Source organism: Pleurodeles waltl, chromosome 6 (genome assembly GCF_031143425.1).
Source record: "Pleurodeles waltl isolate 20211129_DDA chromosome 6, aPleWal1.hap1.20221129, whole genome shotgun sequence".
Classification (NCBI taxonomy): Eukaryota; Metazoa; Chordata; class Amphibia; order Caudata; family Salamandridae; genus Pleurodeles; species Pleurodeles waltl.
In genome coordinates this window covers 672688192-672760280 of record NC_090445.1, presented here as the reverse complement: position 1 = coordinate 672760280, position 72089 = coordinate 672688192, and the positions used below count along the sequence as shown (strand labels likewise).

Genomic DNA, 72089 nt, shown 5'->3' with positions numbered 1-72089 from the left:
TTTTAGCTGCAGCGATCCGATGCATGGATTTTCTTCCGCAGGATGGCAGTTTACACTTCCAAGAGTGCAGGGATTGGATTTGGCACCACTTGGCAAGTCAAGACTCTCAGCAAGAGAGCTCAGGTACAGGCAGACAAACTCTTTTATGTGTCTGAGATTTCTTAACAGGAGGCAAGCTCGGTCCAAGCCCTTGGAGAATCTTGGAAAGCCCAGTCCTTTCACTCCCAGGACAGGCGCAGCAAGCAGCAGGCCAGCACAGCAAAGCAACAGGCAGACTAGCAGTCTCTCCTACAGCATCTAGGTCTTCATACTGGCAGAATATCCTCAGTCCAGAAGTGTTCTAAAGTTGTGGTCTCAGAGGCCCAGTACTTATACTCATTTCTGCCTTTGAAATAGGCATACTTCAAAGGAAAGTCTTTGTAGTGCACAAGACCTTGCCTTTCCTACCCTGGCCCCAGATACACTGCAGGGGGTTGGAGACTTCTTTGTGTAAGGATAGCTACAGCTCTATTCAGGTACAAGTGGCAGCGCCTCCCACCACTCTAGCCCAGGAAGGCCCATCAGGATATTCAGGGTACACGACAGCTCCCTTTGTGTGACTGTCTAGAGAGAATTCACAAACAGTCCAACTGTGACCTTGACGCAGAAATGTGTATTCCACAGATAGGTAGAGGCACAGAATGATTAATCAAGAAAAGGCCCACTTTTTAAAAGTGGCATTTTTAAAGTTACAATTTAAAAAACAACTTTACCAAAAGATGCCTTTTTAAATTGTAAGTTCAGAGACCCCAAACTCCACATCTTTATCTGCTCTCAATGGGAAATTACACTTGAAAGATATTCCAAGGCTGTATTTCACAATCAGGACATGTAAAACACACTAATACATGTCCTACGTTTTAAATACACTTCACCCTTCCCATGGTGCTGCCTTGGGCCTATCTTAGGGGTGACTTACATGTAGTAAAAGGGAAGTTTTAGGCTTGGGAAGTGGGTGCACTTGCTAGGTTGACATGTCAGTTTAAAACTGCACACACAGACACTGACATTGGCAGGTCTCATAAATGTTTACAAGGCTGCTCATGTTGGTAGCAGAATCAGTGTTGCAGGCCCTCTAGCAACATTTGATTTACAGGCCCTGGGCACACATAGTGCATTTTACTAGGGACTTACTAGTACATCAAATATGCCAATCATGGATAAACCAATCACCAATACAATTTAGACAGAGAGCACTTGTGCTTTAGCAATGGTCAGCAGTGGTAAATTTGGTAAAGAGTCCCAAAGCCACCAAAAACAAAATACAGTAAAAAACAGAGAGTCATAGGCAAAAGGTTTGGGAACAACCTTGCCTAACGGGCCATTTCAAACAAATAGCCATTATGGTTGATTCACGTTTGCCTTATACTATAGTGAATGAAAAACCACGGCAAGAAAAACTTGTTCCAACTTTGGCCAGTGTACTGGAACCTACAAACATATGTCAAAAAACATTCACTGGAGAAGACATAAAAATGGTTGGAACGAGAGAATCACATTTCAAATTAAGGAATAAAGAGGCAAAATGTAAGCTTTATATCGCTGTTCCAGGACCTTCTGTGTTAGGTTGATTGGGAATCGTGTTAGATCCCAATAGTCCTGACCCAACCTTGGCAGTAAAACAAAGTAGTATGTTTGAACAAGAGATATTGAGAGAATATCCTGAGGTCTTTTCAGGAACAATTGGTGAGTAAAGAGGGTTCCAACATAAAATCATTCTCCATTATAATGCTATACTGTGTACACTCAAAGTGAGGCATATACCTTTGGCCTTAAGAGAGGAATCTAAGTGTGAAAAGAAGGAATAATAGAGAGTGTGAAAGTATCTGAACAGGTTTTTCCATTGGTCATTGCAAGGAAGGTAAATGGGAAACATAGATTTTGCGTTGATACGAGAGACCTGAATAGGATTATTATCATAGACCAATTTCCTTTGCCTAAAATAAGGGAAATATTATCTGTCACATAGGGAGTTAAATGGTTCACAACTATAGACCTTACTGCAACTTACCACCAAGTTCCCGTGCACAAAAAAGGAACAGCCTCACAACTTTTATTACCACGTTTGGGTGTTTTAGCCTTGTGAGAGTTCCATTTGGCTTAGCTTCCGCAGCCGCTAAGTTTCACAGCAAAATGTTTCAGCTGTTCAATGACATAAATAACATAAAGTTATTTCAAGACAATATTTTAATTATAGGGAAAACCTAAAATGAACATGATAAAACTGTTAACAAGGTGATGGATGTTTTGAAACTAAAAGGAGTAACAGCAGAATTTAAAAAATGTACATTTGCTAAACACAATATGACATATTTGATACATGAAGTCTCCATGGATAGTATCAAACCAAAAAAGAATTGTTAGGAGCTGTAGAGAACTCCCCAGGACCTATCAACAAAGATGAGGTGCTGGTCTCCCTGGTTCTGGTATAGTTTCAGTTGAAATTTGTAGAAAATGTTTCACGTAAAACATACCAGATCAGACAACTTCTCAAAAACAAAAATAGGTTTGCATGGGCACTGGTTTGTCAGAAAGAGTTTGAAGAGGTATAGCAGGAGATATCCAGTGCTATATCGTTACAAGGCTTTGGCCCTGTAATAAAGTCTATAGTTACCAGTGATGCAAGTGGTGAAGGTATAGGAGTGGTTCTCACTCAAGAAAGTGAGCAAGGTAAGGAATGTATGGTGTCTTTTGGGTCATGTTCATTAACACACACTGAAGAAAAGTATTCAGTGATAACACATGAAGTCTTAGCTTATGTGTGGTGATTATCGCATGACAGGCCGTTTATCTGGGGTAGTGAGGTTGTTTTCAGGAGTGACCATAAGCCACTTACTAAAGTACTATCCACAAAGGGACTGTACACCACATCACAACACCTAGAGAGGTTATCTGTAAAATTACTATACTATAAGTATGAAGTACAATATGTGCCTGGTGTACGTAACAAAGTAGAAGACTTCTTAAGTAGCTTTCCACTTCCCATTACATACACACCGGAAGAAGACATTTAACCATATAGTGTGGCTAATGTGAGAGAGGATGTAGATCTTATATTACCTGAGGATTGGTCCAAAGCATACAATGAATATCACACTTTAGCTTAAATCAGAGTTAAGGTTTCAGAAGGGTGGCCAGAACAGAAAAGATTGCCAGACACAATGAAAATATTTTGGAAATTGAAACAGGAATTTTCGGTAGAGAATAACAAAGTTTTAAGGAATGGCAGACTCATACCACCTGAGGGGTTGCAATCAAGATTACTTGATTTATGCCATGAAGAGTACTTGGGAATTACTAAAATGAAAGACAGCATAAAGGAGTTGTACTGGTTACTAGGAATGAGACTGGCAATGGAGAGCAAAGTCAGGAATTGTATATCTTGTAAGAATTCACACAAAACTCCAGTCACACTTAGACCAACTTTGTGTCCCATCAGTGTGCCGGAAATGCCTTGGGAAAAAATCAGTGTGGATATAACAGGACCAATTTTGGATGGAGCAGTCCAAAAATATTTTATTGTGGTGGTCAATCATTTTTAGGTTTCCCTGCACAGAGCTGTGTAATCTATTGTTAATAAATATCTTAAAAGGGACTTACATCCCGTCCCCTTGCTTTTCTTTTGGTTCCAGTGCCTTACACTTGCTTCTCCTCCTTTTCTATTGGCTGTAGCACTATTTTCTGCATTAATAATGCTTCCCCTTGTGAGTTTGCTCTTATCAGTGTCCCAAGGCCCTAGTACTGTGTTCATCTGCTTTGGTTTCAGAACTTTGGTTATTGATGTGCTACTTTACACATAGCACAAACCCTAGAAGAGGTATTGGAGCACAGGCATGGAGAGTTTAAGTGGTTTGCACAGAAACACTGGATGTTTTACCTCCTGCGGAGACTCGAACTCTGATCCCTAGCTTCCAGGTTGGCATCTCTAACCCTTATCCTAGTTTCTTTTCTGCCTTGCTGTACTTGCTTTTCCAGCCCTTTAAATGTGAAGAAACAGACAGTCTTCCATGAGATTGTGATGTCTTTTAGGTTTTGCATGCACAGCACTTGCACTTTGCTTATTTCCTTTTGCTAATGTTCGCTTAAAATCAAACACTCCAAAGGAGTGTTTATACATTCTATTGCTGTTTTGTTCTTATTTACACTCCGTTGCAAGGCACCTTAAAAAATGTAGTTCTCGGCATTCCTTTTGTGAAAACTCATGCGAGTTCACAACGGCCCTGTTCGCATTGAGCACTACATCTGCTCTAACAAATCTCTTTAGCGGTGGCTTCCTTAGCTGCTGGGGAGCGCAGCTCTGTAATGGCTCTTATATTTTTGTTGCATTTGCCTTAAAAAATATTTAGGCTCCAGTTAGACCTGGAAGCTCTTGGCGTAGTTTCTCTATACTTTTTTGCTTTTGAACACCTGTTTTCAGATCCTGTGATATAATTTGTTTTTGCTAGTTTTGAAACTCTGGGCACTTTATCACAGCTAACCAGGGCTAAAGTGCAAGTGCTATCTGTCTAAAAGACATTGGTAATTGGGTTTCCATAATTTGCACATTTGATTTACTGGTAAGTCCCTAGTAAAATGCACTATGTGTGCCCAGGGCCTGTAAATCAAATGCTACTAGATGGCCTGCAGCACTGATTGTGCCACCCACATGCATAGCCCTGTAAACATGTCTCAGACCTGCTGCTGCAGTGTCTGTGTGTGCAGTTCTGCACTGCCAATTTGATGTGGCAAGTGTACCCACTTGCCAGGCCCAAACCTCTCCTTTTACTACATGTAAAGCACCCCTAATGTAGGCCCTAGTAAAAACCATTGGCAGGGAACAGTGTATTTAAAAGTTAGGACATGTACTGGTGTCTTTTACATGTCCCAGTAGTGAAATACTGACAAATTTGGTTTGCACTACTGCAAGGCCTATCTCTCCCATAGTTTAACATGGGGACTGCCTTTAAATATCTTCTAAGTGCAGTTTCCCATTGGGAGCAGATAGAGAATGGGAGTTTGGGGCCTCTGAACTCACAATTAAAAAATACATTTTTTGGTAGAGTTGGTTTTTAGATTGTCTGTTTGAAAATGCCACTTTTACATAGTGGGCATTTTCTTGCTTAACCATTCTGTGCTTCTGCCTACCTGTGGAATCCACATCTGGGTCAGACTGACAGTTTGGCTGTTTCTGAATTCCATCTAGACAGTGACACAAATGTAGCTGAGGAGTGTCCTACATATCCCGATGTGCTATGTGGAAGGCATGTGGTGCAACATACATTTTCAACACGCCATACCTCCCCCAAAGCAATGGGTTGGTTGAGAGATTCAACCATACCCTGAAGGGCATAATTATGGTTCTCTCTAAACCCATGAGGCATAAGTGGGATGCCTTGTTACCATGCCTATTGTTTGCCTACAGGGAGGTACCACAGAAGGGGGTTGGCTTCAGCTCCTTTGAACTTCTGTCTGGGCACCCTCTGAGAAGGCCTCTCAGGCTGGTGAAGGAGGGCTGGGAGCAAACTCCCAAGAAGCTCCATCAGGATGAATTCAGCTACATGCTGGCTTTCAAGAACCAAACAGCTAGCTTCCGGAAACTCACCCAAGAGAATCTGGAAGCTAGCCAGGAAGACATGAAATGCTGGTATGACCATTCTGGTTTCAGCCTGGCCAGAAAGGTTGGGTGATGGTTCCAGTACTGTACTCTAAGACCGTTGGTTTCGGCCATTTGAGGTGAAGGAGCGCAAAAGTAGTGTCAGCTACTTCGTGGACATGCAGACTCCTAGGAACCTTTTAATGGTGTTACACATGAACCGCCTCAAACCACATTTAGAGAGGTGTGAGTTGAACATGCTCTTGGTTACAGATGATGGGGCGGAAGAGGAAAGTGAACCTCTCCCTGACCTCCTGTCTGCCAACCAGCAGGATGTGTCAGTGGAGGGTGTAAACATCTCCCCTACTCTGGCCCTAGATAAGCAGAGAGACTGTCTAAAGTTGCTGAGGCAGTTTGCCTCCCTTTTCTCACTTACCCCTGGGGTCACCCACTGGTGCACCCATGACATTGATACTGGGGACAGCCTGTCTGTTAAGCACAAGACTTACAGGTTAACGGACAAAGTAAGAAACACCATCAAGGAGGAAGTCTCCAAGATTCTGGAGTTAGGGTTATTGAGCACTCCAACAGCCATTGGTCGAGCCCTGTGGTTCTGGTCCACAAGGCTGTTCCATCTGGTGTCACACTTGAACTTAGGTTCTGTGTTGACTACCGGGGGCTCAGTGCCATCACCGGGACTAAAGGCCACCTCATCCCCAGATCTGATGAGTTTATTGACCAATTGCGAGCTGCCAAGTTTCTCAGCATATTTGATTTGACGTCTGGGTACTGGCAAATTGCCTTAATTGAGTGGGCAGAAGAGAGGTTTGCATTTTCAACACCAGAGAGGCACTACCAGTTTTGTGTCATGCCCCTTGGGTTGAAGAACGCCCCTGCCACATTCCTGGGGCTGGTCAACCAGGCCTAGCTGGGTTGGAGAATTTCAGTGCTGCCTACATAGATTATATTGCTGTCTTCAGCTCCAGCTGGGTGGACCACTTGCACCACCTCTTGAAAGTGTTGAAGGCCCTGTAGAGTGCAGGCCTCACTATTAAGGCCAGTAAATGCCAAATAGGGCAGGGGTCTGTGGTGTACTTGGGACATCAGGTAGGAAGTGGCCAGGTGGCGCTCCTACAGGCAAAAATTGACATCATTCTGGCTTAGGCAACCCCCGGAACCCAGACTGAGGTGAGAGCCTTCTTAGGACTCACTGGATATTACAGGATATTTGTCTATGGGTATGGCACCACTGTTGCGCCCTTGTCAGAGCTGACTTCCAAGAAGCAGCCGCGTCAGGTGATCTGAACAGAGGTGTGCCAGACTGCTTTTGACACCATGAAGAAGGCCATGTGCACAGCACCCATGCTCAGGGCTCCTGACTTTTCCAAAGGGTTTGTGGTGCAGACAGATGCTTCAGAGGATGGTGTGTGAGCTGTGCTCTCACAGCTGAATAAAGAGGGCCTAGATCAACCTGTAGCCTTTATCAGTAGGACATTACTTCTAAGGGAACAGAAGTGGAGCGCAATAGAAATGGAAGGTTTTGCAGTGGTCTGGCTGTTGAAAAAGCTAAGACTACTTGTTTGGGACTCACTTCCGGGTTCAGACAGACCACAGGCCCCTCAGATAGCTAATGCAGATGAGGGGTGAGAATCCTAAACTGCTGAAGTGGTCCACCTCCCTGCAGGGAATGGACATAACGGTGGAACCTCGTCCTGGAACAGTTCACGCCAACACTGATGGTCTTTTCAGGTTTTTCCACCTTAGTGATGAGAACTCTCAAGGGGTTGGATTGTTCTCCCCACTTTAAGCTGGAGGGACATGTGTTAGACCTGGCAGCTACTGGCGTAGTTTCCCTGTATTGTTTTGCTTTTGACCCCCTGTTTTTGGATCCTGTGCTGTAATTTGTTTTTGTTGGTTTAGATACTCTGGGCCCTTTACCACTACTAACCAGGGCTAAAGTGCAAGTGTTTTCTGCCTAAAAGATATTGGTAATTGAGTTCACATTATTGGCACATTTGATTTACTGTAAATCCCTAGTAAAGTGCACTATGTCTGCCCAGGGCCTGTAAATCAAATGCTACTAGTGAGCCTGCAGCACTGATTATGACACCCACATGAGGTAGGACATGTACTGGTGTGTTTTACGTGTCCTGGTAGTGAAATACTGCCATACTCGGTTTTCAACTGATTGTTAACTTGAAAATCCCACTTTTAGAAAGTGGGCCTTTTCTTATTTAACCATTCTGTGCCTCTGCCTGCTTGTTTATTCAACGTTTGTGAATTCCCTCTAGACACTGACAAAAAGGGAGCTGAGGAGTGTACTGCATGTCCTGATGAGTGTCAAGGACTAGAGTAGAGAGGGAGGAGCTGACACACCTGGAAGGGCTGGGCCTGTCCTCACACAATGCAGACTCCAACCCCCTGGAGTGTGTCTGGGACCAGGCCTGGGCAAGGCAGGATCTTATGAACAACAGAGGCTATCTTTTGAAGTTTGCCTACTTCAAAGGCAGAAATGGGTATAAGTAGTGGACCCAAAAGCCCAGATTTTGAAATGACTTCTGCATCAAGAGGAATCTTTGCCAAAGGGAAGAGCTTGATGCTTGAGGAGGACCTGCCACTCTGCCTGTTGCTTTCATGTGCTGGCCTGTTGCTGCTGCTTCTGCCTTAGAGGGGAAGGACTTTGCTTTTTGAAATCCTACCTGTGAAGTTTCTCCAAGGGCTTGGACTGAGCTTGCCTCCTGTTAAAAAGTCTCAGGGACTTCACTTGCCAGCATCTGGGTACTCCTGCTGAGGACCTTGACTTACCAAGTAGTGCCAAACCAGTTTCTGGGCCCTTGAAAGTGAGTTCTGGTGATAAACAAGAAGATCCAGGCACACTGACTTCGGACGACTCCAGAACCGGTGCTGCTGCACGACTACGCGCCGCTGCCTGCAACCCGACACTGTGGTCTCAGCTGGAGTCCGACGATCCCAACCAAAGCCGCAGGCCTGATGCTGACGCAGCCTCGCTGAAGTTCCACAACTCCGTGAGTCCCAAAGTGCCATGTCACTGACATCCATGACACCAGACTCCACCTCAGTGCCAGCAGCCGCATGACGTGACTGTGACCCCTTGAGGTTGCCCAACGCGTCTTCACCTGCCAGATTCATCAACCCCGTCTGATCATCAGGAACCAAAGATTCGCACCGCCGCTGGATCACCTCCGCTGCTTCGCAGTAAGGAACCAACGCCGCACCAGATCTAGCAACACCTCACCTCCCTGACTTGGTGCACCAGCTTGTTTCCTCGTTTACCAAAGGTACTGTGCATGGGGGTCTGTGCAACTCCGTGACTGGCTCCATTGGTGTCGGACTGTTGGGAATAACTCTGTATCGACGCCATGATAACACCCAATTGAAGCATTTGTGTTTCTAAGGGCTATAGTGAAGTTTAATATTTTTTGAAAATGTATAACTTTGCTTATGTGTGCTGGATTTTTATCATTTTGGTCTTGTTTTACTCAGATAAATATTGGCTATTTTTCTAAACAGATGTTGAGTGTTTTTGTAGTGTTTTCACTGTGTTACTGTGTGTGGGGTACAAATACTTTAGACATTGCCTCTGAGATAAGCCTGACTGCTTGTGCCAAGCTTCCAAGGGGGTGATAGGCGTTATCTGAGCTGTGCAAATCCCTTACCTTGACTAGAGTGAGAGTCCTTGCTCAGACTGAGAGCAAACTGACTACCATCCACAGACCACATTTCTAATAGCTCTGCTTCACATTTCAATAACTTTGCTGTGTGCGCTACGTAAATATATTCACTCCTTAGAGAGTGAGGCTTGATTACCATTGTCTTGTCTGTTCACAAAGAGGGGGTGGTGCAGGGAGGTGCGATGAGCGAGAGTAAGCCTTTTATCCCCGCTCTTGTCTCACAGCAAGACAACCCTTTCATGAATTTAGTGGCAGGTCAGAGTTTTACTCATCTCTTGTTTTCTGTATTCAACTTAGTTTACGTGTTATTTATTCTCTTGGTCCTGTGTGGTGTGAGCCCTCTTAGCTGGATTAAGGAGTGTGCAACCCTCTGCTTAAAATAAACATAAAACAGACATGTTTCCTTGCTGAGGAACTACAAGCAGTGGAATCTGCAGACAGGTGTTGCAAATTAATATTAACTGCCAAGAAGGGCCAGCAGGAGTGAAATGACCACCAACGCCAAGTGCAACAGCACTTTTTGAAAATAATTTCTAAACGCTTCTTCAGCTCAGCAGTATTAAAACCTTGCTCTCAGAATGTAAGTTTTCAGACACACACATTCACAGGTCCTGTATGTCCCTAGGTGACATTTTACCATGAGATGTTATGGACTACACTGGCAGCACGATTTCTAGCTCATTGCATGGTTGGTGCAGGCTTGCCTTTAATTCTCATAGATGACTCCAGTGAGCCTATTTTAGCGCCTCACTCCCAACCATGATGCTGCTTATTACTGCCCTCAGTGAATGCTTCAACTAGTTTTAAATCTTTTGTGAAAAGCTCTCCCGCGTGGGATCTTTCAGGCAACCTAGAGTGCTCAGGACCGATTCTCACTTCCCTAGGAGGCTAGTGTGTGCGTGTCATTAGTGGTTCATAATAAATTTAAACCAATGTTTAGCTCTTAATTTAACAAGCTATGTAAATGCTCATGGTAGTAATACATACTTTACTCTTAGTTAGTCACTTACCCATGCATTTTATTTTTGCACCATTTCTTCTCCATGGCTCAGTCCAATGTAATGGTGTCCTCTATTCTCCTATAGTGTCCAATAGTGAGTAAGGTATTACTTTAATTACATCTATCAGTGAACATGCACACCTTTTGCATGTCACACCCGCACCTTCTGGAATTCAGATCCCCCCGTTCAAATATTAGTTTACTATATCAGTACATAGGTGACCAAGTAAAAACTCACAAAAAAATATATAATATTTACATAGGCAAAATCTAATGCATTTACCAATGCTGGTTCAAAATAGCCAGAAGTGGAGGTGATTGAGAATGTTGATTCTAAGGCTGCTGTTAAAATTCTAGACAAGATTTTTTTAAAGAAGGGTTACCTAAATTCATTATCACTGAAAATGGGGCACAATTCATCTTTGAAACATTTGAACATTTTCTTAAACACAATGATGTCAAACATATTACTTCCTCCATCTACCATCATCCTGTTAATGGTGCTTTGGGGAGGTTTAATAGGATACTCAAGGGAGCTGTACAGCTAGCTAAGAATAATGGTACTCTTCGTACCGTTTGGGCGTTTAGAATAGCACCATTGTTAACACGTTTTCTCATCCTTCACGGAAATTAAATCGCTTCACTGAGGTTGAAGGATCTTTTGACCCAGTTACGTGTGTCGTTAACCATACACAATCATTTCAAACCCACCTAACAGATTTAAAACACCAAGACCATGACTGGGCGCAAAATCAAACTGTAAAGATGAATCAACACCATTGGTTGCCCAAAACGGCAAAAAAAGTTTAATCTAATTAGAATCAACACAATTAGGCATTCAAGAAGAATAATACATATCATCAAAGATAATATTTGCAAAACAGAAATATATCTCAAATCATACGGTGAAAGCATTTGTCAAATCAAATTGATCAGAGAACACAGGACATAGGTTGACCCTATAGCTAACAAAATTAGGACACGCATGTGTGGGTACGGACTAAAAAATGACGACAAAATACAAAAGAGGCAAAAATAATGTGGAAAAAGAATATATCTTGGGTTAAAAAATACTAACTAGAAAAATAGAATAGGTAGGTGTCAGCATGCTAGCTTCTATTAGAAAAAGGCAGCTATGGGGAAACAGCATTAACAGGGAGATATTCCTCTCCTATGGTCAGCATTCAAGGATCTTCGTCAGCAAAACAAGTAGATTAGCAGCAAAGTCCGTCAGAGAAAAACAGCATCAGGAGACAAGGAAAGACTAGCTAAAACTTGCAAAGTCCATCTCTCTATTGAACAATTAAAACATCTTGATTTGTCAGTTCAGTAGGTCCATATCACGCAAAAGGAGTAATATCCAATCAGAGTTCAAATACCAATTGAATTTACCGCATGTGAAAGTTTTTTCAGGTTTGGTCTGAAGTTATTCTCCTTGTGTGTGAATCCAACAGTCAATTACAATTTTTACTCTAGTTTGCAACAGTGTGAATTCTTCCCAGGGTATACAATGGACTCATCCTTTCCAATGCATGACTGCTTGTGGTTTGAAACAATCTTACTTCACATTAATCCACAGTCCTAAATATTCCAGAACCAAAATCATTTCACTAAAAGTCTTTGTATAATTGAACAAAAGTCTATTGCTACTCATGGGAACTAAACCTAATGCAAAAATTCATGTTAGAGAAAAAACAATGATTCATCAACTTTACATGACTGCAAATACGTGCTCTACAGGCCTAGTGATGCTAACACAAGAAATATAAAACATTAATATTACAGTCACTAAAGTCAAAATTAGAACTTCAACGGTAAACTATATCAGCAAAGAGAATACAAAAATTTCATTATAAACTTCAAAAACGTGTTAAGGCATCACATTAAGTATGACAAAGGTGTGCATTTTGTTTTATCCACAAATCTATTTAAACTCATAAATCGCACATTAAACATAAAGAATGTAAAATTAATTTTCATACTAGCAGTTAATCTAGAATTTGTTAGAACATTGTTAAAACAGGTGGGCACAATTGTGACCAATACAAAGATGAATGATGAGCACTTTTAAAATACGTGTCAGTGCAGCTTTCTACATTATGCTATTCGACGTTAACCTTAATTTCTCACCTTTTGCTGACTTCTGGGTCACTAACAGCATTACTATAATTTATGCTCCAACACCATGTTCTACCACAGGACATAGGCCCTCATTACAACCCTGGCGGTAAATCCCGCTTACTGCCGTGCTGAAGGCCGCCAACATACCGTGGCCGCGACGGAAATCCGCTAAATGTATTACGACCCACATCTCGTAATCCGCCACAATACAGACACCCACACAAGTCCGCCACACCAAAGGTCAGTGATAAACTGGCAATACCAAAACTCACACCGTTACGCCAACAGGAATACTCCCACACTAGCATGACCCACGAAACAACGCAGTGGTCTTTCAACAGCGGTAATCCATTGGCAGCACACACCGTCGCGCTCAAAATACACACACATTTACAAAACACAACCACATTGGACAAATCAAAATACACACACCTGATACACATACACACACCACACCCACACACTCACACCACTATAAAACACACACCCACATTACCCACAACCCCTTACAATGACATTTCTTTGAAGAAGCAGAGAGAGAGAATAGCAAACACAACACCAGCATCCACAGGCACACAACACCATCACTCATACAACATCCACGCACCTCAAAGAACATGCTCCAACACAACACATCATACAGCACAACAAACATCACCTCACACATTAACCACACCACATCATGGCACCTCAAAGACACCCCAGGTTTTCTGAGGAGGAGCTCTGGGTCATGGTGGAGGAAATCATTTGGGTAGAGTCACAGTCTTTCGGATCACAGGTGCAGCACACCTACATTGCTAGGAAGATGGAGCTATGGCAGAGAATCATTGACAGGGTCAACGCAGTGGGACAGCATTCAAGAACAAGGGATGACATCAGGAAGAGGTGGAACGACCTATGGGGGAAGGTGCGTTCCGTGGTATCCTGACACCAGATAGCAGTACAGAGGACTGGTGGTGGACCCCCACCTCCTCCCCCACAAACAACAACATGGGAGGAGCAAGTCTGGACAATACTGCATCATGAGGGCCTCACAGAAGTAGCAGGAGGACTGGACTCTGGTAAGTCATATCTTTACTACTATATCCCCCACCACACCTGCATGTCATCACATACCCCCACCCTCACCCCATCACTCCAACACCTCACATATGCCCCACCATCACAACCCACCCATCCCAATCCCAAGCCCTGCAGGCAACACCTCTGCATACCCACACCAAAGCATGTCCAGTGCAGATACCCACCCAGACCCCAAAACCACTAATCACACAAGGGCAAACACAATAATGCAAGCACAGAAGTAGAGGGTAACTCACCCATTGCACAAGATGGCACACACAGATACAATAACTATGCATTTACACCTCAACAGAACCCCTACCCAACGTCACCGGACAGGAGTTGCCAGACATATCCAGTCCCCCCACAGAAGAGGCCCACAGTGATGACAGCAGCTCTGCACACCTGGATCAAGATGGCCAGCCCGGCCCATCAGGGACCTCTGGACAGTCGGTTCCCCTGCCACAGTCACAAACCACCACAGACCCTTCCCCCTCAGGAAACACAGCACCCACCCAGAGGGCCCATCCCTCTGTCCCCAGGACACGTCAATCAGCAGTGAGTCCATCACTACAGGGACCCGTGGCAAACCCACCAACCCAAGACAATCAGGGACCGGGGGTCAGTGGCAGTGGGCACACGGTTCAGGGGACAAAGGCAAAGGATAACAGGGAAACTGGGAGGACTGCTGTGCAACAGGGGGAGGACAGGCCCAGGGAACCCACTCTCCACGAGGCACTCTCCAACATCATGGGAACATACCATCATTCCCAGGAGACCATGGGCACGGTACTGGCCAAGTTTCAGGAGACCCAGAATCTGCAGGAGGAACACTACCTGGGGATCAGGGAGGACTTGAACTCCACCAACACCACCCTGGTCAACATTGCAGGGGTGCTGGCAGACCTGGCCAACACCATGAGGGACACAGTGGCACACAAACGGGCCCCTGACACCAGCCTCAACGATGAACAGCCCTCCACCTCCGCCGGCGCTAGTGGACAGGAGGTCCCGCCACAGGACCAACAGGCCACCAGCACCCCACCCCCTGCAGAAGGAGAACCAGCCCACAAATGGTCCCTGAGATCCAGGAACAAGACCGAGAACATTGCCAAGACCCGCGCCAGGAGTCTCCTGATTGTCACCCTATTGTCCCACTTTGTCACCCTGACAACTTTGAACTGCCATTACTCCACTTCCTATGCCCCCTTGGACAATGCACCTGTGAGACCAAAAGACTGGACTCTACCATGGACATTCCTCCACCATCACCCCAGCCCATTGCACAACCCCCTCCACTTATTTGCACAGAAATAAACACTCTTGAATCACAAATCAATCCGGAGTCAGTCTGTACTTTCACAAATGTGTAATTGCAACCTCTCAGAAATATAGCAATGTCAATGTTCATGTTCACATACCAATGTTAGACAGTTGTTGCGCAGAAGTAAACATAGCAGAAGGCAGCAAGTGGGACCCAGATCTGTAAAATGGAAAGCCAAAGTGACGTGTCAAGGTCCATACACAGAGGTAAAAAGGCATATTTATGCAATGTCCTACAGTATTCTGATATGAGAGAAGCAGTGCCATCCTCTTACCTGTGTCTCACTGGAAGTATTGCATGATGATGTTGTTTCAGTTGTCTATATCTTCTTCTTCTGCCTCCTCTTCTTCACTGTCCACAGGCTCCACAGCTGCCCCAAGACCAACATCAGGCCCATCCTCCTGCAGAAAAATCACCTGGCGTCGCAAAGGCAGGTTGTGCAACATACAGCATGCCACGATGATCTGACACACCTTCTTCGGTGAGTAGTATAGGGAGCCACCTGTCAGATGGAGGTACTGGAATCTGGCCTTTAGGAGGCCAAAGGTGTGATCTATTATCCTCCTAGTTCGCCCATGTGCCTCATTGTAGCATTCCTCAGCCGTTGTCCTGGGATTCCTCACTGGGGTCAGTAGCCATGACAGGTTAGGGTAACCAGAGTTACCTGCAAATATCGAGGGACAACTGTTAGACATCCTCCAACCCTTAGGGACTCTCCCATACCCAGACACCTATGTCAACTGTGTTGGGACCTTGGGCTCACCTATTAGCCACACCCGGTGCCTCTGGAGTTGCCCCATCACATAAGGGATGCTGCTATTCCTCAAAATGTAAGCGTCATGCACTGAGCCAGGATACTTGGCATTGACATGGGAGATGTACTAGTCTGCCAAACACACCATTTGCACTTTCATAGAATGGTAGCTTTTGTGGTTTCTGTACACCTGTTCATTCCTTCAGGGGGGGACAAATGCCACATGTGTACCATCAATGGCACCAATGATGTTGGGGATATGTCCCAGGGCATAGAAGTCACCTTTCACTGTGGGCAAATCCTCCACTTGAGGGAAAACGATGTAGCTGCGCATGTGTTTCAGCAGGGCAGACAACAGTTTGGAAAACACGTTAGAGAACATTGGCTGTGACATTCCTGATGCCATGGTCACTGTTGTTTGAAAGGACCCACTGGCCAGGAAATGGAGTACTGACAGGACCTGCACTAGAGGGGGGATTCCTGTGGGATGGCGGATAGCTGACATCAGGTCTGGCTCCAGCAGGGCACACAGTTCATGGATTGTGGCATGATCAAGTCTGTAGGTGATAATGATGTGTCTGTCTTCCATTGTCGACAGGTCCACCAGGGGTCTGTATACCTGAGGATGACACCATCTCATCACCTGCCCCAGCAGAAGTGCCCTATGGAGGCGAAGGGTGAGCAGAGGGTCATATACCACATAGGTTTCACAAGGCTGTTTAGAACAATCGTGATGTAATTGGTGTGTGGCGCTGTCTGTCCGTATTCCTGGTCAAAAGTACTGTGACGCAGTTAGGTGCCCTGCCATGTGCACCCTGAAATGGCAGCTGCCTGACCTGTAAGGAGGGACAAGGGGAAATGAGGTAACTGCGATGGCGTTGTGCAGCGTCGCAGTAGGCAGTGGAAGACAACGGCGCAATTCAGCATTGGTTATCATTGGGCCCTATGGGTTCCAGGAGCCAATGACGATGTACGCCGGCGGTGACGGTACACACCGCCGCGGACGTGACCGACATTTTCTATCTGTTCACTCACTTGATACCTGACCTTCAACAGGAGAGGACCTACACTGCAAGTGCTGCTCTGGAAGCAACAATGGCTATAGTGTCTGAGGAAAGGGCCTCTGGCTTCACTGTGGAGGAGTTGGAGAAAATGGTGGATGGGGTCGTCCGGTACTCTACGGTCCTCCAGACAAACAGGTGAGTACACTGTGAGCATGATGAATGGCACATGAATGTATGGAGTGTTGTGGATGGAACAGACAGGGAGGGGTAGAGGCCAGCATGTGAGGATGGTGAGTGTATGTTTTTCTGGGCCAGGGTGTGAGGTTTGTGGCCAATGATTAAGAAGAACCGGACGGGAGAGTAACATCCATTCTTACTTCACTATTCCTCTAGGTCAGTGCCCATCAGAAGAAGGGGATGTGGCGTGCCATCGCCAAGGAAGTGCGGACCCTGGGGTTCTACCATAGACAGAGCACCCACTGCCGCAAAAGATGGGAGGACCTGCGCCGCTGGAGCAAGCAGACGGCGGAGGCACAGCTGGGGATGGCCTCCCAACGTGGAAGGGGTGCCCATCGAACTATGACCCCCCTGATGTACCGGATCCTGGCGGTGGCATATCCTGAGTTGGATGGGCGCTTGAGGGCATCAAAGCAGCCACAAGGGAGTGAGTACATTCTCATTCAGCTGACTCTGCACGCTTAATGAGGTTTCTGGGTGGGGCAAGTGGGCTGTGGGTTCCCCTAGGCCAGGGCAGATGCGCCAAGGAAGATCCATTGTTTTGCAGGCTCAGAAGGGCGAGGGGAGCTCCACAACGGGGATAGGAGAAGTCACCAGCGACAGCGTCTCCTCCTCTGATGGGAGCTCCCTTGCGGTGGCGGGCACTTCTGTGCCCACCGCATCAACAGGTACAGCTGCCACCCCCCCCCTACCAGCACCATCCTCCCAGCAGCCCCTCAGCGTGTTTCCCGTGCCCGCTCACCCAGGAGGGTGGGCATCTCTGTCGCCCCAGGCACCTCAGGCCCTGCCCCAGTCAGCCCTGCTGCCCTCAGTGAGGAGGCTATTGACCTCCTGAGATCCCTCACTGTTGGGCAATTAACCATTTTGAATGACATCCAGGGTGTCGAGAGGCATTTGCAGCAAACAAATGCATACCTGGAGGGCATTCATTCTGGCATGGCAGCCCAACAGAGAGCATTTCAGGCTCTGGCTTCAGCACTGATGGTAGCCATTGTCCCTGTGTCCAGCCTCTCCCCTCCAACTTCCACTACCCAGACCCAATCCCCTCTACCTCAGCCTATCCCAAGCACACCATTAGACCATTGTGCACACTCATCAACACACAAAAGTGACTCAGGCAAACATAATCACTACACATCCCACAGGCACTCACACAAGCACCATACCCATACAGACACACCAGCATCCACTGCCTCCACTGTGTCCCCCTCCTCCACGTCCTCCTCCTCCCTCCCAGTCTCCGCTCCACTCACACCTGCATGCACTACATCCTCAGCCACTACCTCCATCACCAGCACGCCCATCACCACACACCGCTCACGTGCAATCTCCACCCCCACTACAATGCACACGCCCCTGTGTCCTCTCCCAGTGTGTCTGTGAGCCCTCCTGCCAAAGTACACAAACGCAGGCACACACCCACTCAACAGCCATCCACCTCACAACAGCCTCCAACCCATGCACCTTCACCCAAATTCAGCTGACGTACACCTCCTACAACCACTTCCTCTACCTCCAATCCCAAACCCCCTCCATCTTCCCATCCCAGTGTGTCTAAAAAAACTTTTCCTGGCTAACATTGACCTCTTCCCTACACCTCCCCCCGTCCTTCCCCTAGGGCCAGGATGTCCAGATCCCAGCCCAGCACCTCAGCCACCAATTCCTCCAGCACTGTGGTCCCTGCAAGTCCTGTAACATTGCGGGCGGCACCCATCAGGGCTGCCAGTGTGCCACCTAGCGAGGCCAAGGATCAGCCCATTCCGCCACCTGCCAAGGTGAAGAAGGGGCCCACATGCCGTAGTGAAAAGCTGCACCAACCACCCAGCAAGGCCTCCTCCAAGCCAAAAGGGGACAGTGCCAAGGTCCCAGCAGCAACTTCCAAGGTGGGGAAGGGACACACGGCTAAAGGGAAGTCAGCACAGGGCACGGAGCCTCCGGCTGAGGGACTGGTGTCACCCCTTCTGGCAAACAGAGCAGCAACCTGTACGGCGGTGGACACCGCCACCTGCACCGCCACCTGCATGTCTGCTGCCTCAGCAACAGACCCCAGCATCATCCCCAGTGGGCAGCTGTCCAAGGCTGCAGGAGACGTCCTGCTGTCTCCCTCCACAGGTGCTGACACATGCACCACCAGCAGCATCCCCTCCACAGACACCGCTGCAACCACCGCCACCAGCCCCGCGAAGTGCACAGACAGTGCCACCACAGCTGACATAGACAACATTCCCAGTGGACAGCCGTCCAAGGCTGCAGGAGAAGTCCTGGACCCTGCACAGCGTTCGTGAGGCACCACAACCAGCACTGTTAGCACCAGCAGTTGGCAGGCAAAGTCGCAGCAGGGTGGAGTGTGTCTCTGACTTCATGGAGTATCATGCTACCTGTTCCCAGGCAATCTCGTGGCTCAGACGCCCAGGTGAGGGAATGGGACCTGCCACACAGCATGTGCAGCACTCTGGGCACAAAGCCCCCTCCAGAACCAGTGGAGAACTGCATCCACTACCCCAGTCCTTGGCAGCATGAAGCACTCTGGGCACAAAGCCCCCTCCAGAACCAGTGGAGAACTGCATCCTGTCCTTGGCAAGATGAAGCACTCTGAGCAAAAGCCCCTTTCAGAACCAGTGGAGAACTGCATCCACTACCCCAGTCCTTGGCAGGATGAAGCAGTCTGGGCACAAAGCCCCCTCCAGAACCAGTGGAGAACTGCATCCACTACCCCAGTCCTTGGCAGGATGAAGCACTCTGGGCACTAAGCTCCCTCCAGAACCAGTGGAACATGTCCCACACTTGAGGGACTGTGGCTTTGCACTCCCCAGGATAAAGCAGTGGGCAACCCACCCACTTGAGAGACTTGAGAGACTGTGGCTTTGCACTCCATAGGATAAAGCAGTGGGCAACCCACCCACTTGAGAGACTTGAGAGACTGTGGCTTTGCACTCCCCAGGATAAAGCAGTGGGCAAACCACCCACTTGAGAGACTGTGGCTTTGCACTCCCCAGGACCAAACATTGGGCATGGAGCCCCCTCGTGGAGCAGTGGCATTGTCCCTTCATCCGGCTGAGGTGCCCCCCCCTCCCCTACCCCATGGGGTGCCTGTTTATTTTTGACCTAACGCCCCAGCAGTGTTCTCTCTGCTTCGCCCATGCATTTTGGGACCACTGGTCCACGGACATTGATTGGAACACTATCCGGACTTGTGTACTTGCTGTACATATTTGTATATACTGATCTGTTACAGACCTGTTTCCATATCTGAATTTTCGATGATTACACTCTTTACAATTATTTCATTTTGTCCTTCCAGGGGGTGACTGGGTGTATATGTAATGTTGCAGCATGTATTTGTGTGTATGGTGTTGTGGGTGAGGGTGGGGGTGTTTGCTTGTGTGTCTGTGTCACTCTCTTTTTCCTACCCTGTGTGCTAGGTGCAATACTCACCGTGGTCGTCGCCGCCGTCTTTGCTGCTCCTGGTAGAAGAGGAGGTAAACCAACATTGGTAGCACCTGAAGTTCGGGCTCCATGGCGTCCTGGTTCCTCGTAGGGTGTCAAGAGGTGAGTGGTTTCCGTTCCAAAGATTGTTTCCGCTGTGGTTTTGATGGCTTTGGTACCGCCCCTGAAAAGTTGGCGGATTGGTGCCTTGTAATACAGTGGGCGGTACATTGTGTTCTGCCTGTCGGTTGGCGGTTACCGCCCAAGTGTTTGTTTCTACTGCTGTGGCGGTCGGAGTATTAAAGTGGCTATCTATGTTGGTGGTTTCTGCCATGGTCGTGATTCCATTTTTTTACCGCCAGCCTGTTGGCGGTCTTACTGCCATTTTAACACCGACTGCCAGGGTTGTAATGAGGGCCATAGTCTTTTCAAAATGATGAGGGGAAGGACAGTATTTTTAAAGGACAATATTGTTGGACGCCCAAAACCAGAAGAGGGTGTGGGATCCAGAAGGTATAAGGAGAAGGATCAATAAAGGAAAATGTACTTACAAAGAATATTATGATGCAAACATGGATACAAAGCAACAGATTTGCATGTGGGGGATTTAGTAAGAGTGAAAAAAACAGGGGTCTTAAGAAGTGGACAATACAGTTTTCCCATGCCCCAGTGGGTTAAGGAAATATTTTGTAACGCAGCATTATTGAGCAACGGGAAATTTAGACATCTGAGTTTGTTATCCTAATGTAATAAAGGAAAGATTCAAAGTGGTGTGGAAACAAGGAATGAATTTGATTGGTTGATGGATGAGGAAGAAGTCTCCACACCCAGTGTGGAAGTATGTTGTGGCCTCTTTCTATTTTTCTATTTTATGCATTCTCCCTACTACCTTAATGTTCCCTGCTGCTCCGCCAGGGAGTGAGGTCATAGTATGGTTGGAATGTTGAGTGTTTGTGCTTGGATGAGTGGACAGTTGGAGTGAGAAGGGCTGAGCAGCAGGATGCTGCTCCTGGTGGGGCTTTATCTGTAACTTGCAACTAAATTAATAAACCTACTTCTTTTATAATCTACGAGCATCCATCTTTGATTACAACAAAGTACATATCTCCAACCAAAGAATAGAACAACCGAAAAGTATGAGAAGAGATTCAGAACAAAATAGGGGAGAGGGGTCTACTAAAAACATTGGGGTATGGGAATGTTTGGTAAACGATTATATTTGTGATTAAAGAAACTACAATGATATTAAGAGATATAATTCGAGATTATTTACCCACGGAGTTAGGGTCTAAAATGTTTTATTAGATAATTTAATAAGTGTAAATGTGTTCCTAATATTAACTAGTATATTATAGGTTACACTATTCTGTGCTTTGTATTTGTTTGTAATTGTAAAAAAGGGAAGATGTGTACTAAAGCATGAAAAGCAGAATTGTAACTAGAATGTTAGTTATGTAATGGAACGGTTAGACTGAGAAAGGAAACGGAGGAGTACGTTCATGTCTGCGGGATGACTGTACCATGATCCTGTCAATAAAGCTTTGAGAAACATCTAAAAGTTCCAGTTGCATCTTTACAGAGATGTTTCATAACGGACTCGTTGGCCACTGATTTCATTTATTCTATTTGCAAATGAAGGTTCTATATGTGAACTTATGAAAACATAGGGTATGTTAGGACATGCCTTTAGCAATATACGCCATGCTTCTTACAAAGCCCTATTTTCCCGGTCCACCCGCCTCCTCTTTTTTTTATTTTTTTTATCCCACTGCAAGCGCAGATCTCTACGTATCCAGCCACGTGCTCTGTGAGCTCCCGGTCCTCAGCAGAGTGCATTCTGCGCTTGTGAGCTTGCCTTGGTCATTAGTGTCTCCGTGTCTGACATGCGCATTGAGCTGATACACTGGCACACTGCACTGTGTTCACAGTTAGGAAGCCGTTTGCCTCTGGGGGCTTCTTCTTACCAATTATCTCCTTCCGTCGTGATAGTGTCAAAAGTCCGGACTTTAAACTTGGCGATTCGAACATATTATTAGAATCAAATAAGTTCGAGGTCATTGGAAGGAAATGTTCCAGCACGGTACAAATGAGGTGAGTAACGTAATCTGAAGGATTTTTGTGTTTATCTCACACGATATAATCATGCTAGACGAGTAAATAAAAGATTTTAACCAAGTTTTATGTATGTGTTATTTGCATAGCATTAAAGGTGACTAAGTGCGCAGTTTAGAAAACGGGTTGGCCTTGTGTTTTACGTTTGTAAACTCGTGAAGATCAATTACTTACGGGTTAATATATAGACACAAGGGCCTTAAAGAAAATGTACTTTTCCTAAAGGGAAACTCCGACACTTTTTGCTTTTATTTAACATTCCCCCTAGCCTGTTTCATTTTCAGCCCTTGCGCGATTTAAACATCACTTTTGCAGTGCATCTAAGTGATGCATCAGTTTCCTTTGATGGTTTCTGAAATGTCTCCTTGAATGGAATATCATCTGGCGGCTGTCAGGTTTAGTTGCGGAGCGTTGATAGCGGGGTTTACGCTTATGGATGATGCACTTGCTGGAGAGATCTATGTGGAATCCTTGGTTATTAGTTTGAATCACTAGGCAGCTCTGATAGTTGATGTGTCTTTTGCAGAAAGTTACGTGCACTATGTATGTCAGAGGTTTCTATTTTATGTAAGATAGCTTAGTCAGTGCATTTGTTGCAGGGACCCACAGGCCACGAGTTACAATGTGGTAAAGTTACTTTTTCAGATTGATAGCCCCTGCAACCAGTAGCATGTTACTAACATCACATAATTTTTAATCAGTAGATTTTAACTCAATCTTTTGCTATTTAACTGTAGAAAAATGTTTCGATTGAGTACTATAAATACTAATTATCATGTGCCGAAAACAATCATTGTATTTTTTGCTATATGAGTGACTGGTAATGTGCTTACACAGAGAAATAGGCATACTTGATAATTATATAAAGCACGCATTGTTAAATCTACATTTCATTTTATTGCTTGGAATCCTGAAGTGACACCTTAGTATACCTTGCTTGTTCATGAATCTGAGGCAAGGTTCTAGCTATGCTTTTCCAGTTTTGGCTCCATGTACTACCCCACCCACCAAGGCTCTTAGCAGAACACACAGTTAGACCAAAATAAATCAGTGCTAATCTGTAAAGTGAGGCATTTACTGCTGGACTGCACTGGAATTAAATAATGAGGCCTCACCCGTTGCCGGATGCAGCTGTGTTGCCAAAAGGAACTGAATGTCTGCAACCAGGATTGGGACACATTCAGTGAGGTCGATTGGGGTTTGCCAAGATCCTGGTTCTATAATAGCTACATGAACTGAAGTACAGCTGTTTCTCATACTATCCTAAAACTGATTGTCTTCAAAACGATTCTCTAATGTGATAAGTGAAAGTTTACTTTTGCTGCCCCTAGACTGTTGCCTCACAATCCTAAACCTATCACCCTACATTAGCCTGCCTTGTCTACTGTCAGCATGTCCTTAAACATAAAGCTGACTATTTCCCCATAGCTCCAATTTGCCTACAACCTTTGCAGTTTTTACAATGTTAAACGTTTCAGAATCAAAAGGAAGCATCTTAATCCAAACAATTTCACCAGAAAACAAACGCTCCACTGAAAATTTGCACGTGTCCCATGCATATTTTTTTCATCGAGTGGCCCTTAGGTCGAGATAGCGTGGTAAACAATAGCTTCTCTTGCTGTCTGTAAAAGGCTGCTATCATGAGAAAGGTCTGAGTTTCCAACTTCTAGAGTATCTGTTGCTTATCACTCCTCAAACCTTACCTGTCACATGTATTATGTCAAAACAGCTACAACCAAATCCTATACCTAGATCAGCCCAACCTTTTGGACCTACCCCTTTCCTCAAATTAATCACTTCATTGTCACGTCACCCTATTTTGTGGATCCTCCATTATTTTACTCCATTCTTTACTCACATATTGCCATCTCCGCTCTGCACCATCCAAGCTGTGCCCTGAAGCTTTTTTGGAAGGGTACACTCTTACAAAAGCCCACTTCATATTTCAGTTTAGTTAATTTATTATAAGTGGCAGCTGAATGTCTTGTTATTTCTTTACTTAAATATATCAGTTCTTTTCTTGATATTGATTCAGATGTGAAATGTCTAAGCACTCTATGATAATTTCTTCTAATTCTACCTTCAATTTTGGTACATATAAAGGCCTCACCCATTCCTGGCTAGTAGATAGTCTATCTGTTTCTCCCACTCTCTTATTCTCTGAAATCTCCTCAAACCATGGGGGGGGAGGAAGAATCCCATCATCAAATGAGCCTGTTTCTCCCTGTGCTATTGGTGTTGTGAAAACAATTCTTCCTTTTCTCAATGAGTGGACATTTTATGGTGGTGTCCAGGCAACAATCTGTGAATTCTTCAATGTGGGAATAAACCCTGTTGCAGCCGCTCCTCCATCAGCACCTTGAACAATAGTATTCAGGACAATATTTAATGGTGCAGTGTTAGCCGACACCGCTAAGGACTGAGCTGTTCCAACTTTTGACACTGGGCCAGGCACAGTCACTATTGAAGCAATAGCACCCAAAGCAATTACAACAGGGGCTGCTTCAGTTGGTGCAGGAACAGTTGGACATGCTGGAAGTGGTCTCCATCTGAATCATGTTTGGAGCAACAGAGGCTATAGCCACTGTAACACTAGTGGTTATAACATAATCTTTATTTGTTGTAGGGGCCACATACAGAGGTGGATATGAGGACAGCAAACCTTCTAAAATGTCATCCCTTGAAACACTATCATTGTGTGTTTTCCTTACAGCTTCGTCATCATCATTTCCTTGTTTCCAATTGTTTTTAGGTCTTTCTGTGGTTATAGCTGGGTACATACCAGCTTCTTCGACTATACACTTTCTACACCTTTGCTGCCATTCATCCCATTGAGCATCTGCAATATTTTGTGCTGCTCTCCTTGCTCTATACTGATATTTTTCTTTCTCCTTAGCATGAGTCGCTCTCTCCCAAGCATTTGACCCTTCGTACTGTGTGGGTCTAGGAGGTGGCTTAATTTCTCATAACTTTTCACGTAGTTATTCAATAGTCTTTAAATCAAAAGTACCATATTGTGGAAATGTAAATGGTCCTTCATTTTCAGTGATCTTGCACCATTGATGAAGCCACAAACATGTAATGAGCCTTCTTTTGTTGCCATATAATGTACTGCTCTACCTTCCGGAGGTGCCTCCTCACCCTCTAGAACTGGGCCTCTCACATCTTCCCTCATCAGCATGGTTTCTTTTCATATTACTTTTCTTGTAGGTTTTCAATAATCTTCAAATCAAAAGTGCCATATTGTGGACATTTCAGCAGTTCTTCATTTTCAGGATCTTGCCCTGTTGACAAAGCAACAAACATTTATGGTCCCTACATTTACCGCCATATGATGGGCTGGCGTACCATCCCGTGGTGCCTCCTCACCCTCCTGAACTGGAACTTTCACTTCTCCCCTCATCAGATCTCCAAGAGCTTTAAAGCATTTTATTTTTGCAACAATTCAACAAAGAATGAACAGTAATCAAATTCAAATTTTCAATGTTTTTGTTCTGTTTATAATTCTAGATACATCATTTGCTTCCTCCAGTCCTGTCACAACCCTTCTTTCACAAACCTATTGTTGCATGACCAGTTTTAGGTTATTATTTTATGATTTCAGCTTTAGGTTGACATCTTTTCTAAACAGTGACCTATTACATATTTTTGTCCTAACACAAGAATGTGCTGCACACGTATTGACTCCTGGAAAGGCATTGTCCTGTAGTCTGCACATTCAGTCCAGGGACATACAATCAGAACCCAATGCCTTTGTTTTCTTTTTCTGTACTTGTTAGGAGAGAACCTGTTTATGCTAGACAAACTGCAATAGCAGTTCTTCACCTCTGTCACAGTGTGATAAGAGGAGTGTTTTATTATTTAAACTGCGTCCATGCTACGCTCTTTGAAAGGAACACTTTACACCAGATGATCATGGCACCACTGTGAGCTGTGACTAAGATGTAGCCCTGCTTACTCTGACCTCCATTCTATAAAGGAAGATATCCCATACATTCAGACTTTCTTCCTGACACCTGAGGTATGGGGGTTAGACTGCCCCAACTGATCTGACAGAGGGTACTCCCGCTATGCACTCTTTAGGATAGTCTTAGATTTAGATAGGGGTTAGGCAGCATTTGGAACAGCTACCATGGCTATATTGTTTTCCATTCTAATAATGCTGATTACAGCAACATGTCTCATCTTTTTATTAATCGCAGCTCATGCTTTCTTTGCAAGAATACGATCATTTTAATAAATGTTGAAAATTCATTTTCGTATCTTTCTTTCACCTTAGGCACGCAAGAGTGGTCAATCGAAAGAGTTAGATCTGTTTCTGTGGATTTTGTGGGAATCAGAGGGTCACGTTCGAGGTTATCCATAATATCTTTTTACTCTGGTCGGTTTAAGGTTTTGGATGGGGTGCTGTGAGCTAGACAAAACAAACCAACAATTGCTGGTTCTACAGGTAGACTAAGTATATTATTAAGTTTTTGTTGTCATATACACAGTCCTACTAACTTTGTAGGAACTGTATAACACTATTGCAGTTTACTTCTTGATGACATGTCAACCATTCTCAGCGCCACACTTCACACCAACTGACCTATCCCATCACAGCACTCCTTGATGTAACTCTTCATTCTTTGCAGCAGTTCACCCTCCTTTACAATTTCCTCGCACACAAATTCTAAAACTCTTAGCAAGCCCTATAAACAAATAACTTTTGTCTGCTCCACTAAAGAATTTAAAGAAAACCATTCTTGCAAGAAACAATCAGAAATAATGTTTAATACTCTCCAGCGTTTCAGCATGCACATGAATGTAATCTCAACCAGTGGGAAATTACCCTGACTGATGTAGCTTCCCCTTTGCGCAATAGGTTCCACTAACATCAATCCATATTAATACAATCACAACAAATCGTTACAGTCCCTATCTCAATTGTGCAGTTGTTAGTACCTCACAAATCTGCACCACCAACCTTTAACAGACAAATAACACCTTTTCTTTTTCAGCTGTTCCAGGATCTTAGACTACTTCTAGACCAATTATAACTGGCTATCACTTGAGGGATATGAGATTTCTATAGCTCAGTCTTTGAGTGTAATAATTAATTAGCCATTGCCACTGGTAGCATGGACCTTTGGACGTCGAAAGAGAGAAATGAGGAGCAATCTCTGCATAGTCAATGAATCACTAAATACTTTACATTCAGTCAGTTAAAAGAGATAGCATGAGTTAAGTGTTTTATTCTCAAGTATATTAGTTTTTTATCTATTTATTCATTAGGTATTAATCTTTTAGATTTCAGCATTAAAAGTTAATACAATCAATCAATTGATATTTGATTATAAACTAGAACAAAATATTTGTTAAAATTAAAGTCAATATAATAATAATAATAATACATCTAGCATGTTTCATAAAAGAAACACCCTATTCAAGCTTAATTTGGGATTATGAGATGTTATATCAGAAACCCAATGAAGAGTTGTGATGACAGTTAAAACTAGAAAACTTCTATTCTAAATTAATTTTGGATTAGGAGAGAAAAAGGTTTTGGTTCAGAAACCCAATGAAGAGTTCTGATGACAACTAAAACTAAGCAAACTATAAAACCCCTGAAAACTATGTGCAACAATGAAGCTTTTGCATTACAAGCTAAAAAATATTCTCAGCTCCAAGATATCAGCCGACAGCTCACTAAAATCTAAATAAGGCAGCCTCTCATAAAGAGAAAGCATTAGAAACAAAGAGACTAGTCTCCTGTCAGAGGGTCAGGGTAGGAAATATCAGGATTTTCCCTAGCTACCCTAGCAATACACTCTACTGTAAACACAAAAATTCTGTGGTGCAACATTATTTTCTTTTGTCTTCTTCATATACCAATAGAATGTCAGCAACTCCTGGGAATAAGCAAAAGACCCTGTTTTTTCATCAGAACATAATAGTCTTTTAAGCATTTGTCCTTGGAAAGTTACAAAATTGTTTTCTTGTGGTCCAAAAACTTCTTTCCATGAATCATTCTTCCTGTCTTTTTATTTCCTCCCAGTGAGAAGCTTACTATCAGTTGTCTAATACAAGACAAGTGTTTTTTCACTAGCTAACAGTATGCTTCTTAAGGTACATCGTCTGCAGCAAAGAGAAGAAAAACATCTTGCATAAACAACTACTCAATGTAAAAAACAGGCCTTTCCGTGTTAATGCGTTATTTTCCATTTGCCATGGTATCAACAGTTAGACTAACTTAATTCACAACTTTATTTACTTGCAGGTCTATAATATTTACATATGGCTACCTACTGCAAATATTGCATTTAGTATATGCTCTTTATGAATGTAAGCTTGTGCACATTATTAATAAAGTGTTTTAAAGCATATAAATTTGCAGCAACCTGTAGATTGAGATAGCATGGTAAACAATACATGCTCTTGCTTTCTTTAACCCCTTCGCTGCCAGGCCTTTTCCCCCTCAGGTGCCAAGCCTTTTATTTGGCTATTTGGGGCAGTTCGCGCTTAGGCCCTCATAACGTTTTGTCCACATAAGCTACCCACGCCAAATTTGTGTCCTTTTTTTCCAACATCCTTGGGATTCTAGCGGTACCCAGAGTTTTTGGGTTCCCCTGGAGGAGACCAAGAAATAAGCCAAAATACAGCAAAAATTTCGTGTTTTTAAAAAAAAAATGGGAAAAAAGGGCTGCAGAAGAAGGCTTGTGTTTTTCTTTCCCCTAAAAATAGCATCAACAAATGGTTTGCGGTGCTAAAGTCACCATCTTCACAGCTTTCAGGAAGAGGCAGACTTGAATCGGAAAACCATATTTTTCAACACAATTTTCGCTTTTTACTGGACATACCCCATTTTCACTATATTTTGTGCTTTTAGCCTCCTTCCAGTTAGTGACAGAAATGGGTGTGAAACCAATGCTGGTTCCCAGAAAGCTAAACATTTCTGAAAAGTAGACAAAATTCTGAATTCAGCAAGGGGTTATTTGTGTAGATCCTACGCGGTTTTTCTACCGAAAATAACAGGTAAAATAAAAATATATTGAAATTGAGGTAAAAAAACAGCCATTTCTCTCCACGTTTTACTCTGTAACTTTTTTTCCTGCGATGTCAGATTTGTGAAAGCAATATACCGATACGTCTGCTGGACTCTTCTGGTTGCAGGGACATATAGGACTTGTAGGTTCATCAAGAACCCTAGGTTCCCAGAGCCAATAAACGAGCTGCACTTTGCAATGGGTTTTCATTCTATACCGGGTATACAGCAATTAATTTGCTGAAATATAAAGAGTGAAAAATAGGTATCAAGGAAACCTTTGTCTTTCCAAAATGGGCACAAGATAAGGTGTTGAGAAGCAGTGGTTATTTGCACATCTCTGAATTCCGGGGTCCCCATACTAGCATGTAAATTACAGGGCATTTCTTAAATAGTTGTCTTTTTTAAACACTGTCTTACATTTCGAAGGAAAAAATGTAGAGTAAGAAAAAGGGCAATAACACATGTTCAGCTATTCTGTGTTTCCCCAAGTCTCCCGATACAAATGGGGCCTCACTTTCGTAGGTAGGCCTAATGCTCGTGACAGGAAACGCAACATGGACACAATACATTTTTACATTGAAATCTGACGTGTTTTTTGCAAAGTGTCTAGCTTTAGATTTTGGCCTCTAGCTCAGCCAGCGACTAAGGAAAACTACCAAACCTGTGTATTTTTTAAATACTAGACACCTAGGGGAATCCAGGATGGGGTGACTTGTGGGGCTCTCACCAGGTTCTGTTACCCACAATCTTTTGCAAACCTCTAAATTTGGCCAAAAAAACACATTGTCCTCACATTTGGTGACAAAAAGTTCTGGAATCTGAGAGCAGCCACAAATTTCCTTCCACCCAGTGTTCCCCCAGGTCTCCCAATAAAAATGGTACCTCACCTGTGTGGGTAGGCCTAGCGCCTGCAACAGGAAATGCCCCAAAACACAACGTGGACACATCACATTTTCCCAAAGAAAACAGCAGTTTTTTGGAAAGTGCCTAGCTGTGGATTTTGCCCTCTAGACACCCAGGGTAGTCCAGTGAGGTGTGACGTGCTTGGATCCCCCAGTGTTTTCTTACCCATAATCCTCAGCAAACCTCAAATTTAGTTAAAAAATCACCTTTTTCCCACATTTCTGTGTGGGATCACCGCCCCAGACACATTTCCTTCCACCCAATGCTCCCCTCAGTCTCCCGGTAAAATGATACCTCAGTTGTGTAAGTGGGCCAAGTGCCTGTGACAGAGAAGAGCCGAAAACTGTTTTCTGCCCCCCCCCCCCCAAACAAAACACACACATCCACACACACCAATCCCTGGTGCATGAGTGGTTCCTGTCCCCGCTGGGGGCAGATCGGCCTAATAGAAATAGGCCGATCTGCCTCCAAGGGGGGCAGAAATGGCCTAAAAACAATTTGCCCCCGTTCCCCTTATCAATATAAATAAAAAAATCGCTGGTGTCCAGTGGCAGATCGGCCTAAATAATATAGGCAAATCTGCCCCGGGGGGGGGGCAGAAATGGCCTAATTTAAAAATTGTCCTCCTGGGAGTGACCCTTGCTTAAGGGGTCACTGCCCTTATCAATATAAATAAAAAAGAACCATCCCTGGTGCCTAATGACTTCTGCCCCCCCGAGGGCTGATCGGCCTAACTAATATAGACTAGTCTGCCCCCCGGCAGGGCAGAAAAGGCCTAATAAATATAGGCCGATATGCCCCCGGGGGGGGAGGCAGAAAAGACACAATAAAAAAATTGCCCCCCCGAGAGAGGCCCTCGGGGGAACACTCGCGATTCCCTTGAGGGCCTCTACCAGAACGTAATGGTTACGTCCGTGGCGTATCAGCACCGCGCCACCGGACGGAATCATTGTGGGGGTCATTCCGACCCCGCCCAAACACCGCCCCGCGGCATTCCGACTTTCCCGCTGGGCCGGCGGGCGATCTGCAAAAGATCGCCCGCCGGCCCAGCGGGAAAGCCCCAGAAAAGATGAAGCCGGCTCCGAATGGAGCCGGCGGATTTGCTGCGGTGCGACGGGTGCAGTGGCACCCGCCGCGATTTTCAGTGTCTGCCAAGCAGACACTGAAAATCTTTATGGGGCCCTGTTAGGGGGCCCCTGCACAGTGCAGGGGCCCCCAGGGGCCCCACGACACCCGTTCCGGCCAATCAGCGCCGCCATGGAGGATTCCTTTGGCCAGGGGAAAACCGGCGGAAACCGCCGGTTTCCCTTTTCTGACCGCAGCTTTACCGCCGCGGTCAGAATTGGCCAGGAAGCACCGCCAGCCTGTTGGCGGTGCTTCCGCTGCCCTCAGAATGAGGGCCTATGTCTTTGGCGGGGAAGGGGTTAAAAGGCTGCTATCAAGTGATAGGTCTTAGTTTACAACATCTGTGGTATCTGTGGCTTATCACTCCTCAAACCCTCCTGTTACATGTATTATGCCAAAGTAGCTATCACCAAATCCCATACCTAGATCTTCCCAGCTTTTCTGACCTACCAGTCCCCCGGCTCCCCATATTCCTATGTAATCACTTCATTGGCACGCTGCCCTATTTTGTGGACCCCCCCACATCATTTTATTCTATTCTTTCCTCACATCTTGTCATCTCTGCATTTCATTAGCTCTCAATTCAAGACTTGCTGCCCCTCCTTATATGACGCTTTTCTTTACCCACACATAACATTAAGATTTTAAGAAATAATTCCATGTATCCTAAACCTTCCCCCTCTTCCATGGCAAGTTCTGCCCCACCCTAGTTCTCCTTTCCTAGGTGTTTTGACAGTCTTTAAGGGCCCCACTTTTTTCTATTTCCTACAATCTCTTTGGTTGCCGTTTTTCATATTCACTTGATAAAACTGAACTCCAGTCTTTGTCAGCTGCATACTGCCAAGACAAAAAGAAGTTCATCAGTGTCTGAATACTGTGGTATGCAGAAAATTGTACAAATGCCCTCTTTTCTTTTGTTTTTGTGCTTTATCGCTGAAAATGTCTTAGCTTCCCACAAGACCCTCCACAGCTACAAATATGTCCAGCTCACAAATGATTTGTCAATTTTCTATGCAACTCTGACAATACTTTCTCTATTACAATTATTAAATGCACAATAGTTGCACCTAGGTGAATCAGCATTAGATCTTGGTGTCATGCCAGCATACAGCCCAGTTAACAGTGTCCGCAGCTGTGACCTCCATACGTCCTCTTTTCCTACTACTGTCCATCTACTGGTTCAAACGTTGTTCTCAGGTGCCTCCCACACTGGCACACATCAGTCTGCTTCCTGACCCTTGTCATGAAACTTTCACCATTATTGCAGTACCAGAGGGAAGTGCATAACTTCACTCATTCTTGCCATTCAATCTCCTCTATATTTAGCCCTTATCTTCTACTCTCATTCGTTGTCACTTTCCTAAATAAATGTGTACCATATTCCTCCACTTTGTTAGCCAAATTCTTTAAAAATGTTTGTAACACTGCTATCATGTTTTTGCTACTCAAGAAAGATCATCCCGGTACCTGAAAACATGACCACTCACAAGATGGCCCTTCACTGCCTGAAAGTCTACAAACTGCTGAGCTGGTCACAGTTCTCTGTCTTTTGATTCCTATATTAGAATTGTAGCTCATTGCCCTATTTAAGAGATAGGTGTGAACATTTGTTACATTGAAGAGGGTGTTGTTTTAGATAAGTAAGGGGAAAGAGAAGGTAATCAGAATGGTAGGTATGGTATGAATAGATAGGCACGATCTTATTTTACTAGCAAGATAGTTCCTAAATGTGTTCAGGAGGTTAGAGAGGCCTTTACTTTCATATTGTGTGCTTTTCAATGGGTCATATTCCTCATCAGTACAGTCTCACAGTCCGTGTGCTTGCATCACAGGAACAGGCTTGCCTCAAGGATACAGGTAACTACACTGTGCATCAGGTGAGAGCAGACTGAGGTGCTTAGACTTAATAACACCAATACTCTTTTCCAGTTGAGCAGAAGGGACTGACATTTTGCTGAGAATCAGGTTTGCAGTGAGCTATTTATTTAGTTATTCATGTTGATTTTATAGCGTAAAACCAGACTCTGTGTAAGATCAAAATCACTGTTGTTGTGATTGGGAATAAGAGGCTATAATCTTTTTTGATAGGTGTCCCAGATATTGCATGAAGTTGCTCTCAATGAAGAGCGAGTATTTGCAGAAGAGTATCAACTGCACCTTTATGAAAAACCACGAGAAACTTCTGGATATCCAGCTGCACAGGGTAAATATGAATTTTATTGACAATTCTCAATTTTTGGAATGGAGGTACTGGACAAAATTAGCTCAAAATCCAAAAGAAAGTTGACCTCCTGCACTGGCGCCTTTTAGTGCCATTGACCTGCGCCCATTGGAAGAGAACATGCGCTCCAAGATTATAAGGTATGAATATTGATTCTTCTCCTCCTTGAGCCAATTACATGTTCACATGAGCACATCATACTAGAGGGCAGTTTTGTAATGAGGATTAGTTTATGGGATGTTGAGCATTACATGAAGCAGACAGGGATAGATATGTTAAACCTATCACTGTGTAGTTTTGTGCCATACTCTCAAATGATAATATGAAAAATACAGACATTGAAAGTTGTCCCGTGAGATATTCAGCTGAGCTCAGCCCTTGCTTTCTACAGTAGCTTGCAGTGCTTTCGTAAAAATAATTTAACTCATATTCTTCTTTTTGTCCATTATTAGATACAGACCTATATGTATTAAATTGCAAAGTAATGTCTTCTAAACACTCTTCCTTCTCTCAAAAGACCTAAAGTAGCATATTAAACTACCACTTTGTTCCGTGCCATTTTTCTTTATTTTCTGAATCTGCTTTAACTTTTACAGTTATTGCACACATGTAAGCAGCTCTACTTTGTCTCTCCAGCTAATGAACATCTCACAAATGATATCAACAGTGCATGACTTCATGCACCAGTTGGTCTGACATCAAAGCACAAACCTACATGCTCCACACAGCACAAAACCTGGCTGCGCCTTTCCTTTCTCTCCTACTTGGCCAGGCTGACAGAACATAGATAAAAAATGCAAACACATCTGCACTGCAGGGTCTAGGCAAAGGCTCATTGGATGAGCTGTCCAGTGAAGGTAAACAATGTTTTATGCAGTATGACAGACTGATGCCTTTGATAATATTAGTATACTGTACTAATATCACATAATAATGACTTTTTGACCGACTGGTTCTAAGTAAAGGTGATCTATGAATTTCAATGACTTGTACATATTTACTTTCTTTTTGTAACCAGAAATTAAATTAAATGAGTTGGTCCTTTTAGGATAAATAATGAGTACAGCAAGGGGCACGGCTCATATCATGCTCTTGATCGTTCAGCATCTTGGCTTGTAGGTAGAGGAATGTAAATTGAACAGTGTTGAAAGTGTTGAAGGGCAGAGAGGCCTGCTTAGAAATCAGAGGTGATGGACAACGAGGTTTGTGAGACTGTTGTTTATGAGGAGCAGAATGTTTAGGCACTCTATGAGATGTGGAAGAGTGGTGGGAGACAGTTTGAAATCCATGACCGAGTGGTACTAGACAGTTTGTGTTTTAGGGAGTTAAAGGTAAAGGTAAGGGAGTGTGCCCGACAAGTGGAATGTTGAGGGAGAATGAGGCTGTCTAAGTGTGAGCAACTACTGAGGAACAGAATGCTAGATAGGGCATGCCAGGTTTAAGGTCATGTCTCCCCATATGAATTCCTAAACATGACTAATATTACTAGACTCTAGAGACCCATAGATTCCATGCTTGGGTACATCTTTTAGCCTGAGGTATGTTGATGTGACAGAGGTATGAACGAATGACCATACTTTGTAAAATTGTGTGTTAAAAAAGTAAGAGGCTGATTCCTAGCCAGTGAAGAGAGAGGTCTACCTTGCCCTGTGGTTTTCTTCTACTGATGTGCACGATCAGGAAATGAAGAGCAGTAACATTATTCTTTCAGTCCCTAGGTTGCTATTATGAAATGTGGGCACACTGTTGAGGTTACTGTGCCAGAAATTGCCTTTTTTTCTTGAATTTCAAATATCATGAGACCCGCGGGAAATATATCTGAGTGCTTCTACCCCACTGTCTATTTTTTTGTGTGAGACAATTTGATTAGCAATTCCGAGTGTTGGCATGGCCTTTAAAATAAAAGAGCAGCATATTTTGGAAAAGTAAAGTAAACTTCCAAGCTGTAGATACAGAAAGGAACGGGCACAAGAAGAAGACAATATATTATTTGTCATGTTTTGCTAGTTTTAAGATTAGGTATAGGGGTGTGGAATTTAACAGAATATCTACTTGTCGATCGGACAGGTTGCTTTATAAATCTACTTGTCCTGTAAAAATAATCTACTTGTCCCTTTGGTACCATGTAGTGCAGCAGCAAATTATAGTTGCAATCTTGTTATGTCAGAACTCTTATAATAACCTCTCTGATTATGCCAGGGCTAATAATATAGTAGGGCTTGAATACTAGCAATTTTAAGCCCTACTATTGCAATTTCTTTATTTTGCTACCTTTCTGCAGATTGACATACTGGGGCTGGAGGAAGCCGTAAGCAGTGTTCCCAGGGCTGGAATGCCTTTGAGATTGTACAAACCTACTAACTTACATGTTTTAAGGATTTTCTCCAGCTCTTCTATAATCTTTCTCCCTGCTCCTGCTCCTGCTTCTGACAAAGGCAGAAGTAGAACTTCCTCCAGGGTTTGGAACAAAGTGGTTGGAGGGAAAGTGAACTTGTAAATGCTCAATAGATTTTCGAATTAGCATATCTACACATGCATACATGTTTGTGCTAACATACAGTTCACAAATATTTTCTAGGAGTACGATTTCCTGGTCTACGGCTGTAAATTCTTTCACACTCACGAAAGCCACTAATGCAAAGACATACATCATGGGTGCACTTTTGTGACTTTCTTTAAGAATTGGGCCCCTAATTGGGTCTGGCGTTAAAAGACATTTTGTTTTTATTAAAATTCTATTTCTCTCTCTATCCATCAATCAGCTGGCTTTACAGTGAGTGATAGCATTCTGCTGTTACACAAGGAGCATGTTGGCGCAAAAAATAGTTTTGCCAATGTTTGTTAAAATGGCAAGAGCTTGGCAGCTCCCACAACAATAAAGTGTTGCAAAAGCCATGTCAAAATAAGACACGCACTGACAAAACCAAAAGCCTGACCGCCAATGTTAGATCAGTTGGGTTTGCCAGTGCTTGTTTATTTTCATGTTTCCCATAATCTTGTTGAAAATGGTTACACTGATTTTCCATTATGAATATCTTTTGGAAAAAAAAAAAAATAGGACCCAAAATTTCACAGTAATTTAGCAAAACCTTTTTTTCCCTACTTGCATTTTTTTTCCCTGAACATTTTATTTTGAAAGCAAAGAATTATCATTCTTGCTTACAAGTTTCTGCAGACATTTGCATCAAATTAGAGAGCATTCTGGAAGCATTATACATAGCCTCATTTTGTTAAACTTTCAAACTTGTGTACGCATTTTTTTTTCTGTAACCACTGTCAGTAGTGCAGTGTGACATTACAACATTTAATAAGAGCGCTCACCCTAATAATAAAGGCTTTGCATTAATGAACCCTAAATACAAGAAAGAACAGCATTAAAATATCGACTCAAATACAGTATAACCTCAGCTGCAGACAGTTTCCTTCCCTCTAAACTGGCAGTCAAGGGGTTTGTGCTGCAGGGGGTTGGGGCTACGTGTCCCAAGGACAAAATAAACATGAAAACATGTTGTCCTTGACCCCAAACAATATGTCCTGGGCGTCAGGCTATAGGAATTCCACACCCCTGCAGATATATGAAGTCATTTTTGAATCCCATGTCCTGGAAAACTGTGGCGGACCTCTGTTAAATTGGATGGAGGAACATCGCTAAAACAGTGTTTTATTCGTTCACAAGAATGCTGATCATAATGAATCCTCTCATAGCCCTTCTTTTGTACGTGAAGGCAGATGGGCATGTGTTACAAAGTGCTCAGAACTTAAGTTAACTCATCTGAACAGTGGGAGTGTTCAACCTGCAATTAGTTTGCTCTTTACAACATTCTAAAGGGGCCCTGTTCCTTCTGGCACTTACAGTGATAGACAGCACAAAAACCCTGCACTTTTTTACTTTAGCATTTATTGACTTTTGTTGACGTATAGATCATTAGCCAAGTATGGTCCACATATGTCGTCCTCCCACTGCCTGCTCCTACGTCAGAGATATATTTTCATTCATGATGTAATTAATGTGCAGGTGTTACTTCATGTAATAATGCTCATTAATGTGTACATGATACTTGGGTATTGTTTGACAGAAGAACATAGGCGTAGTAATTATGATGATTAACATGATTAAAAAACTGAATTTATTACGTTCAGGCTAAACATTAAAAAAATTACAGATGCTTTTATTTTGATACAAACCAGTGTTGTCTTTGAGGGTTATATTGGTACATATTTATCCTAAAGTCACCAGACTCGAACAAAGATATGAAAGTGGGGACTGCCATCATTAAAAGGAAATACATTTCAGGGGAGTGGAATGTATTAAAATAACTACTTGTCCATGGGACAGGTTGCTACTTGTCCAGTAAAAAAATCTACTTGTCCCTTTGGTGCCATGTAGTTTGGCGACAAATTATAGCAACAATTTCATTATGTACGAGCTCTGATAATAGCCTTTCTGATTATGCCAGGTCTTCTACTATAGTATGCTTGAACACTTGCAATTTGAAACCCTACTATAGCAATGTCCTTATTTTGCCACTATTCCGCAGATCTATATACTGGGGCAGTAGTTCCAGGGCTGGAATGGCTTTGAGTCTGCAAACCTACTAACTTGCATGTTTTAAGGATTTTCACCAGCTCTCCTCTAATCTTTCCCCATAATGAGAAAGGTTGGAAATTTAATCTTGACAGTGGCAGAAGTAGACGTTCTTCCAGGGTTGGGGAAAAAAGTGGTTGGAGGGAAAGTGAACTAGTCAATCAATCAATCAATCAAAAAATGTATAGAGTGCGCTACTCACCCGTGAGGGTCTCAAGGCGCTGGAGGGGTAGAGGGGGGTCACTGTTCGAACTGCCATGTCTTGAGGTTTTTTCTGAAGAGCAGGAGGTCTTGGGTCTTGCGGAGGCTGGTGGGGAGGGAGTTCCAGGCCTTGGGGGCAAGGTAGGAGAAGGATCTGCATCTGTGGTGGCGAATAAGATGCGGGGGACTGTGGCGAGTGTGAGGACGGCGGATCGGAGGTGGCGAATGGGAGTGTGGAAGTTCACTCTTTAGTTGAGGTAGGTTGAACCGGTGTTGTGGAGGGATTTGTGTGTGTGTGGATGAGGATTTTGAAGGTGATCCTCTTGTCGATGGGGAGCCAGTGAAGGGATTTGAGGTGCGATGAGATGTGTTCATGGCGAGGGAGGTCCAGGATGAGGCAGACGGCTGCGTTCTGGATTCTCTGGAGTTTGCATTTGATTTTGAGTGTGGTGCCGGCGTAGAGGGCATTTCTGTAGTCTAGCCTGCTACTGATGAGTGATGAGTCTTTCTGGTCTCTAGAGGAATCCATTTGAAGGTTTTTCGCAGCATGCGTAGTGTGTTGAAACAGGAGGAGGTAACGGCGTTGATTTGCTGGGTCATGGAGAGGGAGGGGTCCAGGATGATGCCAAGGTTGCATGCGTGGTTTGCGGGGGTAGGTGCGGGGCCTAGGGCGGTGGGCCACCAGGAGTCATCCCATATTGTTTTGTTGGGCCCAAAATTATTATTTCGGTTTTGTTGGAGTTGAGCTTGAGGTGGTTTGCTGTCATTCATGTGGCGGTGTCAAGGAGTGCAGCGTGGAGGTTGGTTTTGGCGGTAGTAGGGTTGTGGGTGAGGGAGATGATGAGTTGGGTATCGTCTGTGTAGGATAAGATGGTGATTCCGTGAGGTCGGAGGATGTTGGCGAGCTGGGTCATGTGGGGCTGAGGGAGGATCCTTGGGGGACTCTGCAGATGATTATGGTGGCAGTGGAGTGGAAGGGAGGGAGGCAGACTTTTTGGGTTCTATCGGTGAGGAAGGAGGTGAGCCAGTCTAGGACTTTGTGTCGAATCCCTGTGTTGTGGAGGCGTGTGTGGAGTGTATGGTGGCAGACAGTGTCAAAGGCAGCGGAGAGGTCCAGGAGGATGAGTGCGACGGTCTTGCCCTTGTCAACTCTAGTTCTGATGTCGTCAGTACATGTGATGAGGGCGGTCTCCGTGCTGTGGTTCTTGCGGAACCCAGACTGGGAGGGGTCGAGTGTGTTGTTTTCCTCAAGGAAGTGGAACAGGCGGGTGTTTACTAGTTTCTCAGCGACCTTGGTGGGGAAAGGGAGGAGAGAGATGGGGCGGTAGTTGGAGAGGTCGTCAGGGTCGGCTTTGGGCTTTTTTAGGAGTGCAGTGACTTCTGCGTGCTTACAGGGATCTGGGAAGGTTGCGTGTCAAATGAGCTGTTGATTATGTCGCGAAGCTTGGGGGCGATGGTTGGGCTGGCTTTGTTGTAAATGCAATGGGGACAGGGGTCGGAGGGGGATCCAGAGTGGATGGAATTCATCGTTTTTTCAGTTTCTTAAATGGTGGTTGGGGCCCAGGTGATTAGTAGGTTGAGGGGGTATGAGGGGGGTCTGTGTTGGACGAGTCGGAGGTGTGTGTGGGTGGTGTGTGTGGTTTGAAACTGTTGTATATGTCTAGGATTTTGCGGTGGAAGTGGTTTGAGAGGGAGTCGCAGAGGAGTTGTGTGTGCGTGGGGTCTATGTTGCTGGCTTTGGGTTTGGAGAGCTCTTTGATGATGGTAAAGAGTTCTTTGCTGTTGTGGGAGTTACTGTCTATGCGTTCCTTGTAGTATGCTCTTTTGGTGGTGCGTATGAGTTGGTGGTGATTGCGAATGGAGGTTTTGAGGGTGGAGAAGTTGGTGGTTGAGGGTTCCTGTCTCCAGGTTTCTCTGCTTTGCGGCATTTACGCTTGGAGTCTTGTAGTTCAGTGGTGCACCAGGGGGCGTTCTTGATGTTGCGGGCAGTGATGTTTTTTCTGAGGGGGGCGACTGAGTCTACGCAGGTAGTGATCCATTTTGCAAGGTTGAGAGAAGCAGTGTTGGGGTCGGTGGGGGGGAAGGTTCTGCGCAAGTTGGGAGTTCAGGTGTTCTGTGGGGACCTTGTCCCACATGCAGTAGGGTGTGGTGTGTTGGTGGTGGTGTGGGGGGGGTTTGGAGAAGGAGAAGTGGACGCAGTGGTGGTCAGTCCATTGGAGTTCGGTGGTGTGAGTGTAGGTTATGTGTTGGCTCGAAGTGAAGATTGCATCTAGTGTGTATCCTGCTGAGTGGGTGGGTGCTGTGACCAGTTGTTTGAGTCCGAGGTTGGTGAGGTTGTCTAGGAGGTATGAGGAGTTGTGGTCTTGTGGGTTCTCCAGGTGGAAGTTGAAATCACCGAGGAGGATGTATTCTGTGGAGGTGAGGGTGTGAGGGCTGATGGTGTCAGCAATAGTGTCACAGAAGGGGGGGCGTGGCCCTGGGGGTCTGTATATCACCTCTGAGGGTGGTGTTGTTGTTAATGTGGATTAGGAAGTGCATGTGTTCTGCGCTGTCTAGGGTGTCGTGTGTGTTGGTGGTGACCTTAATGGTGTCTTTGTGCAGGATGGCGATGCCACCTCCTGGTTTGTTTAGGCAGTCTTTGCGTTGGAGTTTGTACCCGTCAGGGGTGGCTGTGGCTATGTAAACGCTCAATAGATTTTCACATGTACAAATCTACACATGCATATTTGCTCGTGCTAAAATACAGTTCTTAAATATTTTCTAGGAGTACAATTCCTGGTCTACTTTTGTAAGTTCTTGTGAACTCATGAAAGCCACATATACCACGGGTGGTTTTCTGTGACTTTGTTTTAAGAAGTGGGTCCCTAATTAGGTCTGGCGTTAACAAAGACATTTCATTTTTATTAAACTTCTATTTCTCTCTCTATCGACTGGCTTTACTGCGAGTGATCTCATTCTGCTCTTCTACAAGGAGCATATTGGCACACAAAGTTGTTTTGTTCAGAGCCAGTAGCTATTGTGGAAACAGTGGCTGGAGGGGGCCCACTGCAAAGAACATGGAGGTGGACTCACTCAGGGCAGGTGCGGTGCGAGGGGCCATGTGGGGCCTTTGTTACAGCACTGGTGGCAATGTGTGCTTCTTGAGATAAAAAACACTTTTTTTTTCTTTTTTCCAGTGTTTCTTACAGTGGTGAGATGCTGGCAGCTCCCACAACAATAAAGTGTTAGAAAGCCATGTCAAAACAAGACATGTATTGATGAAATCAAAAGAGACGAAAAATTTCAGATCAGTTTGCTTTGCTAGTGCTTGCTTATTTTCATGCGCCCATAATCATGTTGAAAATGGTTACACTGATTTTCCATTAGGAATATTTTTTAGAAATACTAGCATGCATCAACACATTTTACTAAATGACGCTTCAAAGAAATAGCACCTAAAATTTCATGGTAGTGAAACTTTCTTCCCTACTTGCATTTTTTCCTGAACATTTTATTTTGAAAGCAAAGAATCATCACTCCTGCTTACAAGCTTCTGCAAACATTTGCATCTAATCAGAGAGCATTCTGGGAGCATTATACTTAGCCTCATATCGTTCAACTTTTCAAATGTGTGTACACTTTTTTTTCCATTTTTTTACTGGAACCACTTTAAATAGTGCTGTGTGACCTTAAAACGTTTATTTACAGTGTTCACACTAATAATGAAGGCTTCTCATTAATGAACCATAAATACAGATTTGAACAGCATTAACATAAGGGCACACATACAACCTAAACTGCAGACATTTCCCTTCTCTGTAAATTAGCAGCCAAAGGACCTGTGCCACTGGGGGCTGGTCCTACCTGTCCCAAGGACAATATAAACTAAAGCTTGTTGCCCTTGACCCCACACAATATGCCCCAGGCATCAGGTGATGTGAATTCCACATTCCTGCATTTTGTGTCAACTGTTGTGTTTGCCAGTATTACGTAAAGACTGCTGAATACAAATATGGAGATGCAGGCCACAAAAAAAATCATAAAAACCTTACTAGACATGCAGGTCGAGTATCTTGAATAATCTACTCCAGCTAACTGTAATGTACTTGACCCAGAAACTGATCTCAAATTGTATGATCCTAGCCAAATATTGTATTTTACAGTCAACTTTGTCTTCCTTCTCACATGGGTGCACCTTCAAATATGTGACTTCAGCATTTCTGCTGTAAAAAAAAATCCTCTTTTGTTAAATAAAATACACTAAACGTTTGCTCTATGTATAATAAGTCTAGCCCACATATAGGGTACACATGATCCATGCATGACTTGCCTCTTATTTACTAATACCCTTGCCATCTGGGCAGGAGTGTTTCTCAGTTTGTTTAAACACTCACTTTTAAAAACGATATTACTTAATCATGATGTAGTTCCGCACTGTCATTTACAGACCATACATTTTCAACAAATGTCCCAAAACCTTCCCACTAACTTGCAGCTTTACTGATAAAACTATATAGTGTATTAACAATAATCTGTGAAAATTGTGTTTCAGAAAACATTTATCATTTGCACATCACCAAGTAAAGCGTTCTGACATTTTTTCCATTCTATTAAAATATTTTTTTCAAAGATACTGAAATCTATTTTGAAATGTTTGTAAAATTGACTTAGTTATATAAATGTTGTGTGTTAGGAAAAACTTGATACCAAAAGCCCTTCATTTCACACAGGTCAGACAGTTCACCTTACAAAATCCTGGAACTCTACAGTCACAAGGAAAAGTATTTGCATTGCAAAAGACAAACTGACTTTTGGCCTCTGTCTCTAAACAGAGCAAATGTGACAAGAATAAGATTTAAAGGAATCTTACTTGCTAATTCAGTTTCTGACTGAACAGAAACACATGTTCTTTGTCCACTTGCCAGAAGGTTTGAGTAGAGTCTAAAAAAAAATAGCTCGACCTCATAAAATAAAACATTGAGTAGATTTTTCAAGCCCTGAGATGTAAAAAGAAAATTGCTTAAAGTCATGAACTCCAAAACAAAAAATGTACTTTGTGGAGGCGTTTGCCCTTGTGATAATGACAATAAAGGGAAGACTATGCAGGAAGTAAGAAGCATACATTATAGAGCATGAGAGTGCAGTTCTTAGGAAAAGAGAGACAGTTTCCACAGTACTGTGACATAAAATGTAACATACCAAAGTTTATATACATTGACTAGTAATAGAAAAAATCCATAGAAATCTGAGGAAAGATGTTATTATTGGACAACTTATATTAAGTTAACAAAAATCATTTTATTAACTGAATAAGGGGGTCATTCTGACCCTGGCGGTCTATGACCGCCAGGGTCGCGGATGACGGAAGCACCGCCAACAGGCTGGCGGTGCTTCATAGCCCATTCTGACCGCGGCGGTAAAGCCCCGGTCAGAAAACCGGGCCCGGCGGTTTCCCGCCGTTTTTGCCCCGGCTGGGCGAATCCGCCATGGCAGCGCTGCAAGCAGCGCTGCCATGGGGATTCTGACCCCCTTACCGCCAGCCTGTTTCTGGCGGTTGTCACCGCCAGGAAGAGGCTGACGGTAACGGGTGTCTTGGGGCCCCTGCTTTGCCCATGCCACTGGCATGGGCAGTGCAGGGGCCCCCTAACAGGGCCCCGGCCGGCTTTTCACTGTCTGCCTAGCAGACAGTGAAAAGCGCGACGGGTGCAACTGCACCCGTCGCATGGCCGCAACACCGCCGGCTCCATTCGGAGCCGGCTTCTGTGTTGCAGGCCTCCTTCCCGCTGGGCCGGCGGGTGCTAACATGGTTAGCGCCCGCCGGCCCAGCGGGAAGGTTGGAATGCTGGCAGCGGTCTTTTGGCCGCTTAGTGGGCAAATGGCGGTTCCCGCCTGGCGGGCAGCTACCGCCGCCCGCCAGACTTGGAATGACTGCCTAAGTCCTGAGTGTATATTAGTACCGGATAACAAAGGGCCTCATTTCAACTTTGGCGGGCCCACCAGGGGACCGTCAAAGCTGTGGGGAGGACCCCGCTCTATTACAAAGTTCCCTCAGGTCTGACCGGTGGGAACATTGCAATAGAGTGTTCCTGCCAGTCAGCCCCTTAAGAAGCAGAGTGCTATCTCGTAGCACAGAGGGGGGCCAACCAGCACCCTCGGAATGCAATTCAGACAGTGCGCATTCCGATGGTGCTGGGCATAGGGGGCCCTGCACTGCCCATGCCATGGCCCCAGCACACCCTCACCGCCAGCCTTTCCATGTGTTTGAAATCACTGTGGAAAAGCTGGCAGTGAGGGGAGTTGTAATCAGACAGGCAACTCTGAGTTCAGTTCCGCCCTGGCTGAGTACAACTCTGACTGCCATCAGGTACCATGTTCCCGGTGGGAAAGAAAAGTGGTAGAACAGGAAGTCGGAGAGATGTTACATGCCGGTATCATTGAATGATCCTCCAGTCCCTGGTATTCTCCCTTTGTATTGGTGCCAAACCTGAAGGTACGATTAGATTCTGCATTGACTTCCGTCAATTAAATGCTCTGTCCCACTTCAACACTTACCCAATGTCAGTGGCTGTTCAACTGCCGCATCCTTGGCGGTCCAGCCCCCAGATTTGGATGCTGACCGCCATAACACCACCAACACCCTCAGGATCATAGATCCCGTGGAGCGGCTGTGCAGAAAGCTGTGGGCAAGCATGACGGTGCCCTGGTGGCACTGCCGTGCTGATCATGACCTTTTTTTCCACCAGCCTTTTCATGGTGGTGTCACCACTATGAAAAGGCTGGCAGAAAGGCATAGGTGAGACCACAAGGGAGCCCCTGCACTGACCACGACCATGTTGTGGCATTTCAGGGGCCCCCCTCTCAGCACACTCAGAATGCGCCCTCTCAACAGACTCGGAATGCGTACTGTCTGCCGTGGCATTCCGAATGTGCTGCGTGCAGCGGCATTACCCTGGGCTCTTTCTGAGAGCCGAAGCCAATACCCATTGCACTGGCCAGCCCGGCGGAAACATCATAATATGACGGTGGGGCTCCCCACCACCTTATTGGCGGTCTGGTGGTCGGACTGCCAAAATCATAAGTCCTAACGTAAAATCTTTAACTGGGATAAACCTGCTCAACATATCCAAACTGGTCTCCATCACGGTAGTTCTGAAATCACGCTGAGGTCCCAGTCTCCTGCAAACTGTTTGGCACTTTGCCTTTCTTGGCACATTTTCTCTTACATTTGTTTAAAATAAAATGTGCTTATTGCTTTATATTTGGTCTTTTTAAAATGGCGTGGGATTCTTATTGTGTTGTTCTCTTGACTGTTTAACAGCTTTGGTACTTCTAAATGTTTTACCTACTTTCTCTAAGTTAAGCGTGCCTGCTGTGTGCCATAGCAACCAGGGGTCGAGCTCAAGTTAAAATTAATGAAGCTTTGACCTGAACCTAACAGGTTAGTTGCTTCATTACTTGTGGTGGACTACCATCCACTCCAATTAATAATTCAATTTCTTGCATGTATCAGTGAGATGAAGCTGAAATAGAGAAAACTAGCATTCCTCAAGTTTGACCACCCATGAGAATCTGCCTTCCAAAAATAAATGGACGTGACGAGAAAGTGAAAGGCAAGGCTGTGCTGCAGGACACAGAGAAGCCTTTCCCATCCCTTCTCCCACCATAGCTCACAGAACCACTTGAACCTCGGAAGGAGGGAGAGGTGAATGTTGCTTTGCTCCTGCGTCTCCTTAGCTGGGATGAACAAGAGCAAGCAGTGTAGCTGAGTCAAGGGAGAACTGGGGCCCCCTTTCACTGCTATTGCTGTGACTGTTCAGCAGCTAACAGCCGTGGCCCTGCTCGTTGCTGTTAGCTGTTGAACAATCCCAGCCAACAGCTGTGAAACAAAGGCTTCAAGCCTCGGGGATTTCAACCCCTTGAGCTCAGAGAGGCCTTTGTTTTATAATTAGGACATTCTGCCCTCAATGGGCGGAATGTTTCTGAGAACCATAGTGGGCTATACCAACCATTAAAAGCCTGTTCCATTGTTAAAGGCCCTTGACTTCAGCGCAGGCCTTTAATGCTGGAGTGGGCCTTTAATAGCCGGTGTAGCCTGTATGGTGGGATATAAGGCCTTACTAGAACATTGGAATGTTGAGATCTCCATTGAAGGCAAAGGAGTAGCTCCGAGCTTATAATGGCTGGTATAAGCTTTCTGCTCCAATATTCAAATGTTTGTCTGTATGTTTATCACTTTTTAATTTAGAACATCCCACCTTTGCTGGGTGGAATGTTCTAATCGCCTTATAGCCCTTCTGCCTTAGCAGTGTCAGTTGATTCAAACTCTTAATAATAAACTGGTCAGTTGCCAATGGATGAAAACCATGCTGTATGCTAACTCTTAACGTGAACCGTTAACATTCCACTAAATGCACTTTGGATGCAAACAATTAACAACCAATGGTTTATTAATGGGATGAAAAGGAAGGCGTTTCCATACTTGCATTCTAATTTTACAGTAGGCACTCATTTATGGATAACATTGATTTTCATATTTTGTTTTCACTTGAAAAAATAAACAATACTAGTTAAACAACAACAAATGTGAAGCAAGTCCAGGCCTTTGTAAAACGCGGGTGTGTGGTATTTTGCTTTGTGTAGCAGGGAAACCAAGTTTTTTTTTTCTTTAATTTTCTGACTATTGATTCAATATACTCTACTGTTGACCATTATCTCTCTCTACGCAGATTTTTGTGTGGTAATGAAAGCATTGGATGATGTTCCATCTGATTACTTTCAAGACATTAGGGTTGTTGCTTGGTGTTGGTTTTGAAGTGTTAGTCTTCCTGTGTGGTTTGTGCATCTTACTTCTTGATTTGCATACACCTGATGCTTTTATTTGTCGTGCATAACTGGAAAATGTAAATGCCCTCGTGCACTCTTGTTGAATTTATCAGTCAGGAGTGTTAGCCACTTTTTTCATATTTGGCCCCTTTGCACTGGAATAAACTACAGTTTACCATCCACTCCTGTAAGAAACGTAATACTCCCTAAGACATGGCTTTTCTAGTAGGGGGCCCTGGATAGGTCTCTTTACGAAATTTAACACCTTTTGGATTGCCATAACACTGGGATACTCCTCCAGGAGTGATATTTTACTCTATGCAAGAAATCCTAACATAAAAAAACATAATATTACATTAAACACTGCTCCCCAGTTAGGTGCTGAAGATCGGTCGAATATTCTGCCACCTAATTGGTCTGCCAATAAAAATCATGCTTCCCTACTCTGAAGCCCTACCATCCTGCTAGCGTGTTCAGGATACCATCCAATTCTACATGGGCATATTAAGACCAATTCTCACTGACACCAAGTGCATCCCTGAGTTTATCTCCTATGTAACTAACCACTGCTGCAGAGTGCAATGTGATGGTTATGAAGTAATTTGACTAAGCATTGTGCATATACCCACATAAGCATTTCTTTTTATGGATGAGGCTGTAGTTCTCAGAGCTATGCTTTTCCCCATTTATACTTTAAAGGGCTTGCCTCCAGCACACACCAAGGACCCTGACACCATCATTTTAACATCCCAGATTTCTTGGAACCTTGACAAGGGAAGGGAGGAACTCTCCAGATCCAGATGTGAGGGTAGGAGAGGGTTTTCACGCCACACACAAAGGCTGGCACCAGGTATAAATATTAGACCTCCTGAGCCACTCATCAGTACACTCCTGGAACAGTAGACATTACAGAAAACAGTCTGCCCTGCCACCAGAGGCCTGCCCTGCTGGTACCAGAGGATTGCCCTTCTCTCTGCGAAGGTAGACGGGACCTGCTTTTTCATCCCAGACTGAGTGACTCCAAGGGTCAGTTGGCTGACCTCAAGGTTGAGCTACAGTGACACAGTGCACTCCAGAGGCCTCCCTACAACTGCCCAGCTGACCTGCTGACCCTGACCTCCCTGAGCCGTGCTTGTTTTTGCTAGAGTGAGTTCCTGATCCCCAAGAAGTGCCTTTTCAGGTGCTGGACACTTCTCCGGCATTAGCTGAGCTCTTCCTGAGAAGAAATCAGAGATCTTACTGTTTTGTGCTGAAACGACTGACATCATGAAGTGAACTTGACCCTTTATGCTACAGCGACCACCAGCAATGACCAGCAGTGCAGGGTCTGCACTTCAGCCTACAACAATGACTGCCCACGGTGACTGCCAGCTCCAGCAGAGACCATTTGCAACGCCCGACCGGATCTTCACACTACAGCGACGACCATCCAAAATGCTCATCCTGCTCTTCCCACTACAGCGACAACCTGCTGCGATTATCTTGCTGCTCCTTGTGGCCTCCTCCACCGCAAACAGAACTCTTTGGGCCGAACTTTGTCTAGGTAACTTTTTCAGCTGGACTAACCTGGCCCCTGTATCTGACCCGCGCTCCATTGTGGTTGGCCTTAGCTTGTGACATTTTAGCATGACCAGAGGACCATGAGAGATTTTGTGCTTTTAGGCTCTATATTAACTGAAAAATTTGGAATTCAGTACCTCCAGGTCCACTGATTGGATTGTTGTCCTTCTGGGCTCATTTTGTTTATTATAATGTACTCTATGTTTCTAAATTGATATGAGATTTTACTTTTGTTGGTTTTTTCACTTTATTACTGTTTGTGAGCTGCATAAATACTTTTCACATTCCTCTAAGTGAAGCCTGACTGCTTTGTACCAAGCTACAGAAGGGTTAAGCACAGGTTAATTTAGAGGCTTCTGTGGTTCACCCCGACAATAGTTGTGGTTGTTGCCTGAGGGTGCCCTTCCATCCCTCTCAATGAATAACCCAGTTTGTTACTCATGATATCTGTATTTACCTTAGCAGTGTTACCTACTGGTAATTCCTCTAAATGTGGAATTAGTGCCATAATATTTGGATTTGTTTACTTGCTTTCTGTAGTTTTCCTTTTGTGTGCTATATTTTATATGCACTGCTTTTTCAAACAACTTTTAATTATGTTTTTTAACCAACTGTGAACTCTCACAGCTGGCCTAAAATAGTCTGCACTTCCCAATTTTAAATATATACTTTTGGTAACATCTCTTTTATTTATGTGCTCCAACAGGTGATGAAAGTAGGAACAGGAAAAAAAACATTGGCTACACTGGAGTATATGCTGAGAACACAACAACCTTCAAAGCTTTGCAGGAAAAAGAGAAATTAAATGATATCAAGGGAACTGAAAATGGAGGAAACTCTAAAAGTGATCTGTGGCCTGAAAGTAACCAGAAACTTGGAGCAGAGATAGCTACTCAATGTGAAAGTGGTTTGATGGACCCAGAGTTTTTTGAACTCTGCCGAGGAATCACTGACATGGAAGGATCCCAAACTTACAATGATTTTGAAAGTAATCTGTCAAGTGTGCATTTTTCATCAAATCAACAAAATACACATATTAATGTTAGAGGACATGCCTGTCCTGAATGTGGGATATTTTTCAAAACAAACCAGCATCTTACTCGGCACCAGAGGACACATTCAGGAGAAAGACCTTATCATTGTTCAGCTTGCGAAAAAAGATTTAGTCGAAAGTACCATCTTAATGAACACATACGAATCCACACAGGAGAGAGACCATATCAATGTACCGAATGTAAGAAAACGTTTAGCTGGAAAAAGAATTTTAATAGGCATCAGAAAACACACACAATAACATATTAAACAACTCATCAGAGATTCGTTATCTTTGTAGAATACCTAGTTTGCTAGGTTACTCTTAGGCACAGGATTGACACCCTTCAGACTCTGAACTGATTGCTCGCAGATTACATTTATTTAAAGAATAGTAATGCATTTTTACAAAAATATCACCTGGGTGACAAATCAAAACACTATGTAAAAACTGGAAATACATTTGAAAACATTAACCCTAATGGAGATAGTAGCCTTGAAGAACCCTCAATGTACTCATGTAGGCATTATTTCACTCAAAAGAGAGGTAACGTTTACTAAATAGAAGCTGAGAAGAGGACACCTACCAATTCATTTAAGCATATCCTTATTCTGAAAGTATAATGCTAATAGGAGAGCATCTACATTTATATATATTTCTAGGGGTGGGGGTTGTACCATAATTTTGAGTTTTAAATACTGTGCTACAGAAGTATCTTAGCAAACATATTGAGAAGCAAAATATGGACAAGGTAAGAATATATAGGTAAGGTTTACTTTACTTAAATCTATATCTGTGTACCTTGATGACTTATATAAATATTATCAAGGTACGTAGATGTGAAGTTAAGATTAGTACATCTATGCTTATCCATGTATGCTTACTGTCAAAATATTTTGTTTGTCAGTATTTTTGCTACAAATTATTGTGGCATGATGAATTCTGTAGTTGATATTGTGTCATACAGCCATAGATAACTCATCCGTTTTATTGTCTCTTTGTCTTTGAACATCATTATCGGCATCTTTGTAAAATTAATTACTGTATATCAGTTTAGGCATGAGCCCAGTTAATGCCTCAAGGCTTCGCAGGATGGTGAGGAGAGATGTGTGATCTGTTCTCAGATAAAAAAACAAGTGTGCAAACTACAGGGGAGGTCCTGATATTAAAATAACCCGTTTTGCTGCCCTTCATGCAGTGCACAACTTTGTGTAACTACTGCACAAAGATTAGAAAATAGCCCAGTTTTCGATTTAGCACAACATTGTCTGCTATTAAGTCATTGTCGCTGTCTGCTATTAAGTCATCGGCGGTTGCACAAAATCTGGCTGTTCTACATGACACAAGCCTTAGGGCTATGTGTCAAAGGTGAGCCAGCGGTGTGTGTAACCTAGGATTTGTATTAGAGGCTTATACTCTAGTACAAATTTCTGTGTTGAGCACTGCACATAAGTCAGGCGTGCAATTGGGGTGATTTAGAGTAAAACATGTTACAAACATATCATTTGATATACCTTGCGAACCCTTGCTATTGGCTTGTTTCACTAGTCGTTAAGGTTTGGCGGAAAATCAGACCATGCTAATTTAGTAGATCTTTCTTTCCCCTAAAATCTCTATGCCCTATACACGCCCCCCCCCTTGTATACATTCAAAGGGATATGGTGAAAGTGTTTCAGCTACTGCATGAGGGTTAACTTTCAGCACAAACAGTTTTGCATGTGAAGTCAGTTTGTTGCTGCTGTTTGCGGTGCTCTTCTTTGCACTAGCCCAAACATTTGGGATATCTGGGCCACAGTCTGCTGTCTTTTCTTTGTGGACAGGAGCTTCTGGTTTATTATTGTTTGAGATACTTATGGGCTAATATTCCCTTTGAAGTACTTTGTAAAGTTACTGCAAGTGATCAAGAAGTTAAGAATTTCCATGATCATGTACGCTACTGCAAGCGATTAAGCATTTCAATGGCCATATGATGTCTCCAGAACTCCTGTGTGCCTTCAAACAACAATTTTAAAATGCTGAAGGGTTACATTATTCCATAAAATATAAAGTGGAAGTTTCACCCTGTCTAAATGCTCTCAAGTATGACAATATTAGGTGTAAGTAGCTCATCCTATTATGGCTTTTCTTTTCATCCTGTGACTTGCAGTTTTGTTTATATCTTAACAAAATCAGTACTAAAAGTCACAGAAATATTAGTGAAGATATCGATGCCATTCTCATACATGAAGTGGGACAATTCAGAACAGTGCATTCAACGTTAAACTTATTTACTCTAAAGACCTTCTTGATTTTCCTTGTGCTTAAAGAAGTTCCTAGTTATTTTCACAGTTGCCAGGCCGGCAAGAAGAAGTGAGGGTAAATGTTCAATGAGCCTTGAAATGAAGCATGCTGCATCCCATGCGACTGGTTGCATGCTGGTCGCTGATCACAGCAGCTCCTCAAGCCTTAATGTGTATCTTCTTGTGTGTGGGAGAAGTGGCAGAAAGGTTGATTGGGTGATATCACACAAGTGAGGACATCAGAGCGATGACTGGCAGACTGGAAGGGTGCATGTCCATGGCCTGATGGATTTGCTTGATCTTTTTTGCAGGCCCTAACAGAGCTTGCTCTTCCTTTATGAGAAGGCACAGAGGTAGTACCCCTTAATCATAATGTCTGTACACTAGGGGTGCTATTACATTACTGTTTTCTTGTAATAACTTAGTACAAGCAGGAAGAGATTACATTTTCTTAATACAAGTGTTTTTTGACATTAGAATCCTACTGCAATGTGAAAATAAATTGTGGTAAATCATTGGACGATGCTGTTACTCACTTATAAGGATATAAAATATGGATTTGGAAGCATTTCTTTCACATGCTGCAATTTCAGAGTTGAAAACTGAGATGTCAACTACTACCACACCTACCCCAACTATGTCAGTTAAAACAACAACCATATGTCTTACTATAAGTGAATATCAGATCTATAAAAGAAGTAGTAAATACACAATAAAATCCATGGCTAGAACTTCTTTAAACCTTGCCTAAAGTAGGGGAAATTCTGCATTTTTAATCTTTTCTCCAAATCAGAGTTTTCTTTATTTGTTCCACCGTATTTAAATTAAGCCTGTGTGTTTCATAAGCTCCCATGAAACATCACAGTGACAAACATTTCTCAGAATATGCTCTAGATGAATGTACAAAAAACAATACCACTGATATTTAAGTACAAGATGAACTTAATAATAAAATAATCCATGGTAACTGTAGGTGTTTAAATAGGCTTTAAATATAGTATGTTTGCTCAGAAAGTAAATGTAGATATCTGCATGCAAAATGTATATTTTATGTATATTATCATTTACCCTAGTTTAGGTGACAGGAGACCTGTCATTCCAATTATTTTTTTAAAATAAACATGAATGATTGAAGCCAAAACAGATCTTGATTCCCCACTGTGATTTTTGTAAAGTTTGTAATTTGTCACACAATATTTCATCTTTTCCGAGTACATTTTAAAATGATACTTTGACAACCAGTCATCAATGTGAGATGCTGGTTAAATTTTACTGTTGGTGTGTAAAGAAAAACGTTTGCAAAAATATCAGAAATCTAGACTATCGGTGCGCTATTATTAAAGGGACACCATCTCCACGCATTTCCAATACATATTTATGTGTTTTAAGAGATTTCTTTTTTTCAAACATCATACATATTTGTCTTCAGTGCTTAAAGATGACAAAAAATATGGGAAAATAGATGATGAGACATAAGAAACACAAGGGCCTGATTACAAGTCTGGTGGTCATTAGACTGCTAGACTCGCGGTACCGGTCAGGACTGCTCCTGCCGTCGTCGTCCGACCGCCACGTTAGGACCCTTGTGGTCAGACCGCCAGGGTACTGCTGTCTCCGCCGGGATCAGTTATCCCGATGGGTTGATGGCAAGTGCAGGTCGCAATCAACCAGGGCGGTGCTGCATGATGTGCCACCCTGCTGATTACGACTTGGTTCTCCACCAGCTTTTTTATGGCAGTTTTACCACCACTAAAAGGCTGGCAGGGAACAGGTGCAGTGGGCCACGGGGGGAGCTGCACCTCCCAGGCACTTGGCTTGGGCAGTGCAGGGGCCCCCTGCCCAGCACCCTCTCAATGCTCATAATGGGCCTGGTGGGCAGGTAGCCAGTAAGGCGGCAACCTCCCTGTCAGAAGTTCGGCAGATGGGTCTGCCCAAAGACACTTTTACAAAAACTTGCTGCTTTCAGGCAATTAAGAAGTAGATTCTTTTTTAATGTTATTAAAATGTTTTTACATGAATTTTAGTTGTTAAAACACGTTTAAGCAAAACGTTTTAACTAGAACACTATTTGCTATCAAATGTTTACAGTTTTTCTTTTTTACACAAAACACTGTTCAAATGTAAAAAATAAAATGAATTGAACGTTTCCTTGATTTTTGTATGTCACAATCATTTTGTACAGCGGGATTGTGCACCTATTTCTGACATTTAATTCTAACGGATGTTATTTGTTGTCTTTTATTTTAAAATATATCACATTTGTTCAATATAAGTTGCATCACTGCTCTATAAAAACTACATACTTTCAATTTTTGAGGCAGTAGTGCAGTTGAGTGGTGCGAAAGGGGGCATCAGATTGCTGTTGAGAATAAATTTGGGTATCATATACTGGAATTTTAAAAATTTTTTAAAAGAAATATTGTAATCAATAGTACTTATTAATAGTAAATGGAAAGAGTAGCATCTGTAGAATACTGCTTGATTGGATATATACATAGATTAGCGTTGCCTATTTCTTGCAAACATCATTTACCTGCAAGTCTTTTCCACATATACGTTTACTAAGCACCTACTTAATATGTAGATACCTTTGCCTCACATACCTTTATTACACATGCCTTTTCCAAGGATCGTAAGTATAGGTGAGGTAAGGGGTGTGTAACGAGAAATGGTAATTTTAGGGTTTAGAGATGAGCAGTGGTAAACAGATGTAAGGGTCATTTTAGGGTTCAGTGCTGGGGAGTGGTAAAAGGAGATAAGTTTGATTTTAGGGTGTAAGGGAGGGGAGAGGTAAAGGAAGTTAAGGGTAATTATAGGGTTTAGGGGTGGGTGGTGACAAAGGGAGGTAACAGTAATTTTAAGGTGTAGGGTTGCGCAGTGGTAAAGAGAAGTAAGGGTCAATTTAGGGTTCAGGGTGGGTAGTGGTAAGGGGAGGTGAGAGCAATTTTAGAGTGTAAGAGTTAGGAATGGTAAAGGCAGTTAAGAGTAATTTTAGGGGTGTGAAGGTTTTAAGGAGTGGAGAATGGTAAAGGAAGGTAAAGTAAAGGTAATATTAGTGGCAGACCTTTTTTATGCACTCTTTTCAGCTCGTTAACCAGACAACTCTAACTCTCCACTCTACCATGCACTGTGATGTGACAAATAATGTAATTTGAGAAGTTAAAAGAGTTGTTATGAATACTGTGATTTCACATGCTGTAAGTGGCTAGTATGCAACAATATAAACAGTGCATGGAAATTTCATGAGTTACAGTCAATATAATTTGGTAAGTGAGGTGACAAGACTGTGTTTGGAGGTGTGCAACTTATACTTGAAAGAGATGCGTATATTATAAATTGAAGTTATTTTTATAAATTTGCAATTTTTAATGTTTGTGTATGTTAAGTTGGTTTTGTATAGAAACAATACATAACATAGTTCTAACTATAAATTATCCCTAGCCTTTATGTTTTTTCATTGTTTGTTAATGAATTTTATTTTTGAATCAAAATGTGTTTCAAATCGCATTGTGGATCACCATTGATTGGCGTGTCGTAAAATTGAGTGTAGTGAAGAAAAGTGCAGTAGAGTCTAGTGTCGTAGAGAGGAGTATTGTTGGGTGGAATAGAGTGGAGTGGGAGTAGACTGGAGTGACATTGTGTACAGTGGAGTAAAGTGTTATACGGTGGAGTGGCATGGTGTGCCATATCGTAGAGTGGCTTAGAGTGGAGTGACGTGTTGTACAGTGTAGTGGCATTTGAACAGCAGAGCTGGAGTGGAGTGTCATTGAGCAAATTGCTGTAGAGTGGCATAGAGTGTAGCAGATTATAGAGTAGTGGCCTAGAGTAGACTTCTGTGGAGTAGAGTGTCTTATAATTCAGTGTTGTTGAGTGTAGTGTTGTGCATTACAGTGGCAGAGAGTCTCTTACAGCGTAGTGTTGTACTGTGAAGTATCATTATTTGTGAGAACACAGTGCATACTACAGTGGCAATACATAGTGAGTGTTGTCTGGTTAGCGAGCTGAAAAAAGTGTCCAACAAGATCCCCTACTTCTAATAATTTGAAGGTGGTGGATAAATTGTAAATGAAAGCTATACATATATCTTTAGAATTTTTAAAGTATGTTTAGTTTAAACTTGGTTTGTATAGGGCAATAGGTGTTCCCAATTATATCTAAGCTTTAACCTTTGTTTTTTCATTAAATGTCAGTGTTTTAAAATTTGTTTTCACAAAATGTGTTTCATATCATAAGAGTTCAGATTTGTTATGGGGGCATAGTACTGTCCAGTTGAGTAGAGTGTTGTAAAGTTAATTGTCATAGACTGGAGTATTGTACATTAAAATCGATTGGAGTAGAGTGTTATATATTGTGGTATGGTGTCTCATGGTTGAATTGTCAACATCAGGGCAGTGCGCGCTCTACGTGCGACTGGAATGCAAAAACCCAGCACTTATGAGATAACGTAATTCATGCATTATGTTGATATGCTGTTGTTTAACCTTTTGCATGGCAGAGTTTAATCCTGAAGACTTATATTCAAGGTGCTTGTAAATACTGTTAATTTGCAATGTATTGCTGCAGGCTTTCAGAGTGTGTCAGGGTGTGGTCCCCTACCAGGGCCTTCTAGAAGCTTTCTCTGCAGCATGACTGGGTGTGGTTTGTGGGCTGAGACAGACTCTATATAAGGGAGCCACCCCAGCTCCACATGCTCACTATTCAGAGGTCCTGGTGCAGAGCAGCAGCAATTTCCTGAGCTCCTGTTCCGGAGGCCTACCTTGATCTTCCAGGCCTTGCCCTTCGTTGTATTGGTGATCCTTGATCAGGGCGGTAAGACGGAAGTCGGGCTGGGCCCTCGATCCCGTTCTTGAAGGCATTCGAGTTCTTGGGCCTAATTTTCATATTGGGAGATTTTTCCTTGTGTGTGTGAATGTGCTCTTGGTTTCTGGCATTTACATGTTGATATTCGAATCAGCAAGACGCGCAATTCATTTTTGGCATTTGACTTTTGAAATTTGGGTCGGCAACAGTGTGCGTGACCATTTCTAGACATTTGCATATAGGCATTCGAATCGGCAAGATGCACAATTTATTCCTGTGTTTAACTCTTGATACTCATTGTGCGCTACCATTTCTTGGCAGTTGCATGGTGGCATTCGAATCTGCAAGACGCGCAATTCATTCCTCGTGTTCAACTCTTGATACTCATTGTGCGCTACCATTTCTTGGCAGTTACATGGTGACATTCGAATCGTCAAGACGTGCAATTCATTTCCTTGCATTTAACTCTTGATGTTCAGATCGCTTACAATGTGCGCGATCATTTTATGGCAATCAAAACTTTGATGTGTAGTGTTTCCTGAAGTGCACACAATTACCCAGGGCCCTTGAATTTTCTGCAGAGGTGTTAAATTCAAGATGTTACATTCTATGTGCATGTTAAGTCCTTAGTACAATTCCTGTTGTTTTTCCAGGGAATGTTTGGATTGCCTTTTGTCCTTATGTAATGAGGCAGTGTCTGTTCTGGGACATTGTTCTAGAAGGTTCTTGTATTCCTAGACAGTATGTTACAACTCATGAAAAGTCCCTATGAAACATTGTATTAACCATTTTTGATTCCTTTCCAGGTACCTAGATTTCTTGAGGCCTAGTTAGAGTCTAGTGCTAGGCCATTAATGTTTTTTCAGTCTAAGTGTTACTTCATGTTCCGAGTACCATTGAACTCTAGATTCAACAGAGTGTTACTTCATGTTCCGAGTACCATTGAACTCTAGATTCAACAAAGTGTTATTTCATGTTCCGAGTACCATTGAACTCTAGATTCAACAGAGTGTTATTTCATGTTCCGAGTATCATTGAACACTAGACTCAACAGAGTGTTATTTCATGTTCTAAGTATCATTGAACCCTAGATTCAACAGAGAGTTATTATGAACCTAAATGTGATTTTATTCTGATGTTGTGTTGTTTAACCTTTGGCTTCCTACAGGTATCCTTCCCAGCTGTTCCCTACCCAATTCCCTTTTCCCCCACTTGGACTCTCTTAGACTCTGTGACATTCTAATCCGAGTATTGGAGCTGTCTTGTGGTGGACATGTTGAAAACGTGCGCAGACCCTCCCTGACAGACAAGTACATAGACTGGATCAGCGAGTACTACAGTGGAATGGTGTTATGAACAGTAGAGTAGAGTGTCAGAGACTGTCATAGAGTGGAGCAGAATGTTTTAGAGTGGAATAGGGTGAAGCAGAGTGTCATAGATGGAATATTGTCAAGTGGAGTTATATACAGTAGAGTAGAGTGCTGAACAGTGGAGCACCGTAGAGCGGAGTATGGTACAGTGGCATAGCGTGGGATATAGTGGAAAATGGTGGAGTGGTGTAGAGTAAAGTGTCACAGAGTGGAGTTGCATGTTGTGTACTGTAGGGGCATGAAGTGCAGTAGAGTGGTGTGGCGTAGCATACAGTTGAGTAAAATGATATATATTGGGGTACAATGTTGTAAAGTAGATTGCAGTGGGGTGTCATACAGTATTAATAAGTGATGTAAACCACAGTAGAATAAAGTCATACAGTCTAGTTTTTTGTGGAGAGGTGTACAGTGCAGTGTTGAAGAGTGTAGTCCAGTGACTGGCATTCAGTGTTGTAGAGTACAATAGCATTGAGTTGCGTAGAGTGGAGTGCCGTACAGCAGAGTAGATTGGAGGACTGTCAGTAAAATGGGGTACAGTGGCTTACAAAGAGTTGCATAGTGTTGTGTAGTGGACTAGAGTATCGTAGAGTGTTGTACCTTGGCATACAGTAATCTACCATGTTGTACAGTTGAGTGAAGGGTCAGAGAGCACACAGTTCAGTAGAGTGTTGTAAAGTGGAGTTGCATAGAGTGCAGTAGTGTGTGAAACAGTGGAGCTACATAGAGTGGATTGTTGTATAGTAGCCTAGTGTAGTAAAGTTTAGTAAAGAGGAGTAGAGTCCAGTGGAGTAGAGTGGTGTAATGTAGTCTTGAGTAAAGCAAAATAGAGTGTATTGGTGTGTCATAGATTAGAGTGGCCTGGAGTGGAGTGTACTGGGGTAGCATAGGTTGTGATCTTCTAAATTAAAGTTGTGTAGTGTAGCAAAGTGTTGTACTTTGGAGTGTACAGGCGTAGTGTGGAGTAAAGAGTTGGACAGTGGAGTGCATGGGGGTAGAGTGAAGTAGAATGTGGGAGAGTGCCATGAAGTGTTGTAGACTTTTATAGAGTGGTGTTATATGAAGTGTCATACTCTGAAACAGCATAGAGTGGAGTGGCATACACTGTAGTGGCGTAAAGTGGAGTAGCATAAAGTGGTATAGGGTACAGTGGGGTGTAGAAGAGTGGACTAGCATTGAGAGCAGTAGCGTAGAGTGGATTAGGGTGCAGTGGATCAGCATAGAATAGGGTGGCACACATTAAAGTGGCATAGAGTTGAAGAAACAAAATTGGAGTGGTGTATCATGCAGTAGAGTAGAGTGCTGTGTTGTACTGTGTTGGAAACTGTCGTGGAGTGGAGTACAGTGTTGTACAACATAGTGTACGGGCATAGAGCTGAGTGCAATTTTGGAAATTTGATCGAACGTGAATAGGGTGCAGTAGAGTAGGAGAGGGGCGCAGAGTATAGTAGAGTGGATGAGAGTACACAGAATTGTAGAGTAGCATAAAGTGAAATAGCATAGAGTGGAGTGGTGTAGACTGGAATGGCATAAAGTGTAATAGTGTAGTAGCATGCAGTGGCATGGCATAAAGTGTAATTGCGTATAGTGTAGAAGATTACAGTGAAGTGGTTTGGATTGGAGTGGTGTATTGTGGGGTGGGGTAGAGTGTAGTAGCTTACAGTGAAGTGGGCTAGAGTGGCGTGAGATACAGTTGAATACCATATAGTAGCGGGGCAATGATTGAAGTTGCGTATAGTGTAATAGTGTAGATTATAGTATTGTACACTAGAAAAGCATAGAGTGGAGTACAGAGGAGTGGTGTAGACTGGGGTAGTGTACAGTGGAATGGGGTAGAGTGAAGTACCATATAATGGAGTGACTTACAGTGGAGTGACTTCCAACGGACTAGCATCAAATGTAGTGGCGTAGAGCGTTGTACACTGGAAAAGGGTACAGTGTAATAGCATACAGTGGAGTGGCGTACACAGAAGAGACGTAGAGTGGACTTGCAGACAGTGTAATAGCATAGAGAGGACTGGCGTATTGTGGAGTTGTGTACAGCAATAGTGTGGAGTGGCATAGAGTGGAGTGTTGTACAGTAGAGTGGAGTAGAGTGTATAGTAGAGTAGTACATAGTAGAGAGGCATATAATGGAGTGGTGTACAGTATAATAGCATGCAGTGGAGTGGTGTACGCTGGGAATGGGGTCCAATCGAATAGCGTAGAATGAAGTGGCATAGAGTAGAGTACCATACACTGGATTGGCATAGAGTGGAGTAGCTTACAGTGGAATAGCACAGAGTAGATTGGCATACAGTGGGATAGCATACACTGGAGTAATGTATAGGGGAGTGGCATACAAAGGAGTGGTGTACATTGAAGAGGAGTAGAGTAGAGTGGAGTTGCATACAGTGTAATAGCGTGGAGTGGATTGGGGTTGAGTGAAGTTCTGTACAGTGTAATAGCATATAATGGAATGTTGCAGAGTAGAGAGGCATTCAGTGGAGTAGAGTGGAGTGGCGTACAGTAGAGTGGGGTAGTGTCCAGTGGAGTGACATAGACTAGAGCGGCGTACAGTGGCATTGTGTGCAGTTTAATAGCAGAGTGGCATACAGTGAAGTTTTTTAAAGAAGACAAGCATAGAGTGGAGTTCAGTGGCGTAGAGTGGAATGGTTACAGTGGTGCGGCATATGGATTAATGTGAAATTTAGCAGCAGTATGGATTATGTTAAAATTGTGAAATTTAGCACCAATGTAGATTATATTGTGCTGAGTAACTCAAAACAACGACTTGTGCTGCCTTCTGTTACACCAGCTGTACAAATCAATGCAGGACCACACATGTTGGCCTTGCGTTCCTTTGTAAATCTGATGTAAGTATTGTATTGCCCATGTTACACCATGAGTGAATCAAGGGTACTGCAATCCAATAATACCAGTAGGCCTTAGTTACATTTTGGGCCATGGTGTACTGTGAAAACTTTGGAGTATACTGTAGAACATGATGATGACAAACTAGTAAATAATAGAGTAAAGGCTGTTTTAAAGAATGAAACGGCTGCAATGTTGTTTTTACCACATGTTGACTGTGTTAAGTGTTAGGGCGTTAGATATAGGTAAATAGTAGATCCCTACCTATTACAGCTTTATGAAAGTGGTAATAGGCAGGGAAGTTTATTTATTTATACATATTTTTTTTTAAGTTTACAGCCGTGTATCATGTTAGTTTCACAAACGTTTGTGAAATTCAGCGAAAGTACAGCAGTGACAGATATCACTAAGTTTACATGCCTTATAACTTAAAAAATACTTGCCCTATTTAACTGCAGTATCAAAAAGCATCATCTCTGCACCATAATGTATAGTCCTGCCAAATGTAATGTAAATTGATTCAGACATTTTCGCTCAAGGTCAAATACATTAGTCTATGGAAAATGCACTGGTAGAAAAACACATTTTGGAATCCCCTTTTATCGTTGCACTCCCTTAAGGATTCACTTAAAAAATTTACATAATCTCAAACTGCAGTAAATGCTGTAGGTCTGGAAAGTGTTGTTATGAGTCATCAAACAGTGGAAAGTTATTCGGAAGCTAATATCCAAGGAATTCCTATCTTTGGGCATACTGACTATAACTACAGAGTGGCTATCAGATTAAATGTGATTTCTTTCTTTTTATCTAATGTATTATTTATGTTTACTCATTGGTTTGCATAGTCATGTAACCATACGTATGTCTTTTAATTGTTCATTTAATAATTCTGAAACTACATATGCAGTCTAGTTTATTTTTTGGGCTTCCTTCCTACTTTTAGTAGGATTGTGCTACATATCAAGCCAAACGTGAATGAAAGCTAATCATTGTTGTTATAAAAATTAAGAATGTTATTTTTTTTCCTAATGGCCAATTATCATGTCCTCCGTATAGCAGTTTGTGTATTTTTCGGTTAGGTCACTTTTCCATTTTTTTGCACGGTCGTACATAAGGAAGATGGTTTTAGTTTGGCTTGTTGGCCACAGTTTTATTTTGTGAGCCAGAGAGCATGCACTGAAAAAGTAGAGCAATGTATTCTATTCTTGATATATTTGTTTATATATGTCCATTAGCATGAGACCTTAAATGGGTCTTTCACTTCTCCAGGTAGTAAATTCAGATTTTCCACAGAAGGGGTGGGAAGAAAATCTTGATTTCATTAAAGACACAGGGGCTAATATTATGCATATCCTCTTTATTGTCAGAGGACAATAGAATTCCTAACTTTAGAATTAGAAAAGTCTAAAACACTGTAAATGTCCCCTTTAAGTAGCTATCTTTCTTCTTCCTTGCTGCAAACAGTTGAATCTTCTTTGAACCATAACCAAAATAAAGGGAACTTCCTATTTTCTTCTTCCAAAGCTTCCTGGAACTCCATTATTCTCTTAACAGTAACTATAAACACAAACAGCAATTATTAATGGTGGGTTATTTTTGGGAGGGATAATATTAGCCTCTAGTCTTTAATTAAATTAGGATTTTCTTCCCACCCTTTCTGTGGAAAATCTGAATTTTACGCCAGGGTATGTTTAAAGCCTTTCTACAACCTTCAGAGATGCAGTTTCAATTGGTTTAAAATATAAATGTTTAAATACTGAGGCCATCATTTTGACATTAGGATTTCAACCGTAGCATTACGACCATGGCTTTACCACAGTGCTGCCCTGGGGATTACAAACCCTTCTCTCCATTGGTGCTTACATGGCGGTTTTACCGCCATGTAAAGGCTGGCGGAAACGGGGTGCCTGGGGCCCTTGCACTGCCCATGCACTTGACGTGGGCAGTGCGGGGCCCCCCCGGGCCAGCCCCATCACGCAAATCACTGTTTGCAGACAGTGATTTGCGTGACGTGTGCTGATGTACCCGATGCACAACAACATTGCCGCAGGCTCTATTATGAGCCGGTGTCAATGTTGTGCATTTCCCGCATGGCCAGTTTCCACCCGCTGACTCAGCGGGAAACTCATAAAAGGCCAGCAGGAAGGAAACCGCTCTGTCGGTCTCCTGACCTAAGGAGTTTGGCGGGCGGCCTTTTTCACTCGCCAAACTCATAATTAGGGCCTGAATCTGTAGACGAATCAAATGCAAAAGTCTTTGACAGGCTACAACTGTAGGAAAGTACCATCTTGCCTGGCATGTTACCCCCTTTTTTACTTGTATGTATGTTTGTTTTTGCCTGTGTCACTGGGATCCTGCTAGCCAGGACCCCAGTGCTCATAAAGTGTGCCCTGTATGTGTTCCCTGTGTGGTGCCTAACTGTATCACTGAGGCTCTGCTAACCAGAACCTCAGTGTTTATGCTCCCTCTGCTTTCAAAATTGTCACTGCAGGCTAGTGACTAATTTTACCAATTCTGATTGGCACACTGGAACACACATAATTCCCTAGAATATGGTACCTAGGTACCCAGGGTATTGGGGTTCCAGGAGATCCCTATGGGCTGCAGCATTTCTTTTGCCACCCATAGGGAGCTCAGACAATTCTTACACAGGACTGCCACTGCAGCCTGAATGAAATAACGTCCACGTTATTTCACAGCCATTTTACACTGCACTTAAGTAACTTATAAGTCACCTATATGTCTTACCCTCACTTGGTGAAGGTTAGGTGCAAAGTTACTAAGTGTGAGAGCACCCTGGCACTAGCCAAGGTGCCCCCACATTGTTCAGGGCAATTTCCCCGGACTTTGTGAGTGTGGGGAAACCATTACACGTGTGCACTACATATAGGTCAATACCTATATGTAGCGTCACAATGGTAACTCCGAACATGGCCATGTAACATGTCTAGGATCATTGAATTGTTCCCCCAATACCATTCTGGTATTGGATTGGGGGGACAATCCAATGCATCCCCGGGACTCCAGCACAGAGCCCGGGTACTGCCAAACTAACTTTCCGGGGTTTTCTCTGCAGCTACCGCTGCTGCCAACCCTCAGACAGGTTTCTGCCCCCCTGGGGCCTGGGCAGCCCAGTCACAGGAAGGCAGAACAAAGGATTTCCTCTGAGAGAGGGTACTACACCCCTGACCAGCACCTCCCAAGGGGAAGTGCCCAGATCTCCTCCAGTGTGTCCCAGACCGCTGCCGGCTTGGATGCAGAGGTGTGAAGGCACAATGGATACCTCTGAGTGGCCAGTGCCAGCAGGTGATGTCAGGGACCCCTCCTGATAGGTGCTTACCTTTCTCTGTAGCCAATCCTCAAGGGTCTCTCCTGCGGGTATCTCACCAGAGCTCACCAAAGTTCCTCTGCAAAAGTCCCTCTTCAACTTCTGCCAAGGATCGACCGCTGACTACTCCAGGACGCCTGCAAAACCGCAACAAAGTAGCAAGAAGACTACCAGCAATATTGTAGCGCCTCATCCTGCCGGCTTTCTCGACTGTTTCCTGGTGGTGCATACTCTTAGGGATGTCTGCCTTCACCCTGCACTGGAAGCCAAGAAGAAATCTCCTGTGGGTCGACGGAATCTTCTCCCTGCCAAAGCAGGCACCAAACTTCTGCATCACCGGTCCTCTGGGTCCCCTCTCATCTTGACGAGCGTGGTCCCTGGAACACACAAGCTGGATCCAAGTGTCCCCAACAGTCCAGTGGCCCTTCTGTCCAAATTTGGTGGAGGTAAGTCCTTGCCTCCCCACGCCAGACAGTAATCCTGTGTACTGCATGAACTGCAGCTGCTAGGGCTTCTGTGTACTTTTGCAAGACTTCCTTTGTGCACAGCCTAGCCCAGGTCCCCAGCACTCCGTCCTGCATTGCCCAACTTGCTGAGTGGGACTCCGACTTCGTTGGACTCCCTTTTGTTGTGCTGAGATGACCGCCGTGCTCAGATCTTCTGGACGCCTGTTCAGGTGCTTCTGCAGTGCTGCCTGCTTCTGCGTTCTCTCTGTTGCTGAGCGCCCCCTTTGTTTCCTCCTCCAAGGGACGACCTCCTGGTCCTTCCTGGGCTCTGGCAGCACCCAAAATCCTCAACCGCAACTCTTGCAGCTGGCCAGGCTTGTTTGCGGTCTTTCTGCGTGGAAACAACTCTGCATCCTCCAGCACGCCGTGGGTCATCTTCTGACCAAAGGAGAAGTTCCTGGCACCTTCCGTTGTTGCAGAATCTTCGGCTTCTTCCAACCGGAGGCAGCCGTTTTGCACCGTCTCCTGGGGTTTAGTGGGCTCCTGCCCCCCTGGACACTTGTGTGACTCTAGGACTTGGTCCCCTTCCTTTGCAGGTCCTCAGGTCCAGGAATCCGTCGTCAGTGCTTTACAGTCAGTTGTTGTCTTTCCAGAATCCCCTATCTAGACTTTACTGTCTTTCTGGGGTAGTAGGGTAACTTTACCCTCCCCTATCTTCTCAACCCTACTCCTATCTTTCTCCCTTATCTCCTAAACCTCCTAACACTCACCCCCCTCCACCCTTAAACCCCCCTCCCCCAGCTCTTCTCACTCTACCTGTCCCCCCCTCCCTCGCGATTTCCCGCCACGACCTCCTGCACGCCCCAGCTCCCATTCGCCCCCACCTGACCCCTCCCCCCCACCTCATATGGTGGCCGCTGCGCGACAGTGGTAGCGACCCTTGACCCAAGGGTAGGTCGCTCCCCCTGCCGCTGCAGCTCCTCCAGGTTCCTGAGACCCACCTCACAGTAAGTACCCCCCCTCCCAGCCCCTCGCTCTGCCCCGCGCTACTCACCCTCTCTCCTGCTCCTGCTTCTTTTCTTCTTCTCTGTTCTTCTGTTCTTCCTCCTCGCTCCTCGTCTGTAATCTTCTTCTGTACTCTTCTTTCCCCCGTCTTCACTCTTCTTCTCTTCTTCCTCATCTTCTTCTGTGGTCTTCTGCCCTCTGTTCTTCGTTTTCTGTATCTTCTTCTGTGTTCTTCTGTGTTCTTCCGGTCTTCCTTTCTTCTCTCCTTCCGGTCTTCTGATCTTCCTTTCTTCTGTTCTTCTGTCCTTCTGTTCTTCTGTTCTTCTTGTCTTCTGTTCTTCTTGTCTTCGGCTCTTCTGCCTCCTCCGTCCTCTTCTCCCCGCGCCTGCCCTCCTGCCTCATCCCCCACTCGCATCCCCCTCTCTATCTCTCCTATCTAACCCGTTCACTATCTACCTCCCTCACTCCTCCTATCTACCTATCTCTCTATCTCTATCCCACTATCTAACTCCCTCACTCTTCACCTCCTCCTATCTTCCTATCTCTCTATCTATTTCCCTATCTATCGATTTCCCTATCTATTTTCTCTATCTATTTCTCTATCTCTCCCCCCTCCCTCACCCCCTCTATTACCTATCTTCCTATCCTTTCACTCTACCTCTCACCCTCACCCACCTCTACAACCCCCCTCCCCTATCTTCTCAACCCTACTCCTATCTTTCTCCCTTATCTCCTAAACCTCCTAACACTCACCCCCCTCCACCCTTAAACCCCCCTCCCCCAGCTCTTCTCACTCTACCTGTCCCCCCCTCCCTCACGCTTTCCCGCCACGACCTCCTGCACGCCCCCGCCCCCAAGCTTCCATTCGCCCCCACCTCCTACCTCATATGGCGCCCGCTGCGCATCTGCGCAGCGGGCGCGCCTCTGGCGCGCCGGAGGCAAGCCCGTACGCGCCTGGCCCGCGCCCAGCGCCACGACCCCTGGTCCCCAGCTCTCCCAAGCCCCGCTGACCCGCTACGACCCCACCACCCTCCACGCCCTCAACCCAGGACGCTCCAATACTTGCTTCCAAGCTCACCCCAAACGCACCCATGGACCCTTCGCCTGCAACTCCTGCAAACGCACCTTCCACCACGCAACAACCACGACCACAAGCCCACGCGCCATCAACCACCTCAAGTGCATCCTCGTCAACGCTCGCTCCGTCCACAAACACGCCATTGAACTCTGGGACCTCCTGGACTCCATAGCACCGGACGTCGCCTTCATCACGGAGACCTGGATGAACGCCTCCTCGGCCCCTGACATCGCCACTGCCATCCCCGAAGGCTACAAGATCTCCAGAAGACTGCACCAACCAGGTAGGAGGAGGTATCGCCATCGTCTTCAAAGACTCCATCAGCGTCACCACCTCCACCGAAGACACCCCTCTCACCGCTGAACACCTGCATTTTCAGATTCGCACCGATCCGAGGACCACCCTCAGAGGATCCCTCGTCTACCGTTCTCCCGGGCCACGCGCCCCTTTCAGCGACGCCATCGCCGACTTCATCTCCCTGCACGCCCTCGCCTCGCCGGACTACATCCTCCTAGGTGACCTCAACTTCCATCTGGAACAAAACAACGACCCCAACACCACCACCCTGCTCGACAACCTCGACAACCTCGGCCTCAAACAACTGGTGAACACCGCCACCCACATCGCCGGACACACGCTTGACCCCATCTTCTCCGCCAGCAAACACGTCTTCTTCAGCCACGCCTCTGCCCTACACTGGACCGACCACAGCTGCGTCCACTTCACATTCCGACACGATACCCGCCACCTCCGCACCCAACCCATCCCTCGTCGACAGTGGAACAAGATCCCCGAAGAGCAACTCTTCTCTGCACTCGCCGCCAACCAACCCACCCTCACCACCGACCCCAACGACGCAGCCCTCAACCTCACGAACTGGATCTCCAACTGCGCAGACATCCTTGCTCCCCTCAAACGCACGCATCGACAGACCAACACCAAAAAACCTCTCTGGTTCTCTGACACCCTCAAAGAATCAAAGAAAACTTGTCGCGCCCTTGAGAAAGCCTGGCGCAAGGACCGCACCGCTGACAACATGACCGCCCTCAACAACGCTACCCGCGAACACCACCACCTGATCCGCGCTGCCAAAAGGAACTTTTTCACCGACAGACTGGACAAAAACAGACACAACAGCAGAGAACTCTTCAGCATCGTCAAGGAGTTCTCCAACCCCAGCGCCAACGCCGTCACGCCCTCACAGGATCTGTGCGAATCCCTCGCCACTTTCTTCCATCGCAAGATTAGCGACTTCCACGACAGCTTCGGACACCAGACCCAACCATACACCACCGAACCGGCATCCACGACCATCACCCTCAACAACTGGTCCCACATCAACACGGAAGAAACCAAATCCATCCTCTCCGGCGCCCCTTCGGACCCCTGCCCGCACTTCATCTTTAACAAAGCCGACGACATCATCGCCCCACACCTCCAGACCGTCATCAACTCTTCTTTTTCTTCTGCTACCTTCCCCGAATGCTGGAAACACGCCGAAGTCAACGCCCTACTAAAGAAACCTACGGCTGACCCGAGCAACCTAAAAAACTTCCGCCCCATCTCTCTTCTGCCTTTCCCAGCCAAAGTAATAGAGAAGACCGTCAACAAACAGCTGACCACCTTCCTGGAAGACAACAACCTGCTCGACCCCTCACAAACCGGATTCCGAACCAACCACAGCACTGAAACCGCCCTCATCTCAGTCACTGACGACATCAGAACCCTGATGGACAACGGTGAAACAGTCGCCCTCATTCTGCTCGACCTCTCGGCTGCCTTTGACACCGTCTGTCACCGCACCCTAATCACCCGCCTCCGCTCCACCGGAATCCAAGGCCAGGCCCTGGACTGGATCGCCTCCTTCCTCCCAAACCGTTCCCAAAGAGTTTACCTCCCTCCGTTTCGCTCAGAACCCACCGAAATCATCTGCGGCGTACCCCAAGGCTCATCACTCAGCCCGACACTCTTCAATGTCTACATGAGCCCCCTCTCCAACATCGTACGCAAGCACGACATCATCATCACCTCCTACGCCGACGACACCCAACTTATACTCTCCCTCACCAAGGACCCCGCCAGCGCCAAGACCAACCTACAAGAGGGTATGAAGGACGTCGCAGATTGGATGAGGCTCAGCCGCCTAAAGCTGAACTCTGACAAAACGGAAGTCCTCATCCTCGGCAACACCCCGTCCGCCTGGGACGACTCCTGGTGGCCCACGGCCCTTGGCACCGCACCGACCCCCACAGACCACGCACGCAACCTCGGCTTCATCTTGGACCCTCTTGTCACCATGACCAAGCAAGTCAACGCCGTGTCCTCCGCCTACTTCCTCACCCTCCGCATGCTCCGCAAGATCTTCCGCTGGATCCCCGCCGACACCAGAAAAACCGTGACCCTCGCCCTCGTCACGAGCCGCCTGGACTACGGCAACACCCTCTATGCCGGGACCACAGCCAAACTCCAAAATCGCCTGCAACGCATTCAAAACGCCTCGGCCTGCCTCATCCTCGACATACCCCGCAGCAGCCACATCTCCGCACACCTGAGACACCTGCATTGGCTCCCTGTCAGCAAAAGGATCACCTTCCGACTTCTCACCCACGCACACAAAGCCCTCCACGACAAGGGACCGGAATACCTCAACAGACGCCTCAGCTTCTACGTCCCCACCCGCCTCCTCCGCTCCTCTGGCCTCGCACTCGCTGCTGTCCCTCGCATCCGCCGCTCCACGGCGGGTGGGAGCTCTTTCTCCTTCCTGGCGGCCAAGACCTGGAACTCCCTCCCCACCAGCCTCAGGACCACCCAGGACCACTCCGCTTTCCGGAGACTCCTAAAGACCTGGCTGTTCGAGCAGCGATAACCCCCCCTTTTTCCCCTAGCGCCTTGAGACCCGCACGGGTGAGTAGTGCGCTTTATAAATGTTAATGATTTGATTTGATTTGATTTGATACTCCTACTTTTCAGGGTCTTGGGGTGGGGTATCTTGGACACCCTTAGTGTTTTCTTACTCTCCCAGCAACCCTTTACACACTACACTAGGCCTGGGGTCCAATCGTGGTTCGCATTCCACTTTTGGAGTATATGGTTGGTGTTGGCCCTAGGCCTATTGTCTACTATTGCATTCTATTGTGTTCTACAGTGCTTGCACTACTTTTCTAACTGTTTACTTACCTGATTTTGGTTTGTGTGTATATTTTGTGTATCAGAGGAGGAATCAGAGTCAGTGTTGTCACCTCCTGTCTCCGCCGTGGTGCTCGACTCGCCCTCTGTCCCACTGGTTCCCTCGGCGTCGGTGGACTCCTGGGTCCTGTGGGATGCAGCTCCCTCTGTCTCCGGTGCCCCTGCCCCTCTGCCAGATGATGCTGATGCACACATGAACAGGATGACAGAAGGAGAAGAGGGCAAGAGAAAGGGAGCACTGGGTCAATTACTGCACCAACACCACAGTTAGCATACATAGTACCGTCACACACAGGGATCAGGAATGAGCACTATGCTTTGCACTGGCATTAAATTGGCTAGATGACACAGCAAGATGAGGGCCAACCACCGCCAACTGCTCCCCTCCTGGGACCCACAAAGCCCTGACTGACATGGAATGCAACCGAGCTAGGTTACCTGAATTTGCTAGACACCCACTACCCTTGAGCTGGATCACGCTGCAAACTCTGACCTGGCATTAAGGGGTACCGACTAACTCACACCCACCACCTGGATCCCATGCCACCTAACAATTATTGTAGTAATGCCCACTGTACTCACCCCCTTGTGGCTGCTGTGATGCCCTCAAGCACCCATCCAGCTCTGGGTAGGCCACCGCCAGTATGCGGGCGATCGGGGGGGGGGGTCAGGTTCCGATGGGCACCCCTTCCTCGTTGGGAGGGAATCTCCAGCTGGGCCTCCACGTCTTCCGTGCCCAGAGTCTCGGGTCCTCCCACTGTTTCCTGCAGTTGTACACCCCCAGGGTCTGCATGTCCTTGGGGATGGCACGCCACAATCCCTTCTTTTGATGGGCGCTGACCTGCAGAGGTAATACAGACAGGAGAACACAATTACACATACAATCCAGCCTGTCTCACATATGGCCCACAAATTCCCTTTCCAACTCCATTGGCATACACATCACCTGGCACCCACCATGCATACTACCAACAAACATTCCCCCAAATGACACGATGTCTGCACACATATCTTCATGCAATCTTCTCACATGCATTGTGCCCAAGATGTACTCACCTGCTGGTCTGGAGGCCCATACAGGCCCTTCCCCTGGTCACAAGGGCCATAGTAGGTTCCAGACACAGGTCACAGCAGCACACGCAGTATAGGTGTTCTCCTGTGGAAAGTCAGGAATCAAGTGAGGTTACACACAGAAAATGGTGGTCACGTCCACAGCGGTGTACACCGTCACTGCTGCCGCTGATCCCCTTTGGCCACTGTACTCCATAGACCCCATATTAGCCAATGAAGAATTGCCCAGCGGTGCAAGACTGCCTTGCGCCACGGCACCCAACATCGGCGGAGTTACCTCACTTCCACCTGTCCCCAGATACAGAACAGGCGGTCGCCATTTCATGGTGATGGACTATTTACAGATCTTCCATAACTGCATCATTGCCGAAAATTGTGCATACATTCCCATTCCCACTCCCACTGTCCCATCACATTAATGCTGTATGCACAATGAGGTGGTGTTTCCATTGTTCAAATTGTGACGGCTTACTCACTCTTGTGTCCCTTAGATACCTACCACTGCGGATGAATAGGAGGAGGAGACAAACCCCCATGTATAAACCTCTTGTGGACTTGGCTACACAGGAGGACAGGCACATTATACTCACATATAGACTGGAAAGGGCCACAATCACAGAGCCTTGTGCACAATTGGAGCTTGATCTGATATAAGCTATCCATCATCCCACTGGGATCCCCCTCTCTGGTGCAGGTTCTATCAATGCTCCATTTCCTGGCAACTGGTTCTTTCCAAGTGACAGTGTGCTTGGCAGTAGAAATGTCACAGCTAATGTTCTCAATCCTGTTGGCAAGAGTATTGTCTGCTTTGGTGAAACACGTGCAGCTACATTTCTTTCCCCCAGGTGGAAGGTTTGGCCATTGTGAAGGCCGGAT

General features: G+C 44.7%; 1 protein-coding gene across 1 annotated transcript; it reads left to right on the top strand.

The window, feature by feature from the left end:
• Positions 1 to 22118: 22118 nt before the first annotated feature.
• Positions 22119 to 54225, top strand: LOC138300144 (zinc finger protein 84-like). The gene is made up of 3 exons (XM_069239092.1): positions 22119 to 22322; positions 33487 to 33601; positions 49474 to 54225. The coding sequence occupies exons 1-3, from the start codon at positions 22299 to 22301 to the stop codon at positions 50067 to 50069; spliced, it is 735 nt and encodes a 244-aa protein (XP_069095193.1). The 5' UTR covers positions 22119 to 22298; the 3' UTR covers positions 50070 to 54225.
• The last annotated feature ends 17864 nt before the right edge of the window (positions 54226 to 72089 follow it).

Excerpts from the sequence above, each read along its gene's own strand:
- LOC138300144 (XM_069239092.1), top strand. The coding sequence starts at position 22,299 with ATGTTCCAGCACGGTACAAATGAG. Across the intron at positions 22,323-33,486 it reads TCCAGCACGGTACAAATGAG|GTGTCCCAGATATTGCATGA; the intron begins GTGAGTAACGTA and ends CTTTTTTGATAG. Across the intron at positions 33,602-49,473 it reads TGGATATCCAGCTGCACAGG|GTGATGAAAGTAGGAACAGG; the intron begins GTAAATATGAAT and ends GTGCTCCAACAG.